The sequence below is a fragment of the Salvia splendens genome, chromosome 19, assembly GCF_004379255.2.
Source record: "Salvia splendens isolate huo1 chromosome 19, SspV2, whole genome shotgun sequence".
In the NCBI taxonomy this organism is placed as follows: domain Eukaryota; kingdom Viridiplantae; phylum Streptophyta; class Magnoliopsida; order Lamiales; family Lamiaceae; genus Salvia; species Salvia splendens.
In genome coordinates, this window is record NC_056050.1 from 601,957 (window position 1) to 657,091 (window position 55,135).

Genomic DNA, 55,135 nt, shown 5'->3' on the forward strand with positions numbered 1-55,135 from the left:
GCAACCAAAGCAGTTCGGTCTCAGTATTCGACCGAACAAGGAGTTAGTGGACCCATGCAGGATTTCCACAACTTCCAACACACCCACTACCACGTGGCGTCAACTCAGGCCACGATCTTAGGCCATGACCTACACGACATCCACGACCTAGAGTGATGATGTAAGCCACGATCTTAGTTCAATGTATAAATAGAACTTAGATCTGGTAGAAAAGGGTTGGAATCTCTCTAGAGAAATAATCATATAGCAAGTCTGTGTTGTAAGCTGTAATTCGCAGATCAAGCAATACAAACCTGCCCCCATTTCTCCCCGTGGATGTAGATTTACCTCAGTAAATCGAACCACGTAAAATTCTGTGTCATAATCTTCATTCTCTACCAGCATTTATTAACATCAATAATTCGCGGATTCATCACTGGCGCCGTCTGTGGGAAGCAGAGAACAAAATTTGTGATAAAGCGAATTTTTGATCCATTTTTTCCACCCAAAAAATGCATACCAGATCGCAGAGTACCCGCATTCCTGCCCGTGAGAACCAGGAGGAAGCCAATCCATCCCATAGGTCTGGAAAACAGCCTAGGGATAAATCCACCACCAGTTCTCATGGCGAAGGAACAGGCCGCTCCAAAAATCGTCCCACTGAGTCTTCCCAGCAGCCTGATTTGAATGAGGCTGTCAAGCTGTTCTTGGCTGAGAAGCAGGATGAGTTCTTAGCCTTCCTGCAAAAGAGCCAAGAGCCGAAGACGAAAACGGAGGATTCTCCTTCCTCATCCAGACATGAAAGTCACTACCGCAGTAGTGCCGTGTCTTCCAGGAAGAAGAATCCTCAACCCCGACATATTCCTGTTCTTCCTCGGTACCGGAATCACAGGAGAACTCAATCTCCTCCATACCGACGAGATATCGGATTCGCCGTGTACGGAGCACTGAAGACTCCGTTCTCGGACGACATCACCCGAACTCCCCTACCACAGAACTACCGAACTCCGTCGATGACTTACGACGGGCTCGTGGACCCTCACGATTTCTTGGGGCGCTATCAGTATAACATGGCGAACCAGGGTCTCAACGAGGTCCACATGTGCAAGCTGTTTCCCGAGCTGCTCATCGGGAACGCGAGAAGGTGGTTCGATAGCCTCCCCCAGGGCAGCATCAGATCTTACCGAGATCTAATGGATGCCTTCCACAGGAGGTTCTTTCAGAAAGCGGAAGCCCGAGTCACTTCGGCTCAGCTGCTTTCCATTCGTCAAGGTCGCGACGAAAAAATCAGCGACTTTATGACAAGATTCCACAAGGAATGCCTGCAAGTGGACGATCTCAACGATCTGCTTGTCATCTCGGCATTCCAAAATGGAATCTTGCCCGGAGCTCTCTACAGGAAGCTCGTTGAGTGCGGTCCGCAGACAGCTCAGGAAATGTGGGACATTGCGGACCAGTACTCCCGGGCCGATGAGGCAGACCGTCGCAAACGGTCGTTAGACAGCTCATCGTCCCGAGGAGACAGGAGGAAGCCCGATCATAGCGATCAGGGACATCCTCGCCGAACTCCTTTTGGCGATCAGGGACATCCTCGCCGAACTCCTTTTGAAAGGATTCAAAGGACTCCGGTGCAAGACAGATTGGGACCCCGTCTCAATCCCGAGAAGCCGCCCGCTCAGTTCGTACCGCTGAACAAGCCGAGAGCGGAAATTTTCGAACTGCACTCTGACCTATTCGAAAAGCCAAAGCGGATGACGAAATCAGCCGCGCGCCGACCACAGGATAACTACTGCTCCTACCATCAAGACCACGGTCACGATACCGAGGAGTGCAGAAACTTGGCTGCAGGTATCGATGTTCTTGTGAGGGCAGGGACATTGAAAAAATACCAAAGCAAGCAGTCAAAGAAGAATAAGAAGCAGAGAGGAGCGAACTGCGCCCCTCAGGATCCGAAAAAGCAGCCGGATCCCGAAGACGATGACGAGCCGCAATATGATGGAGTAATCCTGACTATTGACGCTCTCCCTGCTGGGAAGACCAAGTCGTCCCTGAAGTCAGAGCGCAGAGGCTCCAATCGAGAGGAGCCAACGCATAAAAGGCTGAAGCAGGACGAAGTGATTACGTTCTCGGATGCTGATCCCGTCCCGGCCATCTCTCCTCACCAAGACGCCATTGTCATCCAAGCCGGAGTGGCAAACAAACTGATCCACAGGGTGTTTGTGGATACAGGAGCGTCAGTCAGCATTCTTTTTAAGGAGTGCTTCGACAAACTAGAAGTGGACCCAGCTCGGCTCAGCCCGGCTCCGCTTCCCCTGAAGAGCTTCGCCCAGGAGGACACCCGCCCTGAAGGTATTATCAGCCTTCCGATCACGGTGGGGAAAGCGCCTACTAGCTCCAGTACGATGATTGAGTTTTTCGTGGTGAAAGCTCGGTCCCCGTACAACGTCATCCTGGGAAGAGACTGGCTCAACACAGTTCGGGCCATTTGCTCCACTTATCACCTCACCATCAAGATCCCTACTAAAGGAGGGATAGCGGTCATCCGAGGTGACCAAAAGAGAGCAAAGGAATGTCTGCAAATTGCGCTTAGAAGTGCCGAGCAGTCAGATCGGCACCACCAAGCATAGCAATCACAGCAGCCGGAGTCAGAGGCGATGACCGAAGTCATACATGAGCCGAACTCGATGACAGTTCAGCTGTACGAAGACGATCCATCCAGAACGGTTAAGATCGGCTTCGCTGGAACGCCTCTACTTCGGGAAAAAACCATCCAGCTCCTCAAGGAGTACAAAGACGTCTTTGCATGGTCTCCGTTGGACATGACCGGAGTGCCCCCCGAGGTAATCACTCATCGTTTAAATATTGATCCTTCGGTCCGGCCGATAAAACAGAAGCAAAGACTCTTTGCGGCAGAACGAAGTCAAGTCATCCATGACGAAGTCCGTCAATTATTGAAGGCGGATGTGTTATTCGAAGTGAAGTACCCTTCGTGGGTGGCCAATCCTGTCATGATCAAGAAAAAGGAAGGAGGATGGCGGATGTGCATAGATTTCACCGATCTAAATAAGCACTGTCCCAAAGATTGCTATCCCCTTCCGAACATAGATAAAAAAGTAGAAGCTCTGATAGGCTTTGAAATTTTTTGTTTTCTTGATCTATACAAAGGATACCATCAGGTTTTAATGGATGAGATTGACGCTTCAAAGACAGCCTTCATTACTGATTTCGGCATTTTCGCTTATAAAAAGATGCCATTCGGTTTAAAGAATGCCGGAGCCACTTATCAAAGGATGGTAGACAAGCTTTTTCGGCACCTGATTGGAAAGGAGGTCGAAGTGTATGTTGACGATATAGTCGTCAAGAGCAAAAGCACCTCGGAGTACGAGCACAACCTCAAGTCCACTCTCAACGTGCTCAAGAAAGCCAACCTCAAACTTAATCCCCAAAAGTGTACCTTTTTGGTAGATTCGGGAAAGTTTCTGGGTTGTTGGGTTTCAAAAGACGGACTCAAGGCAAACCCCTCAAAAGTTCAAGTCGTTCAGAACATGGCAATGCCGAAGTCCATACATGACGTGCAAAGGCTAACCGGATGTCTAGCCGCACTGAGTCGATTCCTTTCCCAAGCTGCCGAAAAGCAACTGCCGTTCTTCAAGGTGTTGAAAAAGGCACCAAAGTTCGAGTGGGGAGCCGAGCAGAAAAAGGCCTTTGACGAGCTTAAAAGTTATCTAGCCGAGCTTCCTATTCTCTCAGCTCCAGCCGAAGCCGAAGTACTATTCTTATACTTAGCGGCATCGGATCAAACCATCAGCGCGGTGCTTGTACGAGAAGAAGGCCTAAAGCAGTTTCCCATCTATTTTACAAGCCGAGCATTAAGAGGTCCAGAAACAAGGTATCAACCTCTGGAAAAAATTGCTCTGGCGTTAGTAAATGCAGCAAGGAGACTGCGGCCATACTTCTATGCTCACAAGGTATGCGTCTTAACCGATCTACCTCTTCGGCAAGTTTTGACCAAGCCAGAAGCATCAGGCAGAATCGCCAAGTGGGCTATAGAGTTGGGAGAGCACACAATTGAATATCTACCTCGGAAAGCCATCAAGGGACAAGCCTTGGCAGATTTTCTTGCAGAAGCGAAGTTCGATCAAGCAATTCCTGTTATTGCCGAACAGAAGAATTCTGCCAATGCCGAACTAGCACAGCCCTTGGAATCCGAAGTAGAGCCGCCGGACTGCTGGAGCGGATTCGTAGATGGAGCTTCAAACAAGATGGGAAGTGGAGCTGGTATTTTACTTGTCGCTCCCGACGGACACGAGGTAACCTACTCACTTCGTTTCCTATTCCCCACTACTAATAATGAAGCCGAGTACGAAGCCCTCCTGGCCGGACTCCAGTTAGCGCAAAGTCTACTCGTCAAATCTCTCAAAGTCCATTGTGATTCACAAGTCATAGTAAATCACATGTTGGGTACAAGTGAAGCCCGTGACGAGAGAATGAAGAAGTATTTGGACAAAGCGCAAAGCATCAGCCGAAGTTTCTCCTATTTTCGGATAATCCGCATTCCCAGAGCGGAAAATAGCCGAGCAGATACCTTAAGTAAGTTGGCCTCAGATCCGAGCTCAAAGGCGGAAGAATCAATGCATCGAAGCATTGATGAAGCCGAGGTACATTCTGTATCCAGCTCGCCGAACTGGATGACGCCGATCTTGCAGTATCTGGATCAAGGACAATTGCCCGAGGATAAGAGAGAAGCTCGGAAGATCACGTGCCGAGCACTTCGGTACGAACTTCATGAAGGATTCCTCTTTAGAAAGTCTTACCTCCAGCCGTTATTGCGGTGCGTAGGACCAGAAGAGACGGACTACATCCTCAGAGAAGTTCATGAAGGATCGTGCGGTAGCCACATCGGAGCCAGAGCTTTAGCTAAAAAAGTTCTGAGATGGGGATATTATTGGCCAACCATGGTACAAGAGGCAGTGCAGCTCGTCAAGAAGTGTACGAAGTGCCAAATTCATGCAAATGTCCCAAGGATGCCGCAGACCGATCTATACACTATGCAAAGCCCTTGGCCTTTCATGCAATGGGGCATAGACATAGTGGGACCACTTCCTCAAGCTCCTCGGCAAATGAAATTCCTTATCGTTGCCGTGGACTACTTCACGAAGTGGGTGGAGGCTGAACCATTAGCTACGATAACGAGCTCAAAGGCATTGGACTTCGTCTGGAAGAACATAGTGTGCCGATTTGGCATACCCCACATCCTCATCTCGGATAATGGGACTCAGTTCACCGACAAGACGTTCAAGAATTGGTGCCAAGAGCTGAACATTCAACAGCGGTTCACTTCGGTCTCCCATCCCCAAGCAAACGGACAAACGGAAGTAACGAACCGGATTCTGGTGAAAGGGTTAAAAGCTCGGTTAGAACAAGCCAAAGGACAATGGGTAGAAAATCTCCCTCAAGTCCTATGGTCCTACCGAACTACACCCAAAACCTCCAACGGTGAAACTCCGTATAGCCTGGTGTACGGCACTGAAGCCGTAATTCCGGTGGAGATCAGCGTACCCAGTCCCCGAACTCTAAATTTCTCCTCAGAAATGAATGACGACGGACTGAGAGCAGAACTAGATCTCGCCGAAGAAAGAAGAGAATTGGCGTGCATAAAAGCAGCCAAGTATAAGGAGCAAGTAGCCCGGTATTATAACCAAAGGGTGAAAAAGCTTCAATTTCAAGTGGGAGATCTCGTCTTGAGAAACAACGAAGTAAGCCGAGCAGAAAAGCTGGGCAAACTCGAACCCACCTGGGAGGGTCCATATCGGGTGTCCGAAGTCCTCGGCAAAGGGTCTTATAAACTGACTCACATGTCAGGAGAACAAGTACCCCGAACATGGCACATCTCCAACCTCAAGAAGTTCCACTTGTAAGAGACAAAAGTCCGGTCAGTCCGTCTCGTGTCTAGTTCGGTCATAGGGGTATGTGTTTTTATTTGTTTGTTTCTTACTTGCACCTCTTGTCGTTTTATAAAAAGTTTAAAGTTTTTTCTTTCGTCTTTTTCATTTTTTCTCTATGTGTTTTGTCTCTATGTGCTTGTCGTCTCTTACAAATGGTACCAAGGTATATCGTTCTTTAAAGACTGATCCCCTTTTTAGATCGATTATTAAAGACTATTGTGAGTCCAAGCTTCTAAGGAGGATATAAGACCACAAGTCAGCTTAACAAGCAGTCCGTCTGAAACGAACTGCAATAAGCCAACGATTGTGAGTCCAAGCTTCCAAGGAGGATACAAGACCGCAATTCAGCTTAACAAGCACTTCGTCTGAAACGAACTGCAATAAGGGAAAGTCCGATCCACGCGATAAACCTCGCCGAATTAGGACGACCAAGTTCAGTCAAAGAAGTTTACCTCATAAGACCGGGGACGACCATGTCTGGTCAAAGAGGTTTACTGCATAAGACCACTTCGGTTAACTGGGAAAGTCCGATCCACGCGATAAAACTCGCCGAATTAGGACAAGGGAAAGTTCGATCCCGGCGACAAAAATCGCCAAATTAGAACACAAACCAAGTCTGGTCAAAGATGTTTATTTCATCAGACCAAAGACGAGTCCGGTCAAAGATGTTTATTTCATCAGACCAAAGACGAGTCCGGTCAAAGATGTTTATTTCATCAGACCAAAGACGAGTCCGGTCAAAGATGTTTATTTCATCAGACCAAAGACGAGTCCGGTCAAAGATGTTTATTTCATCAGACCAAAGACGAGTCCGGTCAAAGATGTTTATTTCATCAGACCAAGGACCAAGTTCGGTCAAAGAAGTTTACTTCATAAGACCGAGGACAAGTACGATGAAATTTTTTCGCTAAGCTGTAAATACAGTGTTAGAAGCGAAAACAAAATTTCATTTTTCAAATCTTGTTCGGCATACAACTCAGCTACCCTACAAAATGGCGTTACGCTATTACAAAGGACTATTCTACTGTCCAGGGTTGCTGAAGTTAAGCCACCTATCTGCAAAATCCTCTGGAAGCCGAGTTCGGTTGTTCCGAGCAGATGAAGAATAAGCAGGTCGACGAGATGCTATCCTCGACCCAACGCCTCTTCCCCGAGCCCGAGAAGTCCTAACACCTCGGCGATGAAGAGTCTCTGCAATAATCATCTGCTGATCTTGCTCGCTCATAGTCACAACTCCTCGGCGAATGTCAGTCCGTCCCTGTCTTGACGATTCCGGTTGCTCCTGAGCCCGTTCTCGTCTTGACGTTTCCGGCTGTTCCGGAGTTCGTTGATGACTGGAAGTAGGATTTTGAACAAGGGAACCAGAGGCTTGATCTGGAGTGCGAGCATCTGTTGGCACGACATGCCGAAGGAATCTTTCTATGGAGGGGCGCCGAGAAAGAACAATGTCGTACCGAGAAGCCCAGCGCCGTAATGATTTCACAACTTGTTGGCAAGCCGAGCTCTCCAGCGCATTGTCCCTCCGGAGTACATGATATTCCTCCCACAGTTCGTCAACTCGACTCTGAACATCTGATATGGTCAAGCCCCCGCGCACACGGATGTAATCCTCGTACGCAGTCCTCTCAGCAATGGTCGTATTCAGCTCGGCCTCCAGATCCTTCTTATCGGACTCTAAGTCCTTATTATCGGCCTCCAGCTTCACTAAACGAGCCAGAAGCTCGTCATTCTTCGTCTGATCGGCTATAGCTCTTTTCTCAGCTTCGTCTAAAGCCGAAGAGTACAGCCGTTTCCAGTGAAGTATCTCCATCTCCTTGAGTACAAAGCAGCTATATTAGTTCGGCAGATGTACCGAGCAGATAGTAAAATACTACAGGAATAAAGGCGAGTACGAAAAGCTATACGAAGACAAGTGTAGAGAATTTTTCATTCACAAGGAAAATTTTTTACACTAGGGGGGCTTCAAGGCCATTTTACAAGGAAGAAACTAGACTAAGAGAAGGGAGACGAAATCATACTTCGCCAGCTTCGTCTCCGGCTCCTTGGTCTGGTTCAGCTTCTTTCTCCTGAACTACCTCAGCCTCGGCCTCGTCTCCTGCCGGCCTCGCCTCCGCCTCCTGATCGGCCTCCTTCTCCGGATGCCCGGCCCGCTCGACTTCGGCCTCCAGCTCCAGCGGCTCGGCCTCACCCTCTCCGTTGTAAGTCGAAGCGGGTGAAACGGGTCCCACGGAGGCAAAGATAGCCTCCAGGTTCTCGTCCCGATCAGCTCGACAACTCCGGACTCGGTCTGCAGAAAGCAGGACCGAGGATGAAGCGAGCTCCTCAAGGAGCGGCAGATTCTGAAGCCGAGCTGCTATCTCTCGGCTGTACAGAGGCAGCACGACGTCGGCCCCCTGCTCGCCCTTATCGGCAATTAGCCTTACCAGGCTACCGACAAAGGCCGAGAACTGGCTGCTCAAAAAGAGTTTCTCCGTGTAAACACGGAGAGCCTCCCCTTGGGCAACCACGGCAGCAGCATCGCTCCGCTTCGCCTGCTCTCGCTGGATGACGAGCTGGTTTTTGGCAAACTGAGCTTCATCCTGGGCCGAAATCCTAGCAGCTCTGGCCTTCTCAAATTTAGCCTCAGCCTGTTCGGCCCGATGACAAGCAGCCGCCAACTTCCTCTGCATCTCGGCATAGTCATTGGACGCTTTGGAGAGTTCGACGGCGACGAGCTTGGAGAGCATATCGTTCCTCTGAAAATGGATAAGGAAAAAAGTCAACAGAGGGCACCAAAAATACAGGACAGAAGCCAGGCCAAAGAATCAAGAAGACAATTCACCTCGGCGAAGTCCGTGGGCCATAAAAATGGCTCACAGATATGCTCCGAAGGAGGCGCCAAGACCACGTCTTTCTCTGGCGCTCTCGGGGGCTTCTGGGTCCTCCCCTTCCTACTTGCCGAAGTCGACTCCGGCTTCTTTGGACCCGAAGAGGTCTTTTGCCTCTTCGGATTCTTCTCGGCATCAGGCGCCGAGCTGGTAGCCTTCTCTTTCTCCGGCTCCTCAAGCTCGGAGGACTTTCGGATAGCCTTATTCAGCATGAACACTGCCAAAAAGCAAGAAAACAAGGTTAGTTTTCTTCGTTAAAGCAGTAGAGCATAAAGATAAAGAGAAATCCTCACCCTCGGCCTCTTCGTCCGAAGACGAGATATTGAACACGAGGTCGCCCTTGACGAGCTCAGTTTCCGAATACTGTTTCCTAATCATAGGAATCTTATTGAGCTCGCCCTCGAGCTCGGCCAACGGTTCTAACCGAGGATGGGGAATCACGGACTTCGGCCTTCTCCAAGGAAAGCCCGGAGCCGAAGTCCTATTATAAAAAAAGAAACGGTTTTGCCATTTCGGCCACTTGGTTTTGCAGAAGGCCCTAAAAGGCTGTAAGGGGATCAAGTAAAACCAAGATCCCTTCCTTTTAAACTGGAAAAAATTAAGGATTGCCCTCAGAGACAGATCCTTATCTAGCCTACGCAGTTCGGCAGCAAAAGCCGATAAGTGCCTCCAAGAGTTCGGAGTCACCTGACCTAAAGGGAGTTGAAAAAAATCAAGAAGCTCTACAAAAGGTGGGGGAAGAGGAAAACGAAGCCCGCATTCTAAGCAGGCTTCGTAAACGGTGGCATAACCCTCCGGCGGGTCGTTAGCCCTATGATCATCGTCGGGAACCACCGCCTTCCCCCCAGGTAAAAAATATTTCTCGTGAAGGGATATCACAGTATCCTTACTCAAGATACTGTGAAAATACTCTACGGTCTTCTCCCCGGATTCTTTCCGGCTAGAAGACCCCTTATCCCCTTTCCTACCGCTACCCGACACCGAAGAAGAAGAAGAAGACATTTTTCTTACTTTTTGAAAGTGAAGAAAGTCTGAAGAAGCTCTTGAAAGCGGAAGAAAATTTCTCGAGAAAGAGAGTATAGAAGACGCAACAGCAAAGGTGTTCAAATGAGGAAGAAAGAGCATATTTATCAGATTCGGCGAAGATTTCAAAATCGTCGCACCGTTTCGAATCCCACCTTTTCAGGATTCAACGGCCGGATTTTACTGTCGCATTTAATGCAGTCACATGCAAGGCACGTCCCCTGACGTCAGCCTCCCCCGTACCTTTATCCAGAATGCCGAAGTGACTCGCTTCGCCGAAGTGATTCACTTCGTCTTTCGGGGGGGGTAGTGATGGGGTACGGACTAAACAAGCCCAACAGCAATGACGGCCCATCAGCCCGAAGCCCAAGGAAGAGTATGAGTTCGGCATGACCAAAGAGTTCGGATGAGTTCGGCATTACCAAAGAGTTCGGCCTCAGCCTACAGCTCGGTAAAAGCCAACCAATCAAGCTCTGCTCTCAGGTCGGCATCAAGCTCTACTCTCAGATCGGCAACCAAAGCAGTTCGGTCTCAGTATTCGACCGAACAAGGAGTTAGTGGACCCATGCAGGATTTCCACAACTTCCAACACACCCACTACCACGTGGCGTCAACTCAGGCCACGATCTTAGGCCATGACCTACACGACATCCACGACCTAGAGTGATGATGTAAGCCACGATCTTAGTTCAATGTATAAATAGAACTTAGATCTGGTAGAAAAGGGTTGGAATCTCTCTAGAGAAATAATCATATAGCAAGTCTGTGTTGTAAGCTGTAATTCGCAGATCAAGCAATACAAACCTGCCCCCATTTCTCCCCGTGGATGTAGATTTACCTCAGTAAATCGAACCACGTAAAATTCTGTGTCATAATCTTCATTCTCTACCAGCATTTATTAACATCAATAATTCGCGGATTCATCACATATTTGTTTTAGTTAATTAAAAATAAATCAAAATAATATCAATCGTTCATTGTGGCAATGATAGGTCGCTGTTATCTTGAAAGTTTGAACTCAAAATAGTAAAATTAGCTATAATTTCAAGGTGATATTAATTATTGTATATTTATGTTGGTGTATTTTCTATTTTTGGCTTCTCTGTGTCTAATCTTTGTGGTGGAAGAGATTGGCGAATATAACTTTGATTTTGTTTTAGTGTATACATCTCATTATATTTGCTACAATGATTATATGGATGGACTTTGATGATTTCGTTATTTTTCGTTGTTAAATCTATTTTGAACTACTGGCCTATATTATTTCCAATGTTTGATGCTAATCTAATAAATTTACCTCCTTTTGAATTAAATTAATTCTTTAAAATGAAATAGAAACAAATATAAACATAATACTAGCCACCACTAATGATATCTTAGTACTCAATTGTTGTTATTATTATTAGTTAATCATAAGCTAATTATAATCAAATGGCACGTCCTCCTCAAGATTCTTGCTTTTTGGCTGCTTAAGACACAACCACAAACTTTCCCCATATACTCCCTCCGCTTTCAAAAAATAGAAACGACCCAAAATGGAAATAATTGTTATTTATAAAAAAGAAAGGTAGTAAATCATTGCCTATTTTTGGCTAATTGCAATTTATGTGTGAAATTATAACTCTTAAATTAAAATATATTTTCTCTGTCCATCCCATGTCCATCCCAAGTAAAGTGAGGAGTTTTTCCTTGAAGATATCTCAAATTAAGTGAGACATTTCCTCTAATAGAAATGTTAGGAAAATTAATTGCAGTTTAATGGAAAAATTAAGTGAGAGGTATTATTATTATTATTATTAATTTATTATTATTATTAATTTATTATTATTTAAATCCTGCCCTAATTATCAATCAAATGGCATGTCCTTATCAATAGACTCGCTTTTTGGCTGTTTAAGACGCGATGACAAATATCACCAAAGAAATCATTGCCTAATCTTTTGGCTAATTGCATTTTAGTCCTTACGCTATGAATAATGGCAAAAAGGCTCTTCAAAAGAAGAAAAAAGGTCATATTTATCATTTATAGAGAATGTTCATTTTGATTGTAAGCACTAGAGGTTAAATAGGAAAATATGGGGAAAATGTCAAATATGTTTCGATAAAAAAATATGGATCTTTCAAAAAAAGATTGATTTGTACCCAACCTTTGTTATTGTAATAAAATTGTCCTAACTATATTGTGGAGATTTTGATATACTTACCTATCTTGAGAGACTAAACTGCAAATATCACTAATTTTTTTTTGTCATTTCTCCCCACCTTAAAACAGGCTGATCTCTAATATGTTATGTAATTTCTGTTACATACAACTATTCATGTTATAAAAATTCTAGCTTGATGACAAAAACCTCCATATCTTGTGTTTGTTAGCCTTCTCTCTCTTGTCTATTGTATCATCATTTAGCTCCACTTAAATACTTCCATTTCCATCAAAAAACCCCAAAATAAAGAAGAAAAAAGGAACAGAACAATCCCATGTTAGCGCCTAAAAACTGTTTCTTTTTCCTTGGTGGGAAACTTGTGATTTTTCCAAGAATTTGCAACTCTCTTTTTTCCTTTCTTTTCCATCTCTTTTTGTGTAACCCTTTTTTTTGTGTTTTTCTTGAAACAACAGAGGAAGCTGCTGCATGCTTTTCTTGGACTGAGAAAGATTTGATCTTTATTTGGAGCTCTATTTCTCTCCCTGAGAAAATCTTGAAACTTTTGCAGGTTTGTTTAGTTTTATGTAGTTTTTGCATGTTTTCTTTGTATAAGTGTGTGTGTATGAGAGAGAGAAGCTGCATATATGCATCTTTATATACCATATGTATGATTCTTGGTTGTTGGCCTAATAAAAATTGATTCTTGATTGTTGGCCTCAAAAAGAGAAGATGATCTCGAGCAAGATGAGGCCTTTATGCATTGAATGAATCAAGAATCATGGATTGAAATATCCCTTTTTGAGTTATATTGATTGATCTTTGATTAATCATTACTATTTGTTAAAGATAAGGATCCCAGAATAGCTTCTTGATTAGTATTTTAGTTGGTGAAAAAACCAAGTTTTTTTTTCATTTCCTTCACTTGAGTTGCTTGAAAGGTAGCTTTGCTCTCTCTCTCTCTCTACTTAGTTGTAATCCATAATTAGATTGAAAGTTGACATCTTAACACAATCTCTCTCTCTCTGGTTTAAGAACATTCTGTATCCAATTATTGCTCAATAAATTAATCACTCTTGTCATATGCTAGCACCCTTATAGAATTTTAAAATAATTGCACTTCTTAGAATAGTACTACTCCTCATTTAGCAAAAAAATAAAAATTCAATTTAATCTGACCTCATTTATTTGGTGCAGTGTTGATGTCTGCTTGTGATTGTACTGATCTGCTCAAGCCCATGTCAACAATAATAGAGATATACACAGACTGGAATCCTTGTCCCCTGATGTGAAAAGACCATCCTGCCCCTCCACAAAAATTCCACTAAAAAAATGACCAAACTAACCAAATCCAAATTTTCCCTCCAAATCCTAACTGTTTTCTTGTTCTCATTATCTTGTTTGGAGCCTTCCCAGTGCCTGAAATCAGAGGTGGAAGCCTTGTTAGAATTCAAGAAACTGATTATTGATCCATCAAACCACTTGGAATCATGGAAAGATTCAGATTCAGATTCAGATTCAGATTCCCCTTGCAGATTCTATGGAATCCACTGTGATCAAGAAATGGTGACTGGGATCTCTCTGGACAATCTCTCCCTCTCGGGGCAGATATCGCCGTCGCTCTCGTCCCTGCCCGGCCTCACGTCCCTCGTCCTCACGTGTCACTCGCTAACGGGGCCTCTCCCGGCCGAGCTCAGCAAGTGCTCAAGCCTCAAAGTCCTAAATGTCTCTGGCAACTTCTTGAGTGGAAGTGTTCCTGATCTCTCAATGCTGACCAGCTTGGAAGCGCTCGATATCTCGTCTAACTCGTTCACAGGGCCGTTCCCGGGCTGGGTCGGGAGCCTGACCGGCCTAGTGTCGTTAGTCCTCGGCCAGAACACCTACGACGAGGGTGAGATTCCTCCCAGCATTGGCAAGTTGAAGAACTTGCAATGGCTCTTCTTGGCTAACTCGAGCTTGAGGGGCGAGATCCCCGAGTCCATCTTCGAGCTGGAGGCGCTAGGAACGTTGGATATATGCGTCAACAAGATCACGGGGAGGCTTCCGGCTTCCATTGCCAAGATGAGGAGTTTGTTCAAGATTGAGCTGTATTCGAACTATCTCATGGGAGAAATCCCGGCTGAGGTGGCTAATCTGACCGATCTCAAGGAGTTTGATGTGTCAAACAATCTAATGTATGGTGTGATCCCAAAGGAGATTGGGAGGTTGAAGAAACTAACTGTTTTTCACTTGTTCAAGAACAACTTTTCAGGAGAGATTCCCTCTGGTTTCGGAGAAATGCAGCATCTCAAGGCGTTTTCCATCTACAAGAACGCGTTCACGGGCGTTTTCCCGGAGAATCTAGGTCGTTTCTCGGTGTTAAACAGCGTAGACATATCCGAAAACAGATTCTCCGGTCCATTTCCTAAGTACTTGTGTCAAGGGAAGAATCTTCAGAACTTGCTTGCGTTGGGGAATGATTTCTCCGGGGAGTTTCCGGATAGTTATGGTGATTGTAGCCCTCTGCAGAGGCTGAGGATCAGCCAGAACCGGCTCAACGGGTCTGTTGTAGACAGGGTGTGGGCGCTTCCGAACGTGCAAGTCATGGACTTTAGTGATAATGGCTTCACGGGGAGGGTGTCACCGAGCATTGGGGCGTCGCTGCAGCTAACAGAGCTAATGCTGTCGAACAACAGATTCTCGGGCGAGCTGCCTGAAGAGCTCGGCCGTCTTGGCCTAATGGAGCGTATCTACTTGGACAACAACAACTTCTCCGGTGGGATTCCAAATCAGCTTGGGGCGTTGAAGCAGATCACGTCGTTGCATTTGGAAGAAAACGCCTTGTCCGGATCCGTGCCAGCTGAGCTGGCTAACTGCCCTAGGTTGGTGGACTTGAATCTTGCTTCGAATCAGCTGAGTGGTGGGATCCCGAGGAGCTTCTCGAACATGGCCTCGTTGAACTCGTTGAACCTCTCGAGGAACCAGCTTACTGGGAGGATTCCAGAGGACTTCGAGAGGATGAGGCTCTCGTCTGTTGATCTATCGTACAACCATTTGTCAGGGAGTGTGGCTCCTTATTTCATGGTCGTGGCCGGTGACAAGGCACTCATTGGAAATGCCGGCCTATGCTTAGACGTGGACGAGGAGGGGAAGAAGAAGAAGTTCAAAGACTCTGCCTTGCCTGTCTGTGTTCATAAAGGAAATGGCCACAAGAGCTTTGCTAGGAGCAAGCTAGCGGTGTCGTGCATCGTACTAGTCGCTCTCGTTGTTTTCCTGGTCGGGCTTTTATTCGTCAGCTATAGGAACTTCAAGAAAGGTGATCGGAAGGGAGACGAGAATGGCGTGCTCGGCCCTTGGAAGCTCGAGAGCTTCCAGAAAGTGGAGTTTGATGTGGATGATATACATGGTGTGGATGAGGAGAACTTGATCGGGAGCGGGAGCACCGGGAAGGTGTATCGCCTCGACTTGAGCAAGGGTTGCGGAACCGTGGCTGTGAAGCAGCTGTGGAGAGGCAATGGGGTGAAGCTCATGGCTGCAGAGATGGAGATTCTTGGGAAGATTAGGCATAGGAATATACTCAAATTGTATGCTTGTTTGATGAAAGAAGGCTTGAATTTCTTGGTTTTCGAGTACATGTCGAATGGGAACTTGTTTCAAGCTCTGCACCGGGAGATCAAGCCCGGGAAGCCGGAGCTAGATTGGTATCAAAGGTACAAGATTGCAGTCGGGGCTGCAAAAGGGATCGCCTACTTGCACCACGACTGCAGCCCGGCTATCGTCCACAGAGACATCAAGTCGACAAACATACTTCTTGATGAGGATTACGAGGCAAAAGTTGCTGATTTTGGCGTTGCGAAGGTGGCTGATCCGTCCTCTCCGAAGGGGTCCGAGTGGAGTAACTTTGCCGGGACACACGGCTACTTTGCACCGGGTAATTATGGCTCGGAGAATGCTTTAAAAAAGGCGCTTTCGACATTGGCCTAACCTTGGTTTTGGTTCTTTTGTTGGCAATGCAGAGATGGCCTATTCGCTCAAGGTGACGGAGAAGTGCGACGTGTACAGCTTCGGGGTCGTGCTGCTGGAGCTCGTGACGGGGAGGAGGCCGGTGGAGGAGGAGTACGGGGACGGGAAGGACTTGGTGTATTGGGTTTCGACTCATCTCGGCAGCAAAGAGGATGTGATCAAGGTTCTTGATCGAAAGGCGGTGCCTGAACCCGTGCAAGATGACGCGATCAAGGTGTTGAAGATCGCGACGCTATGCACGAGGAAGCTCCCGAATCTACGGCCGAGCATGAAGGAGGTGGTCAAGATGCTGGTGGATGCTGTGTCTGGGGCTGGCTTGAGGTCTCCAGATAGTGTGGGGAGGAATGAAAAAGGGGTGTGTTTAGACCATTTTTGAGATAGTTTTTTATTGTGTAGATATAGTTTGTTTGGTTGATTTTAGTGTTTTTGAGATTTTAGGGTTGATTGAAATCTCAATATAAATATGTTATGTATCATATTATTGAATATGAATCTCATTTTGTATGATTTGAATAACAATTTTGTGTCTGATTTGCTTTGATAAATCATTGGAATATTGTATATGGTCTATTTTGGAAAACTTTTATTTTTTTGGTAATGAAAAAAAACTTTAATTTTGTTATGAGAGAAATTGAAGTTAGGGACTCGGTCTTTAAATACGAGATTCTGATCCTCAAAGTGAGCGTATATATGCTTTCATAGTATCTCATTTCTATCAATCGTACGTAAATGATCAGGAGTATTTAGATTGCTTATAAATAGGTTTATGTTTCTTGGTTCAACAACATCAAGAACGTATAATCGGCTTGCTAAATATCGATGAACGAAGAGTTGAAGAAGTCGACAACGAGCAGCACGTGCTCAAAAGAAAGATGCAGCAACGACACTAACTCGAATAGCTTCATCTATGTTCTTTATTCTCCCCAATCATCCCAAAGCAATGCAACATGATATTTTTTCATCAAGGCAATAGTTATAAATTTAACATCTTTCTCTATATGTATGTACCTCCCATTCGCCCGAATCTTGCTCCATTTACCCCGAGAGCCGGTGTTATGCAGCCAGTGAGCCCAAGGCGGCTTCCTTCATCGCAAGAAGCTCTGTCAAAACTCGGTCAATGTGTGAGAACACCTCCTCTTTAGGGAGGGTTCCGTCCACCTGCAGTTAAGGAGTAAAACATAAGGTTCTCGGCTCTAATGCTATTGTTCTGCTCAAGCAAGAAACGAAACGAAACTCAACAACGAACGCTAGTCGATCTTATATCACACCTTGACTATTTGGTCGTTGTATAACGAAAGCACAGACTCCACGTTGCTGTTGTGAGTTAGCAAACGCAGTTTAACCTGAAAAACGAAGATAAAGCCGTGTCACAGCCTAAACATTCAGAAGACAGATCAGAAGATTAAAGGGTTGATCTTGTTCCGCGTCCCCAACTTTCGGTATTTACCAAAAACTGTCATTCACTTAAGAATCGACAACCTGACTCAAACGTAAATCAATTGTTTTCGCAAAGTTTGGACATTTTTCTACAAAGTTGGGATATGAAAGAGTAGTTGCAAACCTTTTCTTCAGTGTCGTCGAAGCGTTGAGTGAGTCTTGCAGCGATTTCTTCCGTTTCCGGGGGAGAGTATGTGAGATGGTATATTTTCCCAGTGACCGGATCTAGTCTGCGGCCGACAACTCTTTCAACGAGGATCTCTTCTGGCACCTGAAAAAAAGCGAATTTCGACAAACATTCGAAAGCAGACACTATCAAGCATCAGAGCCTCACTTCGAGAAGAATGAAGATATCAGGATCGAAACCGAATTTCTTGAGAGAGGTAGCTTGGGATTCGCTCCTCGGATATCCATCAAGAAGCCAGCCGTGCTCCTGAGAGTCTTGCCGTGACAACCGCTCTTCAACCATCTGCAACCAGCAACGAAGGTGAGTTCGTTTGTGGAAGCTGCATCATCTTAAGTGGGAAAACGAACAAAACATAGACGAAGGCTACCGCAGCAACTATTTCGATTGGAACAAGCTTCCCCATTTCCATGAATTCCTTAGCACGCTCCCCGTTTTCAGTCCCTGCAGCAACTTCAGCCCGGAGAAGATCTCCTGCTGCAACGTGCACCAAATTATACTGCAAAGTAAAACGAACATGCTTATGTTCGTTTAGTCCAAATTATCGGGAGATCATCACTCTCGTTTAGTCCATGTTTGCATATTTTTGTTTTATATATTTATTCGGATTTTAATGCCTACTAGTGAAATCACATAAAACTCAGAGCTCGATTTCTTTCGTTTTTCCTATAACTTCAAAAAAGCTGACAAAGAACAAATTGACCTTCGCTTCTATGTATTTTATAGAATTAATAACGATGGATATTAGAATCGAAACAAACATACAAACAAATAAAAGAACGACTAGACGAGAACAACGCTACCGTGCTCACATAAGTACTTAACATAACATAACATAACATTTACCTCTCTATCTATATAAAACATAAGTTACATACAATTAACCAGTATTAAACGAGAATGATGCTCATTGTTACGACACGAATAGTGTGTAGCATAACATTCACCTTCATATTTCATACATTCACTATTCTAATTTCCAAAACTCCAATCAATAAATTAAAAAACATAAAAAAATTCAAAACTAAAACAAGAAATACCTTTTTAGTAATGAGTTCACATTGAGTTCCTTTCCCAGAAGCAGGGGCTCCTGATATCATTACCCTCAAAGGCTCCATCTTTTCACCAGAAGCAACAACCTGTTTTCATTATCCAGCCACAAAATCACCAAAATTTCACCCAAATCAATTTCATTACAAAAAAAAAGAATCTTTACCGGTAAACTTGGATCACCATTGGATTTCCTGAAATGGGTTTTTGATATATTTCGAAATTAATCAAGATTGTTTGATATTTTATTTATTTATTGTTTGAATTGGTGCTATAAATGGTTTTGGTAGGATTAATTTAGTTCAAAAATTTGGTAAAAGCATCACCTCATATCATATATAGTAGTGTAAAACCCACGTTTGAATTTGTAGCAGGACTAATACACAATATTCCTTATTTACCCTTCTATTTTGCTCTTACCTTTCATCCGTTCAAATTTTGAATTGCAAATCGCCAAAATCTGCTGAAGAAACGGAAGGTCAAATAGTAATGGACGGAGCTGTGTCACGAGGCTTTATCTGATGTAATTGACAACAAGCTCCGACAAACTCTCGCTGCAAGCCAAACACACTCTCTGTCTCTCTCAGGTATAGCAATCGGCCATTATATGCGATGCATATGTTACAATTGGTTATAGGAGTTTGATTGTTTGAGAATACAAATCTTGTCATAATTACTTGTTTATATACTTGTTTGAGGTTGAATTTACTGGTTCCTAGCTTATACAAGAGGTTAAACTATGGCCTATGAGCATGATAATTTATTTAATGTTTGGGATATGAAAATAAATTATGCACGATTGAGAGCCTTTAACTCTGCAAGTAGGTAGTAGCTTATAATTTTGAAGCTCATATGGAAACACTTGTTTTGAATGAATGGATATTCATTTGGGATATGAAATATGTTATGAATGAGGGCATCCATGTATATTTAACATGTTCAAAGATTTGATAAATCAAGGCATATTTACTTATTTATATACTTGTCTGAGGTTGAATTTATTTGTTCCTGGCTTCTCTAGGAGGTTAAAATATGTCACTCTGAGCATGAAATTCAATGTTTGGGCTGCCCACCTGAGGTTTAGTTCACTTGTTTATATCTCTGTATGCTATTTTGGTGACTCAAGCATTTTACTCTATTAGCATTTGCAGGGTAAGTTGAATTAGTGTGGTTCTCAGATCAGCACATGGCGAGCCGTGTTTCTACGCCTGCAGTTCTGCTTCAAATGATGGAGGATGTGCTCCACAATCATCATCTTGACTTGGTGTCTGTAATTTTGATATATCTCTCCAACAAGAGACAAGGTCGACGGATTGGACATAGAAACATACGGGCGGCATATGGACATCTTATGAGGATCCCCGAGCAGGTCAGACGCATTAATCGGCTGGTTGGGGGACTGATGTGTCATGTTTGGATAATCTTCGTATGGATAGAAATGCCTTCGGTAGATTATGCCAAATTATTAAGCAGTCAGGGGATTTAGTGGATGGAAAATTTGTGACTGTCGAGGAACAAGTCGCCATGTTCTTGGGGATTCTTGCACACCACAAGAAGAATCGTGTCATACGGTTCGATTTCTGGAGGTCTTCATACACAGTGTCACGCTATGTACACTGCGTTTTACGAGCCATTCTCCGCATGCAGGGCATACTAATGGTCCACCCAATACCCATTCCGGATGACTGCGACGACAATAGATGGAAGTGGTTTAAGGTAAAAAAAGTACATAAAATACTGTCCCTATGTTAATATTAATATCAATACTTATTTGTGTAATTTAGAGTTGAATAATATCTTTTGTGGGCATATTATATTGATGGGAGTTACTGTCGGATGACCTCTTAGGGCTGTCTAGGGGAACTAGATGGGACCTACATCAATGTTCAAGTAGCAAATGATGCGAAGCCAAGATACCGTTCGAGGAAAGGCCAAATTTGCACAAACACATTAGCAGTGTGCGATCAATATCTGAACTTTGTATATGTGCTCCCGGGGTGGGAAGGGTCTGCAGGTGATGCTCGAGTGCTACGTGACGCTATGAACAGGGTTAATGGACTGAGGGTGCCTCAAGGTGTCTTTGATTTTAGTTGATTATTAATCTTGATTTTTGTAAAAACCATGCAGGGCATTACTATCTATGCGATAACGGTTATGCAAATTCTGAGGGATTTCTTACCCCTTACAAAGGTGTGCGTTATCATCTGAAGGAATGGGGACCTGGAACTGAGGCTCCACAAAATCCTCGTGAATTGTTCAATTTGCATCACACACGTGCACGTAATGTTATAGAACGTGCTTTTGCAGTGATCAAGATGCGGTGGTGCATTCTCAGAAGGGCATCATATTACACTGTGAAGACTCAAATTAGACTAATTATGGCATGCTTTTTATTACATAACTATGTTAGATCCGCCATGCCTGTCGATCCTATTGAATTGGAGATGAATGGAGGGGAGGGGAGGGCAGAAATTATAGATGAAGGTGTTAACACTGAATTCGTTGATGGAGTCGAACCATAAACAGAATGGAATGCGATGCGGGACACTTTGGCTGAATCAATGTGTCATGCCATTTAAATGCAAATAAATGATTCTCAAAACTTGATGTGCTCTTCCTAATCTTGTGATTTGTTTCATGCTTGATATATCCAGTACCAAGAGCATGGCTACTGAGATTGAGAAGCTGATTTATGGAGAGCAATGAATGCAAATACACTTGGATTGGAATCATGGAAGCATTCATAGTTATCTTCTTTTTGGGAAGTTTGTTTTGTACTAGTCAAGCAAAAGCACTTTAGCATAATGCAGACTCTAGTGTTTAACTAATGTGTATGCTTAGATTATCTTAACTTCCAAATAGAGACATATATTAAGCTTTGTATTTTGTAGTTGCAATTTCTCTTTTGGGTTATAAAGATTTGTTTTGAATTGGATTTTACTCCATATGATTTAACAATGAAGACATATGTGAAAGCTTGTCATTTTTTGTTGCAATGCCTATTTTTTGGTTTACGAAAACTTGTTGTGAATTGGAGACTATAATAACTTAGAAATGGAGACATGTTAAGCTTTGTAGTATTTTTTTTTAATTTGCTTTTCCCTTTTTTTTCAGTTTTAATTGATTTCAATCAAAATTTAACAATCAAGATTTTAAGTTGATATTATATTTAACTTATTAACATTAAATAACTTAAGTAATACTATCTAATTAAAATTAATACGTATAAATTAGATATTTTCGGTTTTTCACATTGTTTATTCACAAAAAAAGGTGTTTGTTGAAATGCCTCTAAGATATATTTACATACAAGTACATTTATTTTAATTTTAGCAACTTACTCTTTTTCTAAATCTCCCACTTCAGTTAATGCTATGATTGATCAGTGGAATTTAATGAGTAATATGGATTTAGAGCATCGTTCATGGGGCGTCCTAAAGCCCACCCTATGCACCGTCACGCCAGCATTTTATCCTCCCGCCCTTCCACCTGCAGTGGGACGCCCTAAGGCGCGCCCTTAGCATTTTCTTCTATTTGAATACTTAAATAACTACAAAAATTGAGAAAAACATTCATTTCATTTATAAAATTAATACATTACAATACAGATTACAAAAAAAATACGCAAACTCAGCGACGGCGGTTACGCGCCCACAAAGTCGTAGTTGTTCTCCTCGTATTGTTTTGCCTTCATTGCAAACCCACGTTTTCTTAACAGCTCCCTCTGTCCCGTGTTACTTGTGTTAATCCTAGCTACAGATTGTCGAATGTTGGGAGAGGAAAAAATCAAGACTTGGAAATCGAAAGAGAATTTTATTCACCAGAAACGGAAGATGAAAAATTACTGAATAAAGCAGAATAACAAACTATTAAAAGCTCAAAACTAACTAACGGCTATTTTCCATCTAACGGTCAGGATTAAACACGACTAACTAAGTACATCCAACGGCTGTTGAAACGAGTTGTTATAACAGCCGAACTCTTCTTCATGTTTTGATCGTTCTCTCCAGACCACGGAGCTGCCGAGCTACCGAACTTGGTGCCGAACTACCGAACTCTAACACCGAACTCGATTAAGCTCGTAACACCGAGCTCTGACACCGAACACCATCACCGAGCTCAAAAAACCGAAGCTATCACAATCTACCAACAAACTCCACCTGTGATAGCGGAGTCACCAACCAGAACTCCTCCTCTCCAGTCCCACCAGTTTCAAACATAGCAGAAACTTTTCCTTAGGTAATGGCTTAGTCAACATATCTGCCGGGTTTTCTGAAGTGTGAACTTTGAATACTTTCACATTGCCTCTTTCAATCTCCTCCCTAATGAAGTGCAACCTCACGTCTATGTGCTTACTCCTCTCGTGATATACTTGATGCTTAGCCAAGCTCAATGCACTGTTGTTGTCACAACCAATGCTCACACTACATTGCTTTACACCAAAATCCTCCAAAATCCCCTTTAGCCACTTGCTTTCTTTCACAGCAGATGTCATAGCCATGAACTCAGCCTCTGTGGTTGATAATGCAACCACTCCCTGCAAGCTGCTTTTCCAGCTGATGACGGATCCATACAAAGTAAATAGGAACCCAGACTGAGATCTCCTGGTGTCTAAGTTACCAGCAAAATCAGAGTCACACCAGCCAACCAAAGCATCCCCTTCATGGTCTTCTCCTCCCTTGAACAGAATACCAACATCCGATGCTCCTTTCAAGTATCTCATCAACCACTTCAGTGCAGCCCAATGCTCCTTACCATGGTTGGACATATATCTACTTGTTACTGAAATAGCTTGTGCCACATCCGGCCTTGTGCTAATCATAGCATACATGATGCTACCAATGATGCTAGCATAAGGGATCTGTCTCATCTCATCTTCCTCAGCCTTACATTTTGGTTTCTGGTCTGCAGACAATTTATATTGTTGGCTCATAGGAACTGAGACTTCCTTGATGTTACTCATCTGGAACCTCTTGAGTATTCTCTGCACATAATCAGTTTGAGACAACACAATCTCTCTCTTCTTTCTATCTCTGAAAATAGACATACCCAGAATTCGTTTTGCAGAGCCTAAATCCTTCATCTCAAAAGCATTACTGAGATCAGCCTTAACTTTCTGAATTTCTTTCAAACTTGCTCCAGCCAAGAGCATATCATCCACATATAAGAGTAAGTATGCCACAGCAGCTCCACCTACACTCTTAATGTAGACACACTCATCATAGCTTGATTTCAGAAAACCACTCTTAACCATGTGATCATCAAACTTCTTATGCCACTGCCTACTTGCTTGTTTCAGACCATATATGCTCCTTTTCAACAAGCACACCTTTCCCTCATCACCTGGCCTCTCAAAGCCTTTTGGTTGTGCCATATAGATGGTTTCTTTCAAGTCTCCATGCAAGAAGGCTGTCTTGACATCAAGTTGTTCAAGCTCCCAATCTCTTCTTGCAACAATAGCCAACAAGATTCTGATACTAGTGTGTTTCACAACAGGTGAAAACACTTCATCATAGTCAATACCATGTTCTTGTGTGAAACCCCTAGCAACCAACCTTGCTTTAAATCTGACACTTTTACCATCAGCTCCTTCCAGCTTCTGTTTGAAAATCCATTTGCAACTCACTACCCTTCTACCATTGGGCCTTTCCACCAGCACCCAAGTCCCATTTCTAAGCAGTGAATCAATCTCCTCAATCATGGCTTGCATCCATTTTTCTGCATCTTTACTGTCCATAGCCTCTTCATAAGTGCTTGGCTCTGAGAACTCTATTTCCTCAGCTACTAGTAATGCATAAAACAGGAACTCAGCATCAGAGTATCTCTCTGGTGGCTTTCTGATCCTTTTACCTCGGTCTCTAACCAGTTTATAGCTTCCTGGCTCATTTGGTGTTGCTGCCGTCTGAGTTGGTTGTCCAAGATCAGAGGCATCAGGAAACTCAGATTCTCTTTCATCTTCATCCTGCTGCTCCTGTTGAACTCCCCCAATCTCCACCTCAAATCCAGAACTATCTACTGCAGTCTCTGAATTTTTCTTAAAAGGCAGCTCACCTTCCCAGAAAGTTACATCCCTACTTATCACAACTCTTTCATTTCCTGGCTCCACACACCACAACCGATAGCCCTTCACACCCGATTGGTATCCAATCATAACACATTTTAGGGCCCTTGCTTCCAATTTACCTTGCTTCACATGAGCAAAAGCTTTACAACCGAAAGTCCTCAAGCCATCATAGCCACTATGCTTCCCATACCATCTGAAATCTGGTGTGTCCCCTCCAATGCTGGAAGAAGGACATTTATTGATCAGTTTAACAGCTGTGGATGCAGCCTCTGCCCAGAACCGCTTCTTCATCCCAGCAGCCAAGATCATGCATCTAACTCTCTCAAGGATAGTACGGTTTACCCTCTCGGCCACTCCATTTTGTTGCGGATTTAATGGAACTGTTTTGTGTCTTTTGATGCCTTTTGATTTGCAAAACTCATCAAACTCTTTGGACAGAAACTCCAACCCGTTATCTGTCCTCAAGCATTTCAAACTCAGCCTTTTCTCTGCCTCAACCTCACTGCACCATGTTTTGAAACAGCTGAAAGCCTCTGACTTCTGCTTCAATATGTAAATCCAGACCTTTCTACTGAAATCATCTATGATGCTCATGTAGTATCTGCCACCTCCAATTGAATTCTCCTGTGCAGGCCCCCAAAGATCACTATGGGCATAATCTAGAGGCATTGTTGAAGAATGTGTGCTGTTGGGATATGGCAACTTCTTGGCTTTCCCTAACACACACTCCTCACATTGAGTTGTATCAGTCTGATCTGAGCATTGCAATACACCCTTCTTGACCAGTTCCTTTATACTACCAATTGCTGGGTGCCCCAATCTGGTATGCCACAGACTCAAAGAATCACCAACCACATTGTGTGCATGCCCTGAGTCTCTTCTCTGAACAGCAGCCATCATGTAATATAGACTGCCTTTTCTAGTTGCCTTCAAGATAGATCTTCCTGCCTTACTAACAACCATCTGCCCACCTTCAGAGACAAATCTGCATCCCTTTCTTTCAAGAGAGCCTAAGGATATTAGATTCCTTTTAACATCAGGAATATACCTAACATCACTCAGAGTCACCATACACCCATTCTCCATCTTCAACTTGATGGTACCTATGCCTTTTATCAAGCACACTTGGTTGTTGCCTAGAATGACAGTTCCTGTTGACTCTTTAATGTCTTCGAACCAGTCCAGATTCGGGCTCATGTGGAAGCTACACCCTGAATCCATTATCCAAGATTCCTTTCCCTTTTCCTCCATCACATTCAAAGCAACAGAAACTTCATCCTCTTCGCAATATTCTGCTGTGTTGACAGCTTTTCCTCCCTCAGCCGCTTGCTTTTTCTTCCACACGAAGCAGTCCTTTTTGAGGTGCCCTGGTTTCTTGCACCAGTGGCAGGACCGAGTTTCTCTCCCCTCCGAGCTTGAAGGCTTAAACTCATTATATTGGTTTTTCTTGAAACTCTTATTCTTGAATTTCTTGACATTGAGACTCTCAGCCTGTGTCTCCAATGCCTTCCCACCTGTCAATCGCAGCATCTCTTTCGCCATCAACGCAGCATGAACCTCGGCATATGTGATTGGCTTATCTCTGCCGTAGATTATTGCATCGCTTAGCTGATCATACGAACTTGGCAACGCATTCAAGACCAGTATAGCCTTGTCTTCATCCGTGATCTTCACATCCACGGACCCAAGATCATCAATGATCTTATTAAAATCTTCCAATTGTTCGACGATCGATTTTTTCGGCTACAAAATTGTACGAATACAGTCTCTTCTTCATATAGAGCCTATTGGCCAGGGATTTTGCCAAATAGACCTCATCTAACTTCGCTAGCACCTCAACCGCCGTGGTCGCTTCTTGAACCTCCCTCAGAACTTTATCACTGAGACAAAGAATAACCGCACTGTGAGCTCGCTGTATCATTTCATCGAACTTCGCCTGTGCTTTCTCATCAAGAACTGGCGCATTCTCCTTATCTACCGGAGCCAAAACCGCCGCCAAACCACGATCGATCAGAATCGCTTTCATTTTCATCTTCCACAGACCGTAATCATTCTTGCCTGTGAATTTCTCAGCCTCAAGCCTTGTCGCCATCGAGATCGTTTGAATCGTCCGCAAACCAACCTCCTTTCACCTCTTTCCCACAGACGGCGCCAATTGTTAATCCTAGCTACAGATTGTCGAATGTTGGGAGAGGAAAAAATCAAGACTTGGAAATCGAAAGAGAATTTTATTCACCAGAAACGGAAGATGAAAAATTACTGAATAAAGCAGAATAACAAACTATTAAAAGCTCAAAACTAACTAACGGCTATTTTCCATCTAACGGTCAGGATTAAACACGACTAACTAAGTACATCCAACGGCTGTTGAAACGAGTTGTTATAACAGCCGAACTCTTCTTCATGTTTTGATCGTTCTCTCCAGACCACGGAGCTGCCGAGCTACCGAACTTGGTGCCGAACTACCGAACTCTAACACCGAACTCGATTAAGCTCGTAACACCGAGCTCTGACACCGAACACCATCACCGAGCTCAAAAAACCGAAGCTATCACAATCTACCAACAACTTGCACTATTTTCCTTTTTGGGCGTCCCAAGTTATTTGCACTCTTTCCATTTTTAGTAAAAATTATCACCTACAGCCGCAGTTGTTGACTTTGCTAATCACTCATTCCTTAATCTCCGTGCAGAAAAGCAAACGTCCGACTAACCCGGGACGGAGAATTTTTTTTGGGATATATGAAAATGAAAAATGTACCCATTTTATAAGACGGAGAATATGATATTATTACGTATATGTGTTTTTTTGCTGCTTGCAAGTTGATTTTAGTTTCTACTGCTAGTTTTTTTTTTGCTTTTTTGACAAATTTTATTTACTTAGGGTTAGTGTTTTTGATGGTGTATTGATATGCAATCTTTTACTAATATTTGTAATAAAATGAGTATGTGCAGATACTATTAATATAGTCATTTAGATAGTTATTATATCATCCCTTTTTATTAAAAACATAGTAGTATATTTTTTGATAAAAGTGAAATTCATTAATATGATCCATATATAAATTAATAAACATTATTCTTTTAAGGTGAAAATGGGAACCAAATCACATACACGTAATTCAACAATGGCGAGACCGACCTCCACCGCCCCTTCTACGGCGACCACCACTGCCCTCCAGACGTTCTCCTCCTCCAACCAGCAGCCGCATATTAGGGACTCGCTGGTGCTGAAATTGAAGCTTCCGAAGAAGAAGGTGTCGTGGAAGGAAGGAACCGTAGACAACGAGTTTATGAATAAAAAGAGCTCCAAAAAATGCTGCATCTTCCACAAGGAGAAGCCTTTCGACGAGGACGATTCCGACGCCGACTGCGATCACGATCACGATCATCAAGAGGCTTCGACGAGTCGGTGATTCATCGATTTAGTCGCTCGATTATTCTGTAAGCGGTTATTTTGTGATTATGATTGTTGGAAATGTTGTAAAATCTACTGGAAATTCGATTGGAATACGAAGATTTGATTTGATTTGATTTGATTATTGCATCTAATGGGAAAATTTGGAGGCGATTGCTCTGTTAATTAGGGTTTACTGTTTGGATGAATTTCAAAGTTTAGTATGATCTCACAGCTCAATTGATGAATTTCCTATGTGTTATTTTTCCATTTAATGCCCTCAACATTGATCTCTGCTGCTAAATTGATGAATTTCAAGGTTTAGGACTTGAGTGATTGTTTTAGGATAATGAGAATTGAAAATGAGCAGTAGTTTGCTGGGGAAAATAGGTTGGAACATAGCTGAGGTTGCTTTTCGAGTTTTTCGACTCCCTATGGTTTCTGCACATGCTCGATTAATATGCTGCCTTTAAATTTAGTTTTTGATTCTTGAGAAGCTCTGTTCCTGCTTGCCACAGCCACCGGGCCAGATTAATCTCGTGTGGCCAAATTGTATCGAGTATCTTGAGTTAGCATAGGGAATATAACCTTCTTAGTATTAGTACATAAAGTTGGAACTTGAACTGATATGAAGATGATGAACTGATACCCTACAGCATAAGATGATGATGTTTGGGGGTTGTAGAAGAAAACCGAATCTCTGAAACTTGTGTGAATGAATTTTGTGAATTGTTTAGTAAGAAAATCATATCACACAAAAAATCATATCTGATCATAGTGAGTGTTGTTGGTATGTGGATATAAGTTTGGTTTCCCTAAGAAATCAGATTTTTGTTATAATTTGTTGACTCGAATACTAGCACTGTCAAAAAATCTGAAATAAACGGCAGTAGTGAGTGTTTGAAGTTCGATTAGTATTAGTATGAAGCAACATAAGTGGTGATGATGTAGCTGGAAAAGAATTGAAGTAGCTCGTATGTACCTTGTGATTTTGATGGTCTTTCTCCATCTGCTGTGAGATAAAGTTGTTGCACGGGAGTGTGGTGTTGGGGCGCCGTGAGCCTCTTTATCTCCCTCTCAGCCCACTCTATCACATCATGTATTTGTTTGATTTAAAGTTTTATTTTGATGAATTGTTTCCAAATTTGTTCCTTGTCGGCAGAAGCAACCCCAACAACTTTGCCGTTGGCCGTAGGATTAGATGTCGAAGGCAGCTGCATATGGTTAGGGAGACGCCGGGTGGCTGTGTAGGGTTAGGGGGGGGAGAGAGGAGTTATGAAGATGAATATGAATATGTTCCACTTTTTAGGTTTAGGGTAGGGAGATGTTGGTGGTAGCTTGCATAGGGATTGAAGGAGGAAGGAGGATCAGTACGTGCCATTTTTTCCGTAAAATCATCAAACGATGCCATTTAGTTTACGTTCGTGCCCCTTAGTCAGCCATATCATCTAAAGTGATGCATGTATGCGTTATCTCATTAATACTAACAGCAAAATTTTGTTGTTGGACTATTGTGAAAACGGGAACTTCGTGATTTTAAGTTCTATTATAAAAAGTTGTGGGACTGACCAGAAATCGAGACAACTAATTGATTTAAGCGACGATTTTCCCATAGGAACCATGTTTGATGATTTTGATTTCTTTAGCTCTATGATTGATCCTATATTTAGATGAAATCCATGTGATTTTCTAGACCCTAATAAACATTACAAAAACACTAACGAGTTATAGCTACTATGTACATGTTTCAAGTATTATGTGAAGGTTAATTAATGTACCTAACCATATTGATTGCATGTTTGAGGAAATAAATGGACCCAAATACATATCCCTTGGCTATAAATACATATGGAGTATGCATGTGAAACCACAACTTGCACAAGCAAGAGCCAAATTCGTGGTGAAGATTGTGGCATCTATCAAAATGGAGAAAAATGAGAGCAAAAGCAAAATCCTCATAGTTGGAGGGAGTGGTTATGTAGGGGGTTACATTGTAAGAGCAAGCCTCAAATTAGGGCACCCTACTTACGTTTTCTCAAGGCCTAATTCCTCCAAAACAAACCTCCTCACCCACTTCCAATCCTTGGGAGCAATCATTGTCAAGGTCTCCCTCTCTCCCTCTCTCTCGATCGAAACTTAGAATGTGTTTGCAGGTAGTGACGGATTCAGGAACCAGAAAAAAAATCCGTTGGCCAAGGAGGTGCTAGGTTGTCCCCTTTAAGCACCCCTAATCGCCGTCGGGAAAAAACTTGATTTAATTAGTAGAGTTGAAAATAATTTTCTGCGTCCACCCCTTTTGTAGGGAATGCTTGACGAGCATGAGAAGCTTGTTTCAGTGATAAAGGAGGTTGATGTTGTGATATCTGCAGTTGCATATCCTCAAATTCTTGACCAGCTCAAGATTTTGGAGGCTATCAAGCTTGCTGGAAATATTAAGGTATTTCGTGTGTGTGTGTGTAAACTCGAGATGATGATCATCGAGTTAGATCATGTACTTGCTACGAACTTAATCCACATAATGCGTATAATGAAATAATCTACTTGACACTTGGATCATGAACATTATCCAATAATCAGACGTGGATAAGGTTGATTTTGTGGGATTTTGGAAGAATTATTTCCTTTTCTTTACAAAAATATCTTTATATGTATGTGTGGATAGAGTTTATCGGCCAGCTTGATTTTTTTTTTATTTCATGACAAATAAACGTTGGACTTTGATAAATAGAGAGAAAATACACGAGGTAATTATTGTTGTATTATCTTAAAAAAATATGGCTGATATCAGTCGACATAGACTGTCTGTAGGGATATGTCGGTACATATGTTTTACTCCCTCTGTAGCATAGAAATAGGCCATTTGAATTTGGCACGAGTTTTAACGTGTAATTAGTAAAGTAAGAGAGAAGGAGAAAAATTATTGAAATTGTGTAGTTGATGGTGGGGCTCATAAATGATAAAGTAAAAGAGAATGAGAAAAAGATTACCATTAATGGATATGGACTATTTGTATGGGACGGGCGAAAACGGAATATGACCTATTTCTATGGGACGAATGGAATATATACTTTAATTCGTAAAAAAATTAATAAAATTTCATATAAAAATCATATACAATGATGGACCTTAGAGTCAATATTTGAGGCAAGTTTTTATTTTTAAGTACTACTCCTCCGTCCACAAAAGAAAATGTATTTTAGGTTCGGCACAGATTTTAATGTAAAAAATTGGTAAAGTAAGAGAGATGTAGAGAAAAAAAAGGTATTAAAGTATTTATTGGGAAATAGGTTCCATCTCATTAGAGAGGAAAAAAAGTTTTCAAAATTGGAAAATGCATATTCTTGTGGGACGGACTAAAAATGAAAGAGTGCATATTTTTAAAGGACGGAGGGAGTATTAAGTTATAATCATTATTACTATGGTTTTGCAATTTTCAATGTTTTAATCACGGTTAAATTAAACTAGACCCTCAATGAATACTTAATTTAGTTAAACTAATACTGATAGATAGTTAAAAAAAATTAAATTTCTTACTATATGTGTATAGGTAGATAGTTGCTAAAGAATTTTATTGTTTTAAATGTAGTACTATAAAATTTAATTATACTTTTCAGATTTTCATGTGAGATTTGCGTCATGCCATGATGACATTCAATAGTCGACAAATGATATAAGGCCATCCACAATAGGAATAGCCCAGGCAATAGCCCAGCCATAGCCTAGCCACTGCCACATCATCAGCACTAAAAATCCTTCTGCCACATCATAAATAGCCCAGCCATAGCCTAGCCCACATCATAAATAGCCCAGCCACATCAATAGCCACATCACTAATAACAATTATATAAAATGACATAATTAACAATCACACAATATACGGAATTTAATTTACGAGACATATACGGGAAACATTAATAATACTATCCACATCACTATTAACAAATATATACAAATGAAATAATTAACAATCACACAATATGCGAAATTTAATTTACGACACATACACGGGAAAAGTTTATAATACTATTAAAATTTAAAAAAGTACAATAATTTAAGATAGAGAGAGTACTCGTTAAACAAGTGGTGCGAATGAAAATGACGAGCAAAGCGAGTATATATAGTGTTTCGGAAAAAAAAAATTAATTTTCGCGCTAGGCGGTGCGCTGGGCGATCCGGCGCGTGGCAATAGCGTCGAACGGACCGCCCAGCGCCACATAACCGCCCAGCGCTGGCGCGGTTTCTCTCTCCACTCAGCCGCTGGGCGGCTTGCAATAGACCGCCCAGCGAACCGCCCAGCGCCGGCGCTCGGCTGGGCGGTCGCTGGGCGCCTATTGTGGATGGTCTAACCATATGGAATATTCTTTGCAAAAATTAGATAGGTTACTAGTTGTACTACTAGAGATGCCCCAAGGTTTTCGGTTCCGGCAGTTAACCGCGGAACCGTAACCGCCGGTTCCGGTTTCGAACCGGAACCGTGATTTTTTTATTAAATCAGAACCACCATATTTTGAACCGCGGACCGGTTCCGGGTTCCAAATTTTACGAACCGAAGAATTTGAATCAAGTAAAATCATAAATTACTTAAAAGAGAGTAATCCATAAATTAAATCAAGTTAAAATCATAAATTTACTTAAAACGTCATCAAATGAATAACATTTCTTACAACCTAAGAATTTGAAGATTTAATTCAATAATTCTTTTGGACTAAAATATGTTCCGGCTTCATTGATTTATTTGTGTTTAATGTAAAAAAAAATGTATGTTATCATTAATCAAATAGTTATCAATCCTAGATAGTAGATACATTAGTCTAACAATCAAATTACACATGACACACATAATTTATAACCTTTTGTACTTATTTCATCTCAATTTTACTATACATACAATCAATAATATATACTATATTTTTAATTTGGTAGAGATTTGTGCCGTCCGGTTATGGGGTGGATGAAGATAAAGAAGTTAGTGTATTGCCGGCATTCGAATCAGTGCTTGAGAAGAAGAGGAGAATCAGAAGAGCCATTGAAGAAGCAAAAATTCCTTATACTTATGTGTGTGTGAATTGCTGTGGAGCTTACTTCATCAACTATTTGCTCCACCCTACCATCCCAACAACCAGGAGATGGAGATCACTGTCTATGGCGACGGCGAAGCTAAATGTAAGAACTCGTGCTGCTTAATCCCATCCCGTTTTGTGTCCCCAATTTTGAGTGTTTTTTCTGAAAAATATCTTCGTCTTATCTTATGTATTTTTCCTTTTAAGACCCACAATTTTGCAAAATATTTATTTATATATGCTTTAACATATTTTACATTAACTGAGTCAGCTCGCTAGATTCTTAGATGGATTATAGTTGAGCAGGGGTAAAAGAAATTTGGGTTGATCCACCTAAGAATATGACTGAGTTAACTTATAACTGAAGCCAGATATAAATAAAACATTTTACAAAGTTTTAACAATTTTTTTACGAGTACATTGAAAGTTGGTGTGTTTTTTTCTCACCTTTTTTTTTGCTGTGCTAGTTGTGATGACCTATGAAGACGACATCGGGCTTTGCACGATCAAAGCTGCGAACGATCCAAGAGCGTGCAACCGCACCTTGATATACAAACCTCCAACAAACATACTAACACAAATGGAATTAATTTCAATGTGGGAGAAGAAATCAGGAAGGAATTTCAAAAGATTCACATCCATGAAGAAGAAGTCGTGGCCCTTTCACAAAGTAAGCCTATTAATAAATGAATTAATCGTCGTGTTGCTTTGAGTATTTTGGTGGCATGCACATATCAAAAACAAAAAAAAAAATAGGCTTAATGTGATACGTTTTCTCTGTTACATTTACTGCAGAGCTGCCGGAACCTGAGAACATACCGGTGGCCATCCTTCACGGCATCTTCATAAAAGGCGCGACGACAAGCCATGATTTTGCAGAGAATGACGCGGAGGCTTCCGCACTATATCCAGACATGAAATTCACTACGGTCGATGAGCTTCTCGACATTTTTATCGAAGGCGATGCGCCCAAGCCGGCCTCAGCTGCATTTTAATGAATGAGAAGGCCACATTTGATTCTTGATTGCCGTTTGTTTTGAAATAAATTGTCCAATTATAATTAATGTTATTTTTCGATTCAGAATTTTCATTGTTGTAAATCAAGATTTATGTGTGAAATTTTAGCAACTCGATATTAAAGCTCGTGTTTCACTTCATCAATACACATTTTACACCCCGAACACGTGCGGATGGTGGGATTCGAACACGTGCCACTCAGTCATGAGTTCGTCACTCCAATTTTGTTTTCGTCTTGTAAGATCTTCCAAGAGACGAGACTATTCACATGAGGAAAATAGCAGCCGGGCTGGGGAGACACGAATCCAAGACTCCCACCTATTTCAAGAACGCGATCGTGAATCCCACCGGTGCTGGGGAGAGGTATCTTGACAAACTTCTCATCCTTCAACGGCATCGACACGATGTGCTCGTTATGATCAACATTGGGCAGAGCTCCTGTGGCGGAAACCGGGGGGATATCCTAACCAGCCCATGAATCCATGAGGGGGTCCTTCGACGACTCTCCATGTCCTGCTCCGAATGTGCATAATCTCACACCCGATGCACTGTGAGGCATCCTGAAACAGGTGCACGAGTTTATACCTGCTCGACTCACGGTGAGGGTCACACATAGTCCCCAAAGGAACCTCTTCCACCTCCCTCGTGACAGGGTTCATCACGATTAGCCCTCTTCCCTTCACAACCTTTTCAAGAATGATCAAGCCATTGGCACGTCGCCTTGATGTGGCCAGTGCAAGTCACGTTTGTACTCCTTTTATCGTGCTTTTGTCACCTCCGATCTCCAAATACTTGATCTGAAACCGTGTACGTGGGCTGAAAAGGTGCCAGTGAAGTACAGCAACAGAGTCTAACCCTAGAACATTGGCATCGACATTAAACTCATTTTTTTTCACGGCTGATGAGCTCCCAACATTAGAAGACGAGGCAACCCTCGCAGCCGGGGGTCAAATATATCAATCCAACGCTTGATCGCTGAAGATGGGGAATCAACAAAATCAGGACGATTGAACAATCCGGTACCAGGCCTTACAAACAAACCTCGATGATAGTAGCGATTCAAGGAGGAAGCCGGACAATGATGTGGAAAATGCAGTCCATCAGGGAGATAAGGCACAGCAACCAGACTACTATCTCGTGGCTCCTTGCTCGTCTGCTGCTTTCTCTTCTCTTCTTCAAGCTCCGGTTTCAACTTCATTCTTTCTTCCGCCCACTTCAGCAAGCTAGTCTTTTCGCCCGTGGCGGATTTCTTCATCGTGTCACTTTAACTGACAGAAGAAACTAAACATCACTATATAAGCATAACAATGTAACAATCTAAGATGAAGGAGAAACCATCTTTTAATAAGCTTAGATACACTCTACTTTGCTATTTCTTGATTTATGACTTCATCTTTTGATTCGGACAAAATAAATTTTAAAAATAAATAAAGATGAGATCATATTAAACAATACCAAAATCAAGGTCATACATAGATTCATTATTCGTAGACAATCAACTAGAACTAGGCCACCAAAATAGGCATATTTATGAAGTAGAAGTAGAGTAGTATTCCACTTTCTAAATTCAGCTCAAAATAAATGAAGAAAATACGACATAACAAAACATATCTTTTGATCGCAGCAGATACATCTGTGACCTAATTTCGGTTCACTATCAGAATTGGGGGGGAAAAGGAAAAGAAGACAACTGATGAAAATTCAAGCTAAGCAAATGAGATCAAGCTTAAAAGAAAACATTATATCGCCATAATCATCGGATAAAACTGAAGTAACTGAAGGCCCAATTTCCGAAATCGTCTCAGTTAATGAAAAGCAAAAAATTTCATAGCCGATTACGAACAAAATTTACCTGTTTAAAGTAAATTGGAGCTCAGTGAGTTGTATGAAACTATCGATGTAATTCACTCTCCTCGATCGACCGCCGGTGAGAGTAAATCACCGGCTTTGATTTCTCAGAGGCGTAATGGCGATTGCTTATGAACGAAGATCGCTACAAACATTGTTGACTTGAGACGTTCAATTTTATGGTCTTTTATACTCTTTATTTTTCTCCATTTGGAGTTAGGGATGCCAATGCGGTCGGCCAGACGTGCTTCGGGTCACCCTATTCGGGTTACGATATTCGGCTGGGGACTAATTGATGTTGTAATTTTTTTAAGGATTACAAGCGTTTAACCCTAAATATATTTTGATGCAATCTCTATGATCTATTTTAAGGCATCCACAGTGGTGCAGATATCCCGGCGGGCATCTAAAAAACACATCATGTCACGTCATAAGGACATCCCACTGCACTGTCACGTCATAAGGACATCCCACTGCACAGTGGCGGACATCCCAATGACATCCCGACGGGACTTCCCACAAAAAAAATTCATTAAATTCACCAAATTAAACAATTTACGGAAATTAAAATTTTGACACGAATACGGAGAAAATGCAAACATTTTATTTATAAAAAAATTACATAATTTGTAAAAAAATACATAGTTAAAACAAAAATATATAGTTCAACGAGCCGTATATATTGTTGGTTATTTCAGTGTAATTGGATATTAACTTGATTGATCAATATTGTCATAATGAGACATCATGTAAGTTTGGAAGTGCGGAGTGCACGCTTGTTTGAATTCATTATGATTAGACGGGGGGTTCGGGGGCAGCGCCCCCGAGTAGCAGGTCCAAGGGGCGGGGAGCCTCTGAATTTTTATTTTCCATTAAAAGTTGTGTGAGAAAATTCAATCCGGAAATATAATTTCTGATAGTCGAAGGACTGATTTACATGTTCAAAACTTCTTAAAAATATCCCTAACATATATAGAGTTTTTTAAAAAATAAAAAAAAATTCAAATAAAAATCAGGACGTCCGGGCTGATGTCCCCGGAACACGCGGAACTCCGGTGTCCGCAACGGACGTCCGTATCCGTCCCTCCCTCGCCTAATGGCGGACGTCCCGCGCGGACGTCTAGCACGCCGGTCAGACGTCCGCCGGGACGGCCGCCATTGTAGATGCTCTAGCAACACGAGTGTTTATTTTTAACTTAAGATTAGTGTTTGTTTGCATATTTAAACACAGGATGTTCCACAAAAGATGACTGAAATGCCCTTAGTAAATTTTTAATTTTACAATTGTATCCTATTCAAAACCCTACATTAGAGTGTCCGGTGTCCCGTCGTGTAACCTAACACTAATGTTTTAGGAAGAACTTAGCCGATTAATTGAATTTGTTTTGATGTTAGGTGGGGCAATATTTTGATAGGATGTTATCACATAATTTAGGAATATCAATATGAGTTTATCAATATTTCCGATGAGGGTATTTCGACCAAAAAAAAAATTCCAAATATTGAAAAAGTAATTCATAATTTATATAAATTATGATATTAAATCGAAGTTAAAAGACCTCAGAATGATATTTTTAAACATTTAGTTCGTGAGTTGATACCAATCCATTGTTTTTTACTAAAAAGATGTTTTCTTCAAAGGAAAATATGATATCTACTTTGGAACGTAAGAAGTACTCAACGGTAGTAATTTGTAAACTAAGAGTGTTTAGGGTAGTGAATCACGACAAAAGAAATAAGCACAACTTAGTGTATTCTTGGTAGAATAGAATATAAAAGGATATAATGACTAAATTGTAATTTTGCAATTATAAAAAAAATAATGCTACTTTTTTCTTTTAGTTAGTTAACCTTTTTATCTTTTCTTTTCACAAGTAAAGAGAATTTTAAAGAGTATATTTAGGTGGATTCGACTCTATATCTTTGGCCTTGATCATTAAACACTTTACTGTTAGATCAACTCACAAACTGTTTTTACATTTGTTCAATTGTTATATAATAATATTGGATAGTTTTAGTGATTTAATATGTACATGGTATAATAATATAGGATAGTTTTAGTGATTTTATAACTATAAAATCGATTTTGACACCCCTATCTAGAATAAAAAGAATAACATTAAAACTATTGATACATATTACAGAATTAGGTGATCACACTTTGATCACCACATGATACAAGAGTGTTCCAATGAGGAATATAACGCCTATTTATCTTCCCAAAACCATGGCCTCTTCACCACCACCATCACCACCCGCAACCATCGGATGATCCCGAACTCACGAGCCTCAATTCTTCCTACCAAAGTCGTAAACACACAAGCGACCCTTCACGCACTCAAGCACAATCTCCTTCCCGTCTCTCCGGCTACAAACCGGGACGCAGTGGACAAAAATCCACCCTCAAATCGATCCTGCATCTCTTAATCCAACATTCCCCTCCCAACTCACTCAGAATCCACACTTCCAACGCATTAACCTCTGCACGGCTCACAAATCCAAGACCCCCCGGCGATCTCAACCAACCTATCTCCCCACGCCCTCTTCACGGGCAATTGCTTGGTGACAAACTTCTCGTCACACACATCCAAGGAAACGAAGCAATCACGCCCCCGCCTAGCTCCTAGCCAGTGCAGTGATCCCCCCACAGATACCGGGTTTTGCCTAATCCGAACCAATTCAAGTGCTCCTCGATCTCCTCCATTTCCTCGTCTCAACGCTCAAGATCTCGCAACCAACACCACCCAACACCTCACGGAACAGTGCACGACTTTGTACGTTTTCGCCTCACTACAAAAGGCAATACCAAATGATTCACATAGATGATGACACGAAACAGCTAACGGAAAGATCAACATACTTCCCGTTATAGGATTCATGAGCACCAATCTCTTCCTCCTCGAATTAAATCCGAGAATCAAGCCATCATAGCTTGCTCGAACGCTACCTAAATCATCCACGCTCGACTCCACAAAACTACTCCTCAAACCATCCAAACTCAAGAAATGGAAGTAGGCCTTTGGCATCCCCACACACCCTCTAGGCCAAAAGGCCATCTGCTGAGATACCAAGACCGTCTCCGACTTCCGAGCATGACTCGACACAAAAACCGAGCTATTGATCACACCAAACCACTGCTTGCACACAAAACTGCAGCCCTAAAGAGGGATTCAGCAGGGAGCAACATGAAAATCTGGTAGAAGCAAATCATGTGAAAGATTTGCTTGAATCTCAACCTCTATGTTCGGATCCCGAGACGCGGTCTCTCCCTCGAGCATCAGCCTGCTTCGAGGAAGCGTTTCTCCGGAGAAACTCAGCCACGGAGGCGGCTTTGCTTCCGGGCTAAGGCTTCTCTCCAGGTGGCGCCTCGTAGGCGCGGCCTGGGGAGCCGTCGGCGCCCCGTGTCAGCATCCATTGCTGTGAGTAATGCTTTGAAGTATCAAACAACACATGTATAGATAGCTTAGAGGTGATGGAAACAGAGTTTCTTTGTTGGTGTTTGGACAAGAAAATATGAGTATATGCTTTTGCAATTGTCCTAAACTCTGTCATCGATGTAATGACAATAAGCAATTGACCATTTTGGTGAATTTTAGTCAAAATTTATCACAAAAATAACCCTTTTCTCAAAACAAACACCCAATCAAGAATCATCATGAGATATCCATCGAGAATTTTTGGATTTTGGTGGGAGAAACAGTATCAAGATTCAACATTTTCCCTTTGCTGTGTGTGGAACGAGAAAATGAACTTTAAACTGGATAAATCAATATAATTCCGAATTTGACATATAAAGCGATAATCGGCAAAGATTGGAAAAACAGTCATTCTTGATTTACATCCAATTATATTGCAATAAACTTTTAAACAGCAGTTGTAATAAAATAGAGAGATTACGGCATCCCCCCTATTTTGGAAGCTTGTAAATAATACCTGAGATTAATCTTGAAAAGCAGAACTTCTCGAGCTGGAAATTTATGAAAGTGTGATTGGAGATGGAGAAAAGAGAAAAAGTAATTCAATTGTGCCATTTGACAAAAAAATTGAGTGTTCCATTTGGAATGACTATTATAAAAATAGGTACTTGGACTTTTAATTAACGTTTTTTATGAGGTTGCCTTGAAAGGACATTTACGTGTTTCGATGATACTCCCTCCGTCTCAGTTTAAGAGTCACATTTTTACCATTTAAGTCTGTTTCAGTTAAGAGTCACATTTAAAATTTATCATATTTGAACATAAAATGTAACCTCATGTTGCAATCAAATTTACACTCAATATCATTACTTTCATAAAATAAAATAAAACAAATTTCTAAACATACAAAAAGTCAAAAGGGTCATACTTTCCACTATCTCACTCCCAATTATTACACACTCCAACAACCACTACCTCACTTCAATTATTACAAACTCTAACAATTTCTTAAAATTTGTGTTATAATGATAGCATATTGAAAAATGATAGAGGGAGTATGTCTTAATGTGAAAATGATAGCATATGAAAAATGAAACCACTCCCATGATAAAACCATATTATCTCGATGACTATTTCATGCCAAACAATACCTCTTTCTTCTCTTACTCAATGTAAAGAAAAGGAGAGAAGAATCTGCAGTATGTCATTCTTACAAAAATATGATGAATATACTTTTTTACCTGGTAGTACTTATATTCAATATCAAACCTTAAGGTATACATTTTTGTTTCTCGTGGGTATAAATTTATAGTTCCATTCTAAAATTTTAAAACCAATCAAAAAAATCATAGAGTTTGGATTTGTGCACTACTATTCAAGACAAAAATATTTGATTGTCTACGTGTAATATATTGCTAGTGTTTTTTTAAATAAACGATATCATTTTCTTCATTCGTGTGTTTATTGTGGAGAAAAGATTATTTTATGATTAATTTCAAATAAAATTCACTAAAAGTTTTAGGTTTGAGTCCATCATGATATGTCCTAGATTTATGTTTATTTGCCTAGTAGTAGAGTGGTTAATATTCAAAGCCGAAGGTTCTGAAGACATCTCTCAATGTGTGTGTGTGTGTGTGTGTTGAACCTAGTTGAGTGAATGCCGAAAGCCAAAGGCAGTCCAAGTCAATTATGACACGACCTTTAAGAATGACTCCCTCAGTTCCATTCCAAGGTTGATGGCACACTTTATTTTTTAGTTTTCCAAGTCATAGGATCCATTTATTTGTTGAACTATTTACTCCATTGCATACATGACACTTCTAACGGAGGGACAGTCAATTTTGGAAAAGTTTATTGTCAACCTCTGTCACACATGAATCTATCAAATTCAGAAGAGAAAAACTTGCATCAATATCACAATTTCTCAGATCATCTCCACATAATACACAATTTCCAATTTCCGTCAAGAAAGGAAATAAAATGTCACTTCCAAAATTCCCCTGTTTCATAGGTTCTATCTAATCTAGATTTGTCATATTGATAATTTATCTAAAACAGTTAGTTACTGTCTTCTTCAGCCAACCTTCTATACATAAACTCTAATACCATCTGCTTCATTTAAAAAAATGCATGCTTTAAACTCTAAGGTAATCGCATAACGAGTTACTCTGTTCTTGCACGCTTCGATTGGGCTTCCTTCATCCAATCCACACATTCTTCTGTAGATCCGGAAGGATGTGCGAGCTGCCACTGGAGCAGTTTTTGTTGCTGACGAGAAGGGAACATGAAAAAAAGAGTCATTAACTTGTATCATATGCCGCAAGGAATTGGATAAAAAAAATCAATTTTAAACTAAACTAGGAAACATTTCAGTCCTTAGATCGTGAAAGATCATCTTCAATAATGAATTCACCACTTCGCTGAATGAATTCGTGGTATTGGGTTCAATATCTCATAGGGGAGGAAAATCCATATTCTTGAGTTCTATCATTTTCCGTAGCGAAGTCATCGTGTTTCACAGTTTGTAGTTATACTGACTTAACAAATCAAAAAACAAAGGTGCAAAGGCGTTTTTACCCATTCTTTAATGATAGGCCCTCCCGATTTTATCTGCAATATATCCATGATTCGTTTACCATCCACTAGTGGCTTCAGCTCCCAAACTTTGTCGAGTCCTGCATCGAAAGATGAAAAAAATTGAGAATAATTCCAACTTTTTCAATGAAGGGACGAAAAATTTATCAACGAATGGATAAAATAGTTTGAAGAAAAGAATTTACCCATGTCAAGAATTGCATTCTCAACCCTGCTATATAGTGCCCTTCTATCGTTCAATTCTGCATCCTTGTTTGAAGAATTTTCAATCAAACCGATATCTTGGGGGTGTAAGAGCAACGAAAGCACCAGAGAAGGACGCCAAAATTCCTTGATCTCGCGAAGTAGCAACCCTATGCATCATAAATTTGATCATGTGATTGAAATCCACATAATTAGATGCTTATCCCTCCATTTGGATTATTTCAAACACATGCACCATGGATAAATCTAGAGAATGAAAAAAACGAGGCTTAAAAATGAGAGAGATCATCTCACCGGTCAATATCCTGCGTTTTGATGGGAGTGGAACGTTGATAGTAACGCTTTTCTTGTCTCCTTCAAGAGTTTGTAAATTCTCATCAGATATGATCAAAGGGATCAAGGACAAGAAATTTTCTGCTGCGAGATGCATGCTCAAACCTGCATCGAGACGATTTCTATTCATGTAATGTTGAAAATCTTTAAATGATTCAAAATAATTAAAGAAAAAAACACCATACCGTTTCCGCATCACTAGCCTTCAGCTTGAGAGAACTGCGAAAAATGTAGCTAACAACGGGAATCTGTTTAAAAGAGGGAAAATTTATTAGATATACAGCACCCAACCCAATTAAGAAGCAAGTTATACACACTAGTTAACTTATTTTACCTTCTTCCCTTTCTTTTCCTCGTAAACAGCCTTTCTCAATGGCAGAAGCAATGCAGCATACAAGCACAGCCGCAACTGGTTGTCCTAAAACATTATAAAAAGACATCAAATACATAAGGGGAAAATGATTAATTGTTTGACTATCATCCCTCACTTCTTAGAAGCTTAGCAGTTCCAACAAATTTTAACAATAATGTAAATTCATCTTCTTATAAATTGGATACTTACAATGATCGAAGAGGGCCCTATTAATTGCAAAAGCCTCCACGCCGAATCCATGTAATCAACACAAAGCCTAGTCATGTAACATAAACCAATAAATACAAGTCCAAGGGATAATAAATCATAAATGAATAACATGTACGATGCCCCACCACAAAATTAATAATTTTATAACTTAATTACGATATAATCTATCATAATTCGACAAAGTTTGAATTTTATACAATAATAATGTACTCTAATTTTTAATTTATCAATCCTAATAATCAACTTTTATAATAATAAAAGTGGCATTAAATTCTAAAAATAATCCTTGATAATAAGTAGTACAAAATTCAACCAAACAAAATTGAAACTAAAGAAAAAAATTTTTAATTAATATATGAAAAAAATGAAAGTTGTATAGGAGTGGGACACAAAAAGTGGAGCACTTAGAAGGCTGTGATTAAGGAGATTACCTCTCGCATCCTTCTGGGGCCGGAGGCTCCGCTTTAAGCGGAAGACTAAACACAGCCCAAAACAGCTGCAGCTCGGAAATATGGAGCATCGCCTTCAGAGGTTCGTTGCCAGACATCATGAGATCAATCTGTGTAATGCGAAAGAAGAGAGACAATAATAGAGCTTTAGTTCTGAACTTCTGATAAGCAATAAAGATGCATGTTAAAGTATACCTCATGGCCAACTCGCTCTCGGCTAATTTTGTCAGCAATGGCAGCTATGACATCATCGTCTGCAGCAGCTTTTTCAGTTCTTCATCGAGCAAGAATCCAAACCGTGCACCTAAAATCAGGGCAAATCCTGACATATTAAGTGCTGATAATGTAAGAAAGAGGAGATGAGCAGAAGTTTTCTTTGGCCTACCAAACCGTATAGCTCGTAGAACTCGTAGGGGATCATCTAAAAACGTTTGCTTTGGAGGCAACGGGGTTACTATCTTCCCAGATTTCAAGTGTTCGATGCCTACAAATGGTAAATGAAAGAAACACTTAATCAACGAGACATCAGTGATAGCAGTCATACTAACAACATCAGGTTGGAAGAATATATTCGTACGCTCCAATATAACTTTTGGGCACACATATTAAGGAAATAGTGTTTTGCATGTAAAATAGTATGGTACACTAGATCCAAGTAACTTTTTGTGTGTAACAAAGTTTCCTTTTTAGAATGAGCTATTTTTAGTGGGACGGACTAAAAGGCCAAACATAACTTGTAGTATTACCTTTCTCCGTAAAATCTTCAACCGAACTTGTATTGATGTTGTAGAACAAGCTGTTATATAGAAGGTCGGGAAACCAAAAAAATCAAGAGGGAAACATTATACAGATATCATAGGAATACACACGAGATGCAATTGAAATGGGAGTGTTTGGACAAGTACCTATTGATCGTTAAATCCCTGCGATAAGCATCCTCTTTAGCACTGCCAAACCTCTGTAAGAACAATACGATTTATTTACAAATTTCATCTTTGATACTACACTAAACACCTCCCTACAGATAAAGCACGTACCATTGTTGGGATACGGCTATTCTCACTGTAGTCTTCAGCTCTCAAGTTGACAAAGTCGATCCACACATCAAAAAGACGCATCCTTGCTGTTTCCAAATGTTTCGACTGATCAGGATTGCTGCCATTATCGTGGAAATACAACATTAGGCTAACTTGCGCAATACCAAACTTTTTCATGTGGGGGTTTCGATGTGAAAGAAAAGGAAAAAGGTTTTGAGCCATATGATTGCGTATTCCAAGTATCATATGAACAAATGAGTTCTAAATTAATCATCCAATCAAATTAAATGGCAGATTAGCCAATATTATTTCTATCTATCATGTTAGTCAATGTAGACACTCCATTTACACATAAAATCGAAATTAAGCGAATGTGTGAAGAACTTAGCAAGATGAAAAGCAGAGAAATTTACCATTGAATCACACCAATTCCATGAGTCTCTACGCCTTCAGACGACAAGTACTCGTTCACTTTTTCACAAAACTCACGCCCCAGCATATCATCCAATGCAATATCAATATCATAGCAATCTTTCCCCAAGAGCTACATCATCACAAAAAAAAAGACTCATTGAAGCATAAATCAAACATAAAGCGAGCAAAAAACCCAAAAGTCGCCTTTTCACATTCTTAATGGAAATTATCAGAATTGCAGCTGCAATTTCTTTCTCACTGACGATCAATCCGCTCATAGACTAACTAACAAGTAATCACACAAAAACAAATTATCGATTCATCTCCCTCATATTTCACCAACGCGAAGAAAACTGTGACAGCGTCCAACCCTAGCAATATAAAGGGAAACAAAAATAGGAAAAGAAATAAGTGAAATCGAGTGACTGAGAGACCTTATCGCGAACCCAGCCGCCGGCGACGCGGAGCTGGGTTTGTAGTTTGAAGTGGCGGAGGACCTGCAGGAGACGGTCGAATATCTCCCTCTCCTTCGGTGTCAGATCAATTCGGTCCTTCACGTGAACGGACGGCGGCGATGTGCACATTGTTGCTGCTCCCGCGCTCCTCGAGGAGCTTAGAGTAACGCGGAATTGACTAAGACGCAGCTGCTGGAGCTGTGGATTAGGGCGCCGGAGCAGGGAATGGGCGAAGAGAGGCGGGAATTTGAAGCGGTTTAAGGAGAGAGAGAAAAGGGCTGCGGAAGAGGAATTGAGAAAACGGGGGTTTAGCAGTTTCATTGCATTCGAATAAATATATTGTCTTTTTATTCTTCTTCACTCAAATAAACTGTACTCTCTTCTCTTTCTCTCTCTAAAACAGAAAAAAATCTCCATAAATTGATCCACGTCTCGGATTCGGAATCAAAGCTCCAATTTTAAAATTCGATCAAATTAGCATCCAGTTCATTTGGAATCTGGTGTTATAGGTTAATTTTTGGGATCGATCGAGGTTGAAGAAAAGCGATAAGCAGATTCCAGGGAAGTGCTCAAATTGATTGGATCGAATTGCAGGTGATTTCACTCTCTCTTTTCTTAATCATCGTGACTGAATACCCTTAGTGATAGTTGAATCATCTGTTGAATTAGTTAAATTGATGAGGGAAATAATTGAGGCTTTGTTAAGCTGTTTTGTTTTGAAGATCATTGTGTTGCGCCACATGTTTGTAAATTTTCCTCTGTGAGGAAATTGGCAGATTTTGTAATCTACTTTGAATTTCTCCTGTTTTTGTTGACAAACTGCAAAATGCTGAGATTGTTTAGCAAAATTAAGCATATATTAGTCACCAGTTGAACACCAGATTTGGATTTGCTACTTGAAAATTCGTCAAATTTCTATGTAGTTTGTTTGTACAAATTGTTGTTCAAAAGGCTCTACCATCGAACTGTTAAACTAGCATATCGAACGGTGTGCATCGCATATATAACAAAATTGCACTATCATTTTGTCTTAGGTTTGAAGAGGCTATGATGGGAGTAGTGAACAAGTTTGTGATTGCATCAATGTGCATGTTTGCAGCTCCTCTCGCGATTCTATATGGATTCAAACACAATTTCTTACCCGGTAAGGCTCCCTTACTCGCTACTTGTATCATTGTTACATGCTGCAGTTGTAATTGTTATAGGCCTAAAGTTGTGAATATAATCATACTATCGGTTAGCATTTATCTTCTATAGATTCATATTCCTGAAGTTCCAGTTTTACCATGGTTGTAAATTGATGACAACAATGTTTGATAGTTACAGTTAAGCAGTTGTGTGTATATTGGTATGGGTTTTTCTATTTTTGTTCTAATATAGAACTTAGATTCCTCGTTTGTTCTAGCGTTTTTTTTGTTCCGGATTTGGGAGAGACGCATGACCCTCATGCGTCTCTTTTTAATGAACGCATGATCGTCATGCGTCTTTCATAGAGACGCATGAGGGTCATGCGTCTCTATTTTTTTTCGTTTTTTTTTTAACGACGCATGAGGGACATGCGTCTTAGGTATAGACGCATCTCCCTCATGCGTCTGTTGTTGTTTTTTAAAATATAATAGACGACGCATGAGCGTCATGCGTCTTAGGTAGAGACGCATGAGCCTCATGCGTTCTAACTTGCTTAAATCAGTTCCCACGGCAGAATAGGCAGAATACGCGAGAGAGAAAGAGAGGAAGACAACCCGTGCGATTTCCTTGGCGATTTCTTGGCGATTCCCTTCATATTTCGGTAAGTTTCCTTCAATTTTTCAACATTGTTCTCGTATTTGTTGTTATTTGCATATTATTAGGGTTTTGATAAATCTTTTGTATACTTACTATATTAGGGTTTAATGAAAAAAATTGTCTTTAATTGTTGTTGGTTTGTATATATATTTTGCAGAAATCATGCAAGTATACGTGAGTTTATATTGGGGTGGTGTAGAATATATCAACTTCCTCAAGTGGGTATTTGTTATGATCCTCCTCGTGCGAGAGCTTCCATCGTATTGGATTCATGTGTCTCATTATCTGAATTAGTTGCAATGATATGTGTTAAGATAAGAATAGATTCAAACCAACACTTCATCGAAATATCTTGGAGGCATTGTTTCTTGGGTACCGGTACGAGTTATGTATGTACTGCGGTTGACAGTGATCAAAGTGTGTTTATATGTTCAATGCGGCTCTAAATTCTACTCGGCATATTGAATTATTTGTTTAGTATTCGTATGTTGGAAATGCCTTCATCCCACCAATTGTTGATCATGGTGTTTGATCATCTACGAGGTTTGAACCTTTGAGCATGGATTGCGGTATGAATGAGCAAACAGATGTTGCAGATGCTGCTGATGTTGGATTGAATACTCAAGAGAATGTAGAGAAGAGCATGATGATGTTCATGTTGTACGAAGAGACCTTGATGATCCAGAATTGTCGTCATCCTCGTCTGATGAGATTTTAAGTGATGATTCTGGTGCTGACTCTAGTGATGAGGAGGTAGTGTATAAACCCGTCGTGCAAGGTGAACAACCACTTCCAGAATACGTTCACACCGGGTTGAAATATTTTCGCAGACTGCCTAGTGGTCCTTCTGAGGTACCTGAAGTTGGTAATGAACGCAGTACCATGTACTGGGATGAAGAACACCCATATCGGATTAATGCGGGAACAAAATTTGATAGCAAACTGCATGTGAAGACTGCTATTACTATGTGGAGTCTGAGGCAACACCGGCAATTTAGGGTGGTTGAGAGCAAAGTAAGAAGGTGGCATGCCGTGTGCAAATATCCAGCAGGGAGGACAGAAGATGGGACAGCTATTATCAGCGAGACCGACGCTGATAAAGCGAATGAATGTCGGTGGAAAGTTTCTGTTACACACATGGCCCATGATGATATGTGGGAGATTAGGAAGTGGTGTGGACGACATAGTTGTGAAGGCCATCGTAATGATAGAGGACATGCTAACTTTTCATCACCAATGATTTTTTGTGTATTCGACATCAGTTGCTTAAAAATGCCGAGTTCAGTGCCGCAGCCGTAAGAAATTTTGTTCATGACAAATTTCATGTGGTAATCAGTTATAAGAAGGCATGGTATGCACGGAGAAGGGCTTTAGAGATTGTATTTGGTGGATGGGAGGAGTCATTTAGGGATTTGCCAGGCTACATGCTTGAACTGCAGTATAGGAATCCAGGCACAATCGTTGAGTGGAGGCACAACGAGTTGTTGAGCCAGGGCCGTACTAAAGTCTTCTATTATGTGTTCTGGGCACTTGGGCCTGCTATACATGCTTTCCAGGAGTGCCAACCCGTTTTAACAATAGACGGGACTCACCTTCGAGGAAGATTTAAAGGTAAGCTTCTTGTTGCTTGTGGTGTTGATGCTAACAAGAGATGTCTGCCTGTTGCATATGCTGTTGTCGATGAAGAAACTGGCGACAGCTGGGAGTGGTTTTTGGATCATGTCAGAATCCATGTGGTGAAGTACGAAAGGGAGGTGTGCATCATTTCGGATAGGCATAAAGGAATCCTAAAGGCTATGCGTTCTGATGAATGGAAAAAGCCGCCGATATGTCACCACAAATTTTGTTTGATCCATGTGAGGAAAAATATCTTGACTAAACTTAAGGGTAAGGGAGGTAAAGCGAAAGGCATGATATGGGCATTGGGTGTCACAACTCAAGTACGCAAGTACGTGCGACGGCGACGTGCACTACGGGAGGAAAGTCTGTTGCGATACACGAGCTCAACAAAACCCACAAAGTCTAGTTGTTCTCCTCGTATTTGTTTTGCTTCATTGCAACCCCACGTTTCTTAACATCTCCCTCTGGCCCGTGTACTACTACTACTTGTTTTAATCCTAGCTACAGATTGTCGAATGTGGGAGAAAAAATCAAGACTTGTAAATCGAAAGAGATTTTATTCACCAGAAACGGTAGATAAAATTACACTTGAATACAGCCAGAATAACGACTATTAAAAGTCTCAAAACTAACTAACGGCTATTTCCATCTAACGGTCAGGATTAAACACGACTAACTAAGTACATCCAACGGCTGTTGAAACGAGTTGTTATAACAGCCGAACTCTTCTTCATGTTTTGATCGTTCTCTCCAGACCACGGAGCTGCCGAGCTACCGAACTTGGTGCCGAACTACCGAACTCTAACACCGAACTCTTTAAGCTCGTAACGAAAAACACACACCGAGCTCTGACACCGAACACCATCACCGAGCTCAAAAAACCGAAGCTATCACAATCTACCAACAAACTCCACCTGTGATAGCGGAGTCACCAACCAGAACTCCTCCTCTCCAGTCCACCAGTTTCAAACATAGCAGAAACTTTTCCTTAGGTAATGCTTAGTCAACATATCTGCGGGTTTTCTGAAGTGTGAACTTTGAATACTTTCACATTGCCTCTTTCAATCTCCTCCCTAATGAAGTGCAACCTCACGTCTATGTGCTTACTCCTCTCGTGATATACTTGATGCTTAGCCAAGCTCAATGCACTGTTGTTGTCACAACCAATGCTCACACTACATTGCTTTACACCAAAATCCTCCAAAATCCCCTTTAGCCACTTGCTTTCTTTCACAGCAGATGTCATAGCCATGAACTCAGCTCTGTGGTTGATAATGCAACCACTCCCTGCAAGCTGCTTTTCCAGCTGATGACGGATCCATACAAAGTAAATAGGAACCCAGACTGAGATCTCCTGGTGTCTAAGTTACCAGCAAAATCAGAGTCACACCAGCCAACCAAAGCATCCCCTTCATGGTCTTCTCCTCCCTGAACAGAATACCAACATCCGATGCTCCTTTCAAGTATCTCATCAACCACTTCAGTGCAGCCCAATGCTCCTTACCATGGTTGGACATATATCTACTTGTTACTGAAATAGCTTGTGCCACATCCGGCCTTGTGCTAATCATAGCATACATGATGCTACCAATGATGCTAGCATAAGGGATCTGTCTCATCTCATCTTCCTCAGCCTTACATTTTGGTTTCTGGTCTGCAGACAATTTATATTGTTGGCTCATAGGAACTGAGACTTCCTTGATGTTACTCATCTGGAACCTCTTGAGTATTCTCTGCACATAATCAGTTTGAGACAACACAATCTCTCTCTTCTTTCTATCTCTGAAAATAGACATACCCAGAATTCGTTTTGCAGAGCCTAAATCCTTCATCTCAAAAGCATTACTGAGATCAGCCTTAACTTTCTGAATTTCTTCAAACTTGCTCCAGCCAAGAGCATATCATCCACATATAAGAGTAAGTATGCCACAGCAGCTCCACCTACACTCTTAATGTAGACACACTCATCATAGCTTGATTGATCAGAAAACCACTCTAACCATGTGATCATCAAACTTCTTATGCCACTGCCTACTTGCTTGTTTCAGACCATATATGCTCCTTTTCAACAAGCACACCTTTCCCTCATCACCTGGCCTCTCAAAGCCTTTTGGTTGTGCCATATAGATGGTTTCTTTCAAGTCTCCATGCAAGAAGGCTGTCTTGACATCAAGTTGTTCAAGCTCCCAATCTCTTCTTGCAACAATAGCCAACAAGATTCTGATACTAGTGTGTTTCACAACAGGTGAAAACACTTCATCATAGTCAATACCATGTTCTTGTGTGAAACCCCTAGCAACCAACCTTGCTTTAAATCTGACACTTTTACCATCAGCTCCTTCCAGCTTCTGTTTGAAAATCCATTTGCAACTCACTACCCTTCTACCTTGGGCCTTTCCACCAGCACCCAAGTCCCATTTCTAAGCAGTGAATCAATCTCCTCAATCATGGCTTGCATCCATTTTTCTGCATCTTTACTGTCCATAGCCTCTTCATAAGTGCTTGGCTCTGAGAACTCTATTTCCTCAGCTACTAGTAATGCATAAAACAGGAACTCAGCATCAGAGTATCTCTCTGGTGGCTTTCTGATCCTTTTACCTCGGTCTCTAACCAGTTTATAGCTTCCTGGCTCATTTGGTGTTGCTGCCGTCTGAGTTGGTTGTCCAGATCAGAGGCATCAGGAAACTCAGATTCTCTTTTCTTCTTCATCCTGCTGCTCCTGTTGAACTCCCCCAATCTCCACCTCAAATCCAGAACTATCTACTGCAGTCTCTGAATTTTTCTTAAAAGGCAGCTCACCTTCCCAGAAAGTTACATCCTCTACTTATCACAACTCTTTCATTTCCTGGCTCCACACACCACAACCGATAGCCCTTCACACCCGATTGGTATCCAATCATAACACATTTTAGGGCCCTTGCTTCCAATTTACCTTGCTTCACATGAGCAAAAGCTTTACAACCGAAAGTCCTCAAGCCATCATAGCCACTATGCTTCCCATACCATCTGAAATCTGGTGTGTCCCCTCCAATGCTGGAAGAAGGACATTTATTGATCAGTTAAACAGCTGTGGATGCAGCCTCTGCCCAGAACCGCTTCTTCTTCATCCCAGCAGCCAAGATCATGCATCTAACTCTCTCAAGGATAGTACGGTTTACCCCTCTCGGCCACTCCATTTTGTTGCGGATTTAATGGAACTGTTTTGTGTCTTTTGATGCCTTTTGATTTGCAAAACTCATCAAACTCTTTGGACAGAAACTCCAACCCGTTATCTGTCCTCAAGCATTTCAAACTCAGCCTTTTCTCTGCCTCAACCTCACTCATGCACCATGTGTTTTGAAACAGCTGAAAGCCTCTGACTTCTGCTTCAATATGTAAATCCAGACCTTTCTACTGAAATCATCTATGATGCTCATGTAGTATCTGCCACCTCCAATTGAATTCTCCTGTGCAGGCCCCCAAAGATCACTATGGGCATAATCTAGAGGCATTGTTGAAGAATGTGTGCTGTTGGATATTGGCAACTTCTTTTTGGCTTTCCTAACACACACTCCTCACATTGAGTTGTATCAGTCTGATCTGAGCATTGCAATACACCCTTCTTGACCAGTTCCTTTATACTACCAATTGCTGGGTGCCCCAATCTGGTATGCCACAGACTCAAAGAATCACCAACCACATTGTGTGCATGCCCTGAGTCTCTTCTCTGAACAGCAGCCATCATGTAATATAGACTGCCTTTTCTAGTTGCCTTCAAGATAGATCTTCCTGCCTTACTAACAACCATCTGCCCACCTTCAGAGACAAATCTGCATCCCTTTCTTTCAAGAGAGCCTAAGGATATTAGATTCCTTTTAACATCAGGAATATACCTAACATCACTCAGAGTCACCATACACCCATTCTCCATCTTCAACTTGATGGTACCTATGCCTTTTATCAAGCACACTTGGTTGTTGCCTAGAATGACAGTTCCTGTTGACTCTTTAATGTCTTCGAACCAGTCCAGATTCGGGCTCATGTGGAAGCTACACCCTGAATCCATTATCCAAGATTCCTTTCCTTTTCCTCCATCACATTCAAAGCAACAGAAACTTCATCCTCTTCGCAATATTCTGCTGTGTTGACAGCTTTTCCTCCTCCCTCAGCCGCTTGCTTTTTCTTCCACACGAAGCAGTCCTTTTTGAGGTGCCCTGGTTTCTTGCACCAGTGGCAGGACCGAGTTTCTCTCCCCTCCGAGCTTGAAGGCTTAAACTCATTATATTGGTTTTTCTTGAAACTCTTATTCTTGAATTTCTTGACATTGAGACTCTCAGCCTGTGTCTCCAATGCCTTCCCACCTGTCAATCGCAGCATCTCTTTCGCCATCAACGCAGCATGAACCTCGGCATATGTGATTGGCTTATCTCTGCCGTAGATTTTGCATCGCTTAGCTGATCATACGAACTTGGCAACGCATTCAAGACCAGTATAGCCTTGTCTTCATCCGTGATCTTCACATCCACGGACCCAAGATCATCAATGATCTTATTAAAATCTTCCAATTGTTCGACGATCGATTTTTCGGCTACAAAATTGTACGAATACAGTCTCTTCTTCATATAGAGCCTATTGGCCAGGGATTTTGCCAAATAGACCTCATCTAACTTCGCTAGCACCTCAACCGCCGTGGTCGCTTCTTGAACCTCCCTCAGAACTTTATCACTGAGACAAAGAATAACCGCACTGTGAGCTCGCTGTATCATTTCATCGAACTTCGCCTGTGCTTTCTCATCAAGAACTGGCGCATTCTCCTTATCTACCGAGCCAAAACCGCCGCCAAACCACGATCGATCAGAATCGCTTTCATTTTCATCTTCCACAGACCGTAATCATTCTTGCCTGTGAATTTCTCAGCCTCAAGCCTTGTCGCCATCGAGATCGTTTGAATCGTCCGCAAACCAACCTCCTTTCACCTCTTTCCCACAGACGGCGCCAATTGTTAATCCTAGCTACAGATTGTCGAATGTTGGGAGAGGAAAAAATAAGACTTGGAAATCGAAAGAGAATTTTATCACCAGAAACGGAAGATGAAAAATTACTGAATAAAGCAGAATAACAAACTAATTAAAAGCTCAAAACTAACTAACGCTGCTATTTTCCATCTAACGGTCAGGATTAAACACGACTAACTAAGTACATCCAACGGCTGTTGAAAACGAGTTGTTATAACAGCCGAACTCTTCTTCATGTTTTGATCGTTCTCTCCAGACCCACGGAGCTGCCGAGCTACCGAACTTGGTGCCGAACTACCGAACTCTAACACCGAACTCGATTAAGCTCGTAACCACCGAGCTCTGACACCGAACACCATCACCGAGCTCAAAAACCGAAGCTATCACAATCTACCAACAACTTGCAACTATTTTCCTTTTTGGGCGTCCCAGTTATTTGCACTCTTCCATTTTTAGTAAAAATTATCACCTACAGCCGCAGTTGTTGACTTTGCTAATCACTCATTCCTTATATCTCCGTGGCAGAAAAGCAAACGTCCGACTAACCCGGACGGAGAATTTTTTTGGGATATATGAAAATTGAAAAATGTAACCCATTTATAAGACGGAGAATATGATATTATTACGTATATGTGTTTTTTTGCTGCTTGCAAGTTGATTTAGTTTCTACTGCTAGTTTTTTTTTTTTGCTTTTTTGACAAATTTTATTTACTTAGGGTTAGGGTTTTTGATGGTGTATTGATATGCAATCTTTTACTAATATTTGTAATAAAATGAGTATGTGCAGATACTATTAATATAGTCATTTAGATAGTTATTTATATCATCCCTTTTTATTAAAAACATAGTAGTATATTTTTTGATAAAAGTGAAATTCTTAATATGATCCATATATAAATTAATAAACATTATTCTTTTAAGGTGAAAATGGGAACCAAATCACATACACGTAATTCAACAATGGCGAGACCGACCTCCACCGCCCCTTCTACGGCGACCACCACTGCCCTCCAGGACGTTCTCCTCCTCCAACCAGCAGCCGGCATATTAGGGACTCGCTGGTGCTGAAATTGAAGCTTCCGAAGAAGAAGGTGTCGTGGAAGGAAGGAACCGTAGACAACGAGTTTATGAATAAAAAGAGCTCCAAAAAATGCTGCATCTTCCACAAGGAGAAGCCTTTCGACGAGGACGATTCCGACGCCGACTGCGATCACGATCACGATCATCAAGAGGCTTC

The 55,135-nt window shown here is 41.4% G+C and overlaps 4 protein-coding genes and 3 pseudogenes across 7 annotated transcripts; 4 read left to right on the plus strand and 3 right to left on the minus strand.

Annotated features, from left to right (window-relative positions):
- Positions 1-12,129: 12,129 nt before the first annotated feature.
- LOC121779607 (receptor protein-tyrosine kinase CEPR2-like) lies at positions 12,130-16,502 on the plus strand. 3 transcript variants are annotated; one of them, XM_042176949.1, is made up of 4 exons: positions 12,130-12,326; positions 12,432-12,526; positions 13,153-15,865; positions 15,951-16,502. In XM_042176949.1, the coding sequence occupies exons 3-4, from the start codon at positions 13,288-13,290 to the stop codon at positions 16,331-16,333; spliced, it is 2,961 nt and encodes a 986-aa protein (XP_042032883.1). In that variant the 5' UTR covers positions 12,130-12,326; positions 12,432-12,526; positions 13,153-13,287; the 3' UTR covers positions 16,334-16,502. The 3 variants fall into 3 exon arrangements, with proteins under 3 accessions (XP_042032883.1, XP_042032885.1, XP_042032884.1); XM_042176951.1 differs by having other exon boundaries at positions 12,130-12,294; XM_042176950.1 differs by having other exon boundaries at positions 12,130-12,526.
- A 245-nt stretch (positions 16,503-16,747) lies between these two features.
- LOC121778361 (adenylate kinase 2, chloroplastic-like) lies at positions 16,748-18,936 on the minus strand. Its single transcript, XM_042175700.1, has 7 exons — positions 18,795-18,936; positions 18,619-18,717; positions 17,949-18,077; positions 17,729-17,863; positions 17,519-17,665; positions 17,226-17,300; positions 16,748-17,115 (listed from the first exon to the last, which is right to left on the minus strand). Exons 2-7 carry the CDS (start codon positions 18,694-18,696, stop codon positions 17,011-17,013), a joined length of 669 nt encoding a protein of 222 aa, XP_042031634.1. The 5' UTR covers positions 18,697-18,717; positions 18,795-18,936; the 3' UTR covers positions 16,748-17,010.
- A 60-nt stretch (positions 18,937-18,996) lies between these two features.
- Positions 18,997-21,563, plus strand: LOC121778360 (putative nuclease HARBI1). Of its 2 annotated transcripts, none has more exons than XM_042175698.1 (4): positions 18,997-19,215; positions 19,771-20,344; positions 20,477-20,642; positions 20,756-21,563. In XM_042175698.1, exons 2-4 carry the CDS (start codon positions 20,057-20,059, stop codon positions 21,148-21,150), a joined length of 849 nt encoding a protein of 282 aa, XP_042031632.1. In that variant the 5' UTR covers positions 18,997-19,215; positions 19,771-20,056; the 3' UTR covers positions 21,151-21,563. The 2 variants fall into 2 exon arrangements, with proteins under 2 accessions (XP_042031632.1, XP_042031633.1); XM_042175699.1 differs by having other exon boundaries at positions 19,780-20,344.
- Positions 21,564-27,819: 6,256 nt separating this feature from the next.
- LOC121780076 (protein phosphatase 1 regulatory subunit INH3-like) lies at positions 27,820-28,107 on the plus strand. Its single transcript, XM_042177600.1, has one exon. It carries the CDS (start codon positions 27,820-27,822, stop codon positions 28,105-28,107), a length of 288 nt encoding a protein of 95 aa, XP_042033534.1.
- A 1,676-nt stretch (positions 28,108-29,783) lies between these two features.
- LOC121778443 lies at positions 29,784-34,183 on the plus strand (annotated as a pseudogene).
- Positions 34,184-34,329: 146 nt separating this feature from the next.
- On the minus strand, positions 34,330-36,155 carry LOC121778776 (annotated as a pseudogene).
- Positions 36,156-41,309: 5,154 nt separating this feature from the next.
- LOC121779772 lies at positions 41,310-45,841 on the minus strand (annotated as a pseudogene).
- Positions 45,842-55,135: the final 9,294 nt, after the last annotated feature.

Coding starts and splice junctions, on each gene's coding strand:
- LOC121779607 (XM_042176950.1), top strand. CDS start 13,288: ATGACCAAACTAACCAAATCCAAATTTTCCCTCCAAATCCTAACTGTT. Junction 15,866..15,950: donor ACACGGCTACTTTGCACCGG/GTAATTATGGCT, acceptor TTGGCAATGCAG/AGATGGCCTATTCGCTCAAG.
- LOC121778361 (XM_042175700.1), bottom strand. CDS start 18,696: ATGGAGCCTTTGAGGGTAATGATATCAGGAGCCCCTGCTTCTGGGAAA. Junction 17,301..17,518: donor TCGACGACACTGAAGAAAAG/GTTTGCAACTAC, acceptor TTCGTTTTTCAG/GTTAAACTGCGTTTGCTAAC. Junction 17,116..17,225: donor ACAACGACCAAATAGTCAAG/GTGTGATATAAG, acceptor CCTTAACTGCAG/GTGGACGGAACCCTCCCTAA.
- LOC121778360 (XM_042175698.1), top strand. CDS start 20,057: ATGGATAGAAATGCCTTCGGTAGATTATGCCAAATTATTAAGCAGTCA. Junction 20,345..20,476: donor ATAGATGGAAGTGGTTTAAG/GTAAAAAAAGTA, acceptor ATGACCTCTTAG/GGCTGTCTAGGGGAACTAGA. Junction 20,643..20,755: donor GGGGTGGGAAGGGTCTGCAG/GTGATGCTCGAG, acceptor AAAACCATGCAG/GGCATTACTATCTATGCGAT.
- LOC121780076 (XM_042177600.1), top strand. CDS start 27,820: ATGGCGAGACCGACCTCCACCGCCCCTTCTACGGCGACCACCACTGCC.